The 72,089-nt window shown below is 40.8% G+C and overlaps 3 protein-coding genes and 1 pseudogene across 3 annotated transcripts; 3 read left to right on the forward strand and 1 right to left on the reverse strand.

Annotated features, from left to right (window-relative positions):
• The first annotated feature begins 15,083 nt into the window (after positions 1-15,083).
• On the forward strand, positions 15,084-37,862 carry LOC143602985 (uncharacterized). The gene is made up of 10 exons (XM_077079926.1): positions 15,084-15,309; positions 20,366-20,502; positions 20,584-20,757; positions 35,057-35,293; positions 35,373-35,473; positions 36,174-36,246; positions 36,323-36,391; positions 36,473-36,580; positions 36,658-36,783; positions 37,531-37,862. Exons 1-10 carry the CDS (start codon positions 15,084-15,086, stop codon positions 37,723-37,725), a joined length of 1,446 nt encoding a protein of 481 aa, XP_076936041.1. The 3' UTR covers positions 37,726-37,862.
• Positions 37,863-39,727: 1,865 nt separating this feature from the next.
• LOC143602986 (late embryogenesis abundant protein Lea14-A-like) lies at positions 39,728-41,190 on the forward strand. The gene is made up of 2 exons (XM_077079927.1): positions 39,728-39,933; positions 40,817-41,190. The coding sequence occupies exons 1-2, from the start codon at positions 39,728-39,730 to the stop codon at positions 41,082-41,084; spliced, it is 474 nt and encodes a 157-aa protein (XP_076936042.1). The 3' UTR covers positions 41,085-41,190.
• Positions 41,191-43,702: 2,512 nt separating this feature from the next.
• Positions 43,703-44,236, forward strand: LOC143602983 (RING-H2 finger protein ATL67 pseudogene; annotated as a pseudogene).
• A 493-nt stretch (positions 44,237-44,729) lies between these two features.
• On the reverse strand, positions 44,730-54,101 carry LOC143602984 (U11/U12 small nuclear ribonucleoprotein 59 kDa protein-like). The gene is made up of 9 exons (XM_077079925.1): positions 53,820-54,101; positions 51,548-51,890; positions 51,374-51,457; positions 51,212-51,277; positions 51,007-51,079; positions 50,487-50,875; positions 46,958-46,998; positions 46,686-46,820; positions 44,730-45,356 (listed from the first exon to the last, which is right to left on the reverse strand). The coding sequence occupies exons 1-8, from the start codon at positions 53,969-53,971 to the stop codon at positions 46,742-46,744; spliced, it is 1,227 nt and encodes a 408-aa protein (XP_076936040.1). The 5' UTR covers positions 53,972-54,101; the 3' UTR covers positions 44,730-45,356; positions 46,686-46,741.
• Positions 54,102-72,089: the final 17,988 nt, after the last annotated feature.

Consider the following 72,089-nt stretch of genomic DNA (forward strand, 5'->3'; position numbering starts at 1 on the left):
TATGGTGCGTAAAAGTAAATGTGATACAAACTAAAACTACTTGATTTTACGTGGAAACTCCTTACGAGTTCTGCATGTCTTCATATATATCTTTCCGAATGATAGGCAGAAAAGCGATTACCCAGTCATACACGAGCCCGTATATGTTCTGATTCCCGTGAAGATAGCGTTTCAAGAAACTGCAGTGATCCAGATTCGGACTTGTAGTTGGTTACTACTCTGAAGTCTATGTAAATGTTTATCAAAAAAAAATATGAGTTATTGCAACATTTTAGAGTTTCAACATATCAAGACTTCTTAATCATGAAGTAAGAAAGAAAACGGGAAGGAGATGAAGAGTAATTACAAACTTAATCAGACACTAAGGGTCGAGGTCAATTCGGGGTGACTTGGGGAAAGCCAAATACGCTTTGAGGATAGATAGGAGGCATCAATATTTCTGAGTTGTTGCCCACTTAAATTTTGAGGCATAATTGTACCTAACTCGTATCACAGAAACGATTGAAAACCATCTTAAGTATATTACCTGCTTACAACCTGTCTCTTTATGTCATAATACAGCTAAACACGGATCTATGTGACAGTCACATACTTAGTATGATTCCTGTTCGGATCTTTTCTAAAACGTAGCAGTCCCTATCCAGACTGAAATTTGATCCCTTATACTTAAATTGTTTAAAGTTTTCTTTTTCTGTAGTTGTATTTGTTTATAACGGGTTACTTGGACTTGATCGTGTCATTTAGTTCTTAAAGGAAAGTTTTATAACTTGATTGGAAAAATGTTAAACTTATAAGGTTAAATTTTGTAAATATATAGGCGATGTTGTTGAACAGGCGAAGTTGTGGATAACTTCGCCTAGGCGAAGTTATCCTTAACTTCGCCTGTATAACTTCGCCCCTATATAAGGATTTTCAAGAGTCAAACAGTTCATTATTCTCAACTCAGCGAACTTATCTCCGTTTTCACAGCGAACTTATACACAGATCTATTCTTGTTTTCTTTCTTCGATCTCAAACCGATTTAAAGGTTGGTTGGGTTATTACATCGTATTATCCGTTCATTGATGTTAATATAAGGTTGTTTCGACAATCCGGGTAATAACCTCGGACGACCGATCCTTAAATCCGATTTCAAAACTTGTTTTACGTGTTCATGTACCAACTGGTCGTTTAGTTATCCTTAATATCATGTGTTTTAGCCTCCTCAATCGTCAAAGTTAATCGAAACACCGGTTTCCCGGATTTCGATTAACCTTACTGTCGCCGTTTCAGATTCAGGCGAAGTTAGGGTTTAGGCGAAGTTATCCGTAACTTCGCCTGGAGCTTAAATTCGCCTGAGGCGAAGTTATCCGTAACTTCGCCTGCTGCTCAACTTCGCCTGAAACTTTAATTCGCCTGAGGCGATGTTGTGGTGAGGCGAACTTAAAAATGAAGCGAAGTTGTTCCCAACTTCGCCCCAACTTTAACTTCGCCTGGATCCTTTTAAATTAACAATTATTAGACGAACCTAAAGATGAAGCGAAGTTGTTCCCAACTTCGCCCCAACTTTAACTTCGCCTATACAGTTTTTATCACAACTTCGCTCATGGTAACAAGCGAACTTGTGTTATGTCTTAATGTTTATCTAACTTGGTTCGTTTGTTGCAGATATGGCTGCTGTTACCGGTGCTGGAGGTGCTGGAGGAGATGACGGAGGAGATAATCAGAGGCAATTCTTCCCGGGTCACAACATGTTCATCATCTTAGACCCGGAGAAAGCGAGTGGTGTGGAGGATTATCGCGAGATAATCACATTCCTCCTACGCTCGAGGATATTCCACGCAATCACGACGACACTGCCGATATCCTTACCCAATATCGAGGACTTCTGGCAGACGGTGGAGTACGATTGTCGTGTTGAGCCCCCGGGTCATGAGAGCAACAGTCAACAACCAAGAAGTTCAGTTCTCGTCTGAACAAATTCGGGTGGCGTTACGCTTTGGAGAGGAGACTCGGAACGACCCTACGGAGTTTGTGGCTCCGTTTCGTGATGGAGCATTTCTAAGAATGGGCTATTCTGGTCCATTGGGCGATACCCAGAGACGGAAGGGGTTCCTGCTCGATCAGTGGCGCTTCCCTCATGCACGTTATGATAGTATGCATGTCTGGGAGGAAGGCGGGCACTGACGGTATGGGTGCGACCATGCAGTCCGCAATGACTGCACTGACCTATAACAAACATTATAGCTTCAGTCAAATGGTCTTCTACGAGATTGATAGACAGAGGAGGGCGATGGCTCGTGAGCGGTTCATAATGTATCCAAGATTCATCCAGATGATCTTGAACCATGTGGCTCCAGCTTTGCCTCAACGACGCCCGATAAGATACGTGGAGAATGTGAGCAAACGTATCTTTGCTCAATGTCGTACTTCGAGTGCGAGGAGCAAGCCTGAACGTCGTCCAAGGCGTACTCCACTCTTCGGGTACTTGATAAACCCGGGGTATGTGCCAGCTCGGGGGGACGAGTTCAGAGACCCTCAACCACAACAGGCAGGAGCAACTCGAGATGTACCTACTATGCCTGTGGTGGCGGCTGAAGAGGATGTTGACCTTGATGCTGCATTTGGCGGCCAAGGTTTCTTTGACATGGATCGTTTTGATCCACATGAAGAAGTGCAGGTCTCTGCTGCACAGGTGAGGGAAGTGATTGTGACTAGAGCAGCTACGATGGTGGCTGACTCAGATCTTGACGAGGTTATGGATGAGGCGAGAAGGATGATGGTGAGTCGAGAGAGAACGTTGGGGAAGAGAAAAAGGACGGTGGATGATAGTGAGTCAGAGGAAGAAGAGGAGGACATACACAAGTTGATCAGACGTTCGAGACGTGAAAGGACAGGTGCTGGTATGGGAGCTGGAGAGACTTCACGTGTTATACGTTTTGCTCCATTCGCACTGTCAGGTATGTCAATCGTTCCTACTTCTGTACAGGTTACAAGCGCCGCAGATGTTCCTGTGGTGGCTACATCAGCCGTCGGCATCCCATACACTACACTACAGACGACGACTCCGGAGATTGTGTCGTTACCACCTCCAACGCTTACTCCTTCAGAGGTGGTGGCACAATTTGTAGAGTCGACGGTCGTCACAACTGCAGGGTTGTCAGTCACGATACCACCTGCGGTTACGTCCACAACTGCTTCTGAAGTCCCAGTTGCATTCGAAATCCCTGCTGAGTATACTCCAGATACATCTAATATGAGATTTGATTTCGATGCAACCATCTCAGACTCGGAGAGAATAGCTGCACTTGAGCGGGTCGTAGCAGAGCAATCAAGGATCAACTTTATCCAGACCCAGGCTATTCAACGCCTTGTAGCAGAAAATCAACTACAGTCGTCCCTCCTGGTTGAGCATCGGAAGATTATAGATGCTATGAAGGCGTTCTTGGCATCTCAGGGAGAGACAGGCTGTAGAGGCGACGAGTTAAGGACTAAGAAGAGAAACGACAGAGACGATGATCCCAATGCACCGAAAGGTGCAGGTGGTGAGTTGCCAAGAACTACTCAAGCTCTTGGGACTTCCACAGCTCAGGGGGAGTCTGCAGGTGCAGTTGGTGGTGATGAGGTGGTGATGGTTGATGATGAAGATGATGTGATTGATGCGTTGAGAGAGTTAGATGATGACATGCTAGATGATGATGTGTTTGATGATGATGTGCTGCCGTGTGAGGAGATTGAGAAGATTGGCGCACAGATTGTGATTGAAGATGGGATAGAAGAAGGGGAGATAGTAGAAGAAGACGTTGAACACGAGATCCCAGATGTTGAGAAAGCCGACATGGGTACTGAGATGGATGAGACTGAGTGGGAGGAGCAGCCTAGGTGGAAGGAAGGCTGTGCTCATTGGTTTATTAAGACCAAGAAGCCTGCTGTTCCAGCCATGTTCAAGAAGAGTTATAACATCAAAGGCTATGCTGAGTCGAAGAAGGGAATTATCTGTTGGATATATGATGAACAGATAACGTTGTTTGTGGTGAAGCGTTATGATGGTATTCAATACTTCAAAAGAACCCTGAGATCTCTCAATACGTTGCCGGAATGTGAGGTGAAGGATTTGGCCAGGTTGGGCCTGATAAATAGAAGTGACGACAACATGGCAAGAGTGATTGGGAAGATCGTGTGGAAAGAAAGCATAAAAGAGAAGAAGTTTGAATTATTAAAGCCACAGAAGGGAAAGCTCGTGGAGGATACAGAAAGGGGAATGAGAGCAGATGGCAAGCCATGGATGGTGATGAAGTACAAACCGATCCGATGCATCAAGGAGGTTCCAATGAAGACTATGCCTCAAGATGTGTTGAAGAATCTCAAATGGTGGTATGTTGATTGCCAGACTGCTGAAGCCGTGATGGAAGACGAAGACGAACAAGAAGTGCTGAGGGTGTATGATCCGATGCATCTTGTTAACTTATCGAAAGCTGATCTGCAAGTGTTGAATGAAATGAAGATATTCTATATTCCTGCTTGGAAGGATGAAGCAAGGAAATATCAGCGAGTAGTCACGGTATGTGTTAGAGAAGGAGTGCATGCGTGAAGATACAGGATTACAAGACAAGAGCTTAAAGATCAAGATATGAAGCTACTGCCAAGGGGGAGTCTGTTGGTGCATAAATGTCAGTAGTTCATAGTCTAGTGTCTGTAATCGAGTCTGTAATGTTATTTATGTTTTTGTACAAGCGAAGTTGTCAACAAGTTCGCCTAGGCGAACTTGTTGAACAAGCGAAGTTATGGACAACTTCGCCTGAACATATCAGGCGAAGTTGTCGTGTATTTATATTGATAGGTTACGGCTGGTTTAGGTTAATCAGTTAGTGAGTTGTTCAGTGAATCGAGTTTGTTCGGTAACGTGTGTTTTGTAACAGTGATATTTACATCACGTGAGTTCGGTTATAACATATAACGTGTTTCGTGTATTCGTGTGTTTGTGTTCTATACTCGTAACGATCTACGCAGGGATTCCGCACCTGAGTAGACCGCGATATCTTGTGCGATCCGTCAAGGGAGCCTACAGTTCCGCCATTCTAAGACTTCACCTTTGAACATTTGAGTGGAGTATTATATCTTCTCTTGATCCGAACATTTTCTTATAATCACTATTGATTCCATCTCCTCGATCCATCTTACAGTAGCAATGGCGCCTTTGACGCCATATAATTCCTTGGGTCCAAAGTACTTAAAGTCTTTGAACGAACAACCACTTATCTTAAGTTTCTTAAACTCTTGTCTAATTCCACCATCGGAATTGGACTCATGAACACTCTCTTCTACATGAGAGGGTTTAGGACGAGACTTGACAGATTTTCAAGAGAGTTCAACAGATTGGGAATGTTTAGATTGTTTAGATTGAGATCTAGCTTCAGTTTCAGCCCTAACGGCTTCTTTTATCATTCGTTGGATTTGTTCATATATTTATTGGGAATTTTCTCTTCTTGCTCTTTCTTATGATCTTTCCCTTTTTCTTTTCTTATCTCAGCTTCTTTTTGAGAATTTTCAATATTATTTCTTTGTTGTGACATTTTCTTTGTCTTTTTCAATGTTTCTTTAACTGAAATTTAACAAATTTCTTTTCTTAAAACACACACTTTATTTATTTCACAATATATATATAAATATATATATATATATATATATATATATATATATATATATATCATAACATGAGATATATTTATTTTTACAACATTTATATATATCGTTTATTTGATATATATATATATGTACCTATCCTTAATATTACACATATTATACACATAACACCAATTTACATCAAACACGCACACAACTCTTCCATATTTGTCCTTCTTTCATCTCATCAATCCTTGATAAACTTCTTGACCATCTTTGTCATCTTGTTGCATTTTCTCATAAGTTTTTCTCCTACCTTCTTCTTCTTCTTCTTCTTATTTCCTTTCACTGCTATCTTCTTCCTTAAATCATCTGTTTCATGCAAGGCTCGGTCCAAATGCTCCTCTTGTGACTAAGGGATATCGTTTGGGTATCCATACTTTGGTGGCGGATCACGGTACCCCATCGTGACCACGTCGTAGTGGTTCCTTGGGTCTGGGTATGGCGATGATGTCACGTCGGATGGGTAATTGAAGAAAGCTTCGACAGCCTCATTCTGCTCATGGATTTCCTTTGCTTGGTCTTCAATTGAGAAGATCTCACCTTGGTATGGTGGGAAGCTTGATGATGCTTTTTTCTTGAGTTCCTCGAGATATTGCACATAAGGATTGAAGGAGCCATAACTTGGATTATGGGAAAAGAACGGTTCCTTCATTGGTGTTGTCACTTCATTGGGGTTTTCTGGGTACTCTTCTTTAGGGTCCTCTTCAGATTCTTCTTCCGGGTCCTCTTCTTCCTCAGGTTCCTCTTCCTCCATCAGTTGGGCAGTCTCCTTCACTATCGAGGGCATACGAAACTTTCGTACGGCATCATAACTCTCATCTTAGGCTTGCATGATGGTCCTTCTTTGTTGAGGCGAGAATCAATAGAATCGTAGGCAGATGTTCCGGTGTGCCACCTTCGTTGATCAGAATGGCATTGCATCCAATCGGAAGAGTTGGACATTGGTTCCTCATTGACTTGCTTGTTTGAGAGGAAAGCATACGATGGGTGAGGATTTGGTGGTAGGTAGGTCGGAGCACCAAATGGGTAATATGGCGGAATCTCAAATGGTTTATATGTGAGGATTTCGGATGGATGGTACATCAGTATTCTTGATGGGTGATAACTTGAGTGTCTTGGGGGATCACTTCTTGGCATTGGTGGACTATCGGGTAGATTGATTGGGCAATTCTCGGTTCCAGGGAAGTATATTGGCTTGGTTCGGTCAATGTATTGATATTGGTTGAAGAAAGCCTCATAGTACTCCTCGCTCATTTTATCCTTGGGTAGAGGTTCAGGTATTCCGGCCTTCTTTGCTTCTCGTACATAGCTATTCATCATCATCTTGACAGACATCTAATAAGTTGGTGGTTTAGAGTGAGGAGGGAAAGAAAAGGTTACCAGCCTATCTTATCCCTATTTCAAATTTAAACAAGTAATAAAATATTTTCCTATACTTGGATCGAAGCTTAGAAATTATCTTGTAATACCTAATTCGCTAAGATCGATGGCTCTGATACCAACACTTGTCACACCCCAAACCACGGCCTAGGCGTATGACACATATGTTGGTACCACATTTGTAAATATATCATTGTTACATTATTAAAGCGGAAGTCTTAAAAATATGTGGATTTAATATATAATATTTACAATAAAAGACGGGATAATAAAATACCCATTTTAAGTTTAACAAAATATTACTTGTTTAATTACAAACCACCATTTTTAATATTTTAATTTTTAGAAAAAAGATCAGAGCCATCGGATATCTTGAGCACTTCGTCATCCCAAGCCTTAACTTTGATCACCTACAAAATGTTTAAAAAAAATACGTCAGCAACGTATGCTGGTGAATATGTTGACGCTAAAATATTTTCTTTTACTTGTTTACCCCTCGAGTCTAGGTAAGTCTCGGAACATCGTGGCTTAGGAATAAACAAGCTTTAAACAATACAATTATAAACTCCGGTCTCTACACTAAATACCTCAGCAAACACCGCAGCGTTCGACTTAGTTAAGTACATGTATGTATACACATGGTCATGTTTCCCGCAGGACAGCGTAGTTGTGACCAGGTGTGGTGTGGTGTGCCCACCACATTTACCACATATGTAAGGATCCAGACAAACGTATACTACGGCCTGAAGGCTAGGCTTATACCTTTTTTTATAACGTTTTAGTGACACGTAGTCCCCATGTAAAACTTTTCAATTCATTTGATTTATTTGAAAACAAGTTTGTAAAGTTGGGGCGTATTCACCTTTTGAATTGGATCGGCTTCAATACACTGTCCGAGGGTCTTTCCCGTTGCTATCTCGCACCTATAGTACGAGTATAACCTTTTGTTAGTCGGATGTACAATCCGGCTTAAGACCTTTAGTCTTTTATAATCTTTACCTCGATTATTTTCTTTCGTGAACCTTTAGTTCAAATCTCTTTTTCTTTACTTTAAAACCTTTAGTTAAAAAGTGTTCTTTTATAAGACAACCTTAGTTAAATCTTATTTTCTTTAAACCTTGCGTTTCTTCTTCTTTAAGAAAAGTATTTCTTTTCTTTTCTTTATTAATTAAGAATAGTTATTATTACTTTAATAATATTCTATAACAAAGTATCATATAATATAACCAGATTGATATTATATATATATATATATATTCATAATTATATCTTTTCTTTTCTTTGTTATCTTTTCTTTTATTTTATCGAGGTATCGAGTATAACCTCGACTTAAGTTTTAAGCCTTTATAATATTTTATTATTATTTTATTTGCCATTATGTCTACCTTGGTTGGCTTATAATAGTTCTAGACGATCGAGCAGCACTTCGACGTCTTGTACCCTTTTCAACACTTTCTTGATCAACGCTTCATCTTGGCACGCAAAACGAGGCACCGACACTTCTTCTCGCGTCGGCACACTTTACAAGGTGGTTCGTCGGGATGGTAACACCTTCTTCATGGGAATTTCGGTGGTAAGTGACACGTACTTCGAGGAATGTTGGTATATTGGCACGATTTACGAGGAATCAAGGGCACGAACTTCGAGGTAATCGAGGGTATGATTATTGGGTTCTAGAGAGATATTAGAGAGAGAATTGAGAGTGAATTTTGGGATGAAAAATGTGAACACCCGAGCATGTTATTTATAGGCAAAACTAGAAGCCCATCGCGGTACGCGATGGCCTCTCAGGGTAGCCCATCGTGTATCGCGACGTAGGCTTGTGGCATCACCAAGTAGACATGCCACGTGGCGCCACGTGGCAGGTGTTGTGCCACGTGTTGACACATGGCGACACATGGCAGATGTGCTACCACATGGTGACACGTGGCGAACGTTATGCCACGTGTGGACACGTGGCGAGCCACGTGTTTAGCGTCTCATACAACCCATCGTGATACGCGATGGGTTTCCCTTCTGATCCATCGCGTATCGCGATGGGTCTGGAAATCAGAATTTTTATTTTTAACCCTAAGGTTTAGAATTTGACAGTTTTGGTCCATTGACTTTGGATATTTGGTATTTTGAACTCGAAACTTTCACGATGTTACAAAAACGAAAGATGGAAAACGGGGAATGAAAAGTTCTCACTTTCAAGTAATAAACTTGATTGGTAAAATGACGAGCAACCGGAAGGATGAGGTTTAACGAGCAAAGCCTAGATGAAAGGAAGTCTTGTATTAGAAAGGTTGTCTAGGAAGTCTTTAAATAAAATAAATGATTGGAAATGTAAACAATTTAAAGTTTAAGATTAAAAATGTAAATATCTAAGAAATTATAATAATAGTCCTTTAAAAATATAAGTTTGCTCGAAACCGGGTTAAATTATCTAGCCCTTAATTTTACTCAACCTATGTTAAGTAATAAGGTGGGTAAAAATGCAAGAATGCAAATCCCTTTATAATATAGATACTAAAACGGGTTTTAACGAGTGTTCGGGTTGTTGGTTCGGGTCTTGGTAATTGGTCAAACCCAAATTCAACTTTCCATAACAATGAATATTATGAGATAACTCAATAAAATTTAAGAAAACTTAACCAAGTATGTAGTTCTATGGTTTTAGAACTAACAACGTTTGTTAAGCGAGTGTTCGATTTTGTCGGTCCAAACATTATTATAAGATCAAGTTGGATTCAACATTCCAAGTACTTTAAGAAAATAATTAAAATCAGTTTATAAAATATTTTTAAAGAAATATACAAGTTTTGATAGTTAGAAACACACTTGTGTGTCTTAAGCGAGTGAAATCGGTTTAGTTCGTTTTGGTTCGGTTTCCAACTCAGAATAAGATCAAGAATGGTTACCACATGCCCAGACATCAAATAACTTGTATAATAATTTATAAATGATGATACTTAAGTTTTACAACCAAAAAGTCAACAATAAAGTCTTTAAACGAAAGTTCGCTTTTCGATTTGGATCTTGTTTCGGGTTAAAACCGAGGTTAGATTCTTCAAACCCATAACCATGGAACTCATAAAAATTATTTTAGAAACTTAAATCTAACATAAAGCATGTTTATACAATTATTTAACAAAACTAGTAAACAAAGTTCGGTTTACGGTTTGGAGATATTTACGGCTAAACCGAGGCTAGTCTCCACAAACCCATAACCATGGAACTTCATAAATATGATATACAAACTAAAATGAGCAGAAGTTAAGCATGGTTAGTAAGCATAAACAAGTTATATAATTATATATATATATATATCAAGGACCACGTGAGTCCTCCTTCAAGCCTTGCCTTACGAGGCCCGACACTCCACTAACCGAGACCGGGGAAGTGACCACCAAAGGTAACAAAGGGTGTATATTATATAGATGTTGTATAACATAAGAGCTAACAAGTTGATTAAAATGAAAGACTTTGGTCAGTTTACTTTTGAAAATCAAACTGCTAAGAACATGAAAAACAACCTTTAATCTTAAGATTTGAGAGAGAAGATGGAGTATGAGCAGGAATTAATGGAGAAGATGGTCTTGTATATATAGGATAAGGTTGAAAGGGTTATGCATGAGGTCTAATGTATAAAATTCGGATTGGATAATAGGGTGTAAAGCACAAACAACAAACAAACATGTTGCTGATCTGAAGGGGGTTGCTCTAAGCGACAACCTAAGGTCCTCACCCATCGCGTATCGCGATGAGGTGGGCGGCCAGATTTTTCAAACTTTGTAAAATGACAGCTTTGGTCCTTGGAGTTGTTTAAAGCATTTTTAAGGCATTTTAAGGACCGAAAAGGATGTTTTTGAGACTCGACAAGTGTAAAACAATAATGTAACATAAAATCCAACATTTTCATTATATTGAGGGTTTCGGTTTGCAAAAACGGGCCGGGTTACATGATAAACGAATACAAAAAACGAATATTGACCCGAATTTGACGAATGTCACTGTATGAAGCGACCGCTTGAAGACTCACTGTTGGTACATTATGGTTACCACGTGTATATTGACATCATCATGCAGTTGGACAGTTACCCCACTTCCAATACATGCAATTTATACTCCCGATCATACGGGGTAAACCATGTTCCGTTTCATGCACCGAGTAAATCCGTTGTAGGTCGTGCCAAGTGGATCTTCTAAGATAACGTTCACCGTATAGTTGTATTATGCCTAATTAGAATTATTAAATAAAAATATATAAAATAAACGCAATATAATGTTTTTAAAATTTTAATAAATGCAATATAAAGTTTAATAAACGCAATATTAAGTTTAATAAATACCTTGGCAAAAATACTCCAAGGTGTCTCATGTCGTTTTTTCCGCCATTTTTAAGTACTCGTCGTTGATGTCGGTCATGGTTATGTAGGTTAGCACGCGTAACGCTGACGTAAACTTCTGGGTATTGGTGAATCGTGCGTCCCGTTTTTGCTTAAAGTAATCATACTCGCGCTCCGAATCATTGGCAATGCACAAAAATAAACGTTTAGACATCCGGAAGCAACGTCTAAAAGTCTTCGGGTTCTTGTATGTCGGAGAGTCAACAAAATTGTAAGGCCCCGGTCTCGGTGCCCTACTTGGGCGTTGGATTTACTCACAATTGTTTGGGATACATCTAATTGTTTGTGTGTATTTATCTCTCATTCTCAATTAACAAACTTAGGCCTACATATTTAGCTCACGATAAGAATACGAATGAAATACCCAGATAATAGACAATTAAAACTAATAAAATAAAAATGTTATAATTAAGAAAGAGATAAAAGTAGTGTAAAAGACATTAGTTTTACTTTTAAAAGTTAGTTGATATATACAAATTAAAAAAATAATTATTTTACTTTACAATTTAAAACTTATTCTCTCTAAAAACAAAATATTAACTTTTCTAAAATTGTTAAACAAGTTGGCATGTCAACTCACTTTTTAACGGGTCGGATTCGGCTTGACCTATTTAAAAAACGGGTTGTGCCAACCGACACAAAACCCATAGTTTTTTCATGTCGGATTTTGGTTCGTGTCAGAAATTAACACCCCTAACTTTTATTCACCCTTACCTTGTACAAAAAATCATTTAGTTTTTTAATATTTATAACTTTTTTTTAACAACAAACAAAACAATCATTGCATTCAATATTAGTTTCAGATCAAATAAGTTAGTGACAACATCAATGATTTAAATTGTTCGACAAGTATATTATGCAACAAGAGTTTCCCAACTAAACTAAAGGAAAAATTTTATAGGGTAGCAGTTAGACCTGCAATGCTATATAGAACAGATTGTTGGGCCATCAAGAAGGCACAAGTGCGGAAGATAGAGGTAGCAGAGATGAGAATGCTACGCTGGATGTGTGGGCACACAAGGTTAGACCGAATAAGAAATGTTGTGTTTCGAGAGAGATTAGGGGTAGCTAACATATCAGACAAGATAAGATAGTGGAGATTGAGATGGTTTGGACATGTGAAGAGAAGACAGACGACGAATCCGGTTAGATCCGTAGAAAACATTACTATAAAGGGGAGGAGAGGTAGAGGACGACCTAAATTGACGTGGGATGAGAGGATTAGGTATGATTTGATAGACCTAAATCTCTTAGAGGACATGGTTAGGGATAAGAATTCTTGGAGAAGTAGAATTAAAGTTAAGGATTTTTAGAGAGAAATGAATACCTTAGGGGCCTCTATTTACCTTATTTTTGGTCACACACCATTATGGATTTTTAGAGAGAAATGAATACCTTAGGGGCCTCTATTTACCTTATTTTTGGCCACACACCATTATGGTATTTTCTTTTCACACACACATATATATATACATATACATATATATATAGTATTATCATTTTTACTACGTGCGAATATCAATGTAACTATAGTTGAACTTTGATTTCATTTTATATTGCCGCATACATATGTAGTCAAGAGCTAAAGGTCTCTCTGAAAGCTACCTCTTTATCCCATTTGATAGAGGTACGGTGTGCCTACATCCACCCTTCCCAGACTCTCATTATAGCTTTGCTATTGGTGGGACTCCACTGGGTATGATTGATTTGATTGATTGTTTAAATTACAATAATAAACAATTTAACTTGAAGATCAAATTTTGTAAAGTTTTTATGTCGATAACCTCAAGAATTTGAAATTTTACGTTTCTTTTGTTTCCAAATTTTTTATTTATATTTTTTATGTTCATCTTTTCCTTGGTTTTTCTCTTTATCCTTAGAGTCGTTGGAAGAGGAGACTTAAATGCTCCTGATTTTTCGTGTTTTGAATTAGTATTTGGATTTTGATTATGCTTTGTAAATCATGAAGGTTTAGAACACGTTGGTTCCTAACCTTTTGATTAATAATCGTACATGAGCATTTGAATGTTGTGGTGCATATTTTCATGTCATGCTGAGAATATCAAAAGCGTAAAAGATGTTTTTATATAAATTGTCCGTATAAATCACCGTGTTTAACACTTTAACTAGATACCATTGTTTATTCTATCATGTATAAGAGGTAGATTGACGTTGTAAATATAATTTATATGTCTCTACATCAAAAAACTTATGTTTTGGTGACTGTCATTATGATGTCACATCATACCTGATAAAACCAGTTTTCAGCAAGAAGAGATACCAATGTTCGATTGTAAAGAGGAAATGACAAAACAAATGTTTGAAGCTTGATTAATTGTTTGAGGCTTTTCATTGTTCAAGTCTTTAATAAGGAACACTTCGTTTTTGTGTTGGACGAATCAATGAAGGTTGAAGCAATATTTCAGAGCAATAAAAAGATACAACTATTTTGTTGATAAACAATTCAACTTCTATCAAGTAACATTATTGGAGAATGCTTAGGAACGATTCACATGGTGAATTCAGTTCTAATCCAAGTAGTTATTATTATTATTATTATTATTATTATTATTATTATTATTATTATTTTTGGAAAGGGGGGGGGGGGGGCTGTCCTTCTCATGTATTTTGTTTAGCTTGTGTTCGCAGTAGAGCTTAAATAATATTTTTCTACCAAAAATACAAGTTCAACAAAAACATGAGAAACATGGTCGTTTCAACGTTTGTGGAGGCCTGGAGCTAGCTAAAATGTTGAGACCTTTTTCAAAATTCATTTGATGTAAACCCTCCTCATTTTCTTGGTTGGTACCGACAATAATAAGCTAATAAGTTTATAGTTGACGGAGTTAATTTTTTTTGTTTCATTAACATTTTAGATTGGCTCGATTCAACTCGAATTCAATTTGACATTATTAAAAAATCTAACTATAAATAATCTAAGATTCTAACCATCGGCCGCCATTAGCTTTTGTCCTTAGTTTTATTTTATTTTTTCTACTGTGTGTACCATAATATAAGGATGAATCATTTTACTCTTAACTTGTGACCCATCAATAAGTTCTTAATAAAAAAAACCCAGTTTTAAAAGACGTAGTACATGACTCATATAAAATTATAAACCTAGAAATACTGGAGGCCCAAAGCCATTATCTAATTTGGCTGGCCTATGGGTCAGACCTGACGAAAAAGATACAAGGAGTATGGATATAGGTATCGAGAATTCGAATAACTCGGATTCGGACCGAGGTTTGCATTTTATTTGACATCCTATTAAACTATAAACATAAACACAACCCGAAACCCAACATGAAAAAATATAGGTTTTGGGTCAATAGATACACAAAACAATCACATTTATCACGATTATTAACAAGTTTAATATGAATAAGAGTAATTAATTGTTTAATTTATTAATAAGTCAATAGATATTACTCATATTTGTATATGAACGTAAAATGAGTTGACCCAAAACACAAACCGAACATGACATGAATTTAAATGGGTTAACACGACACGACACGAATAAAAATATAGGTTGGGTTTGGAGTTAAAGAATCTCAACACGCTAACCCGTCAACCCGACACAATTGACGTATATGTTAAAAATCAAAATGGTGATTTTTTAAAAAAGTCCTATGAATGTAACGGATGATAAGTCAACCCCTTGACGATGCAAAATACACTATCACTCCCCGTCAAACTCAAACTCAAACTCAAACTCTTCCAGTTACACCGTACCACTCGCCCTTTTATCATCAGATTCAGATCCACTTTCACCACCATCCGGACCACCGCTTCACCGTCCCACTCGATTACTCTCAATCTCAGTCTTCTTCTCCTAAGATCTCCGTTTTCGCTCGCGAGGCTGTTTCTGGTAATAAGACACTTTTTATTTATTAAAATTTAGGAATGAATAATAATAATAATTGTAGGGGTATAGTACTAAACCCGGTTTTACGACCCTAAATTTATTATGTTTGGCTTATTTTATTATATGGACTAATACAATGTTATTGGGCTGAGGGGGTTTTGTGGAGGTAACCCTAACTGGGCTAGGCCCATTAGGGTACCATGATGGTGGCCATGAGGCTCTCTATATAAGGAGGTCTCCACCTCCTTATTAAGGGGTCATGCTCAATAAGAGCCACCACCACTTTTTTGTGTCTGTAAACAAGAGATCCTTGAGATTTCTTAGCAGTCACCTCCACGCCCCCGAAAAGCCATTGCAGGTCTCAAGCAGCCGGAAAAGAAGATCAAGACGTGGTTCGTTCATCTCGAAAATCCGTGGAAACATCGTCATGGATCAGGTCAGATTCATTTTCATGTTTCGACATTGGCGCCATCCGTGGGACGGCAACGAACTACCCTTCGATTTTCGTTTCGGCTGTCAGATCTCTCCCAGAAAAAACCCAGATCTGGAAGTTTACAGAAAAAAGCTTCAAGGCTTGTTCTATTAAAGCTCAAAAAGATCCATAGATCTAAAAGAGGCTTCCAGATCTGTGCAAAAGAAAACTTCCTGATTCGAATGATCTGGATCTGTGATGGTTTTAAATCCGCTCCGAGCTTCAGATCTATCTAGATCTGATTTACAGATCTAGATCTAGATTACAGACCTGGATTTTAGGTTTAAAATTGCAGATCTAACTCTCAAATTGCAGATCCAAAAATTACCAGACTTCCGCCGCCATGTACGCGCGCCCGCGGATTCTCACTCCGCAGCCAAGCATGTGCAGCCGCGGGAACCACCATGCGGGTCTCGCGCAAAAGACCTCCACCAGGTGGGTTTTGCGCAGAAGACTGCCACCACGCATGCTCGCCAGCGGGTCACCATTCCGCCGACATGCGTGAGCGCCCTTGGAAACCACCGCGGAAACCACCATGTGGGCTTCGCGCAAAAGACCTCCGCCATGCACGCGCGCCCGGGAGTCACCACTCCGTCGCCGTGCATGCGCACATCAGGCCAAGCGCCAAACTTACAGGTTGGGAATCCTCATAAACCCATCAGGCCAAGCGCCAAACTTACAGGTTAGGAATCCTCATAAACCCATCAGGCCAAGCGCCAAACTAAAAGGTTGGGAATCCTCATAAACCCATCAGGCCAAGCGCCAAACTTAAAGGTTGGGAATCCTCATAAACCCATCAGGCCAAGCGCCAAACTTAAAGGTTGGGAATCCTCATAAACCCATCAGGCCAAGCGCCAAACTTAAAGGTTGGGAATCCTCATAAACCCATCAGGCCAAGCGCCAAACTTAAAGGTTGGGAATCCTCATAAACCCATCAATCCAAGCGCCAAACTTAAAGGTTGGGAATCCTCATAAACCCATCAGGCCAAACGCCAAACTTAAAGGTTGGGAATCCTCATAAACCCATCAGGCCACGCGCCAAACTTAAAAGTTGGGAATCCTCATAAACCCATCAGGCCACGCGCCAAACTTAAAGGTTGGGAATCCTCATAAACCCATAAGGCCACGCGCCAAACAGGTTGGGAATCCTCATAAACCCATAAGGCCACGCGCCAAACTTAAAGGTTGGGAATCCTCATAAACCCATACGGCTTCGCGCCGAATACAAGACCGAACGCGGCTCCGCTCCGCTCAACGCGCCGTCATAATTAAACCTATTAACACAAGTCACGTCGCATGCGCGCCACCGCGGATCAACCATTCCGCCATTCTACATGCGCACCGCCATGATGCTTGAGCGCAGTCGCATATCATATGCTAACGCATCACGTATGCTCACGCATATTACATATGCTTACGAATCACATGCTCACGCATATCACATCAGCGCACGCAACATCTGCGCGTGGCGCATGACACAAAGCCTATGCGCACGCGCATGCAAAATCTGCGCGCGTCGCATGACGCACAGTCTACGCGCACGCGCATGCAACATCAGCGCGTGGCGCATAACACAAAGCCAGAGCCTATGCGCAAGCGACATAACAAATGAGTAGTCTAATCCCAAATCAGGATAAGGACAACCTCATTTAGCAGCAATGAACTAGGGGACTGTCGTGGTATGCCACCACCACGTTATCGCAATAGAAGACATCCGAATCTTAGGGCGGGAGCCTAATAATATCCCACATGGCCACGCGCCAGCTTCATTATTCTTATAGCTCGTAAGTCGCCTCACGCGCAAGCTTCATTATTATTATAGCTCGTGTGAGCCGCAACTCGCGCAAACTTCATTATTATAGCTCGTAAGTCGCCTCACGCGCACGCTTTATTATTCTTATAGCTCGTAAGTCGCCACGCGCGCAGGCTTTATTATTCTTATAGCTCGTAAGTCGCCTCGCGCGCAGGCTTTATTATTCTTATAGCTCGTAAGTCGCCTCCCGCGCAGGCTTTATTATTCTTATAGCTCTTAAGTCGCCACGCGCGCAGGCTTTATTATTCTTATAGCTCGTAAGTCGCCACGCGCGCAGGCTTTATTATTCTTATAGCTCGTAAGTCGCCTCGCGCGCAGGCTTTATTATTCTTATAGCTCGTAAGTCGCCTCCCGCGCAGGCTTTAGTCGCCTCCCGCGCAGGCTTTATTATTCTTATAGCTCGTAAGTCGCCACGCGCGCAGGCTTTATTATTCTTATAGCTCGTAAGTCGCCTCGCACGCAGGCTTTATTATTCTTATAGCTCGTAGCTTTATTATTCTTATAGCTCGTAAGTCGCCACGCGCGCAGGCTTTATTATTCTTATAGCTCGTAAGTCGCCTCGCGCGCAGGCTTTATTATTCTTATAGCTCGTAAGTCGCCTCCCGCGCAGGCTTTATTATTCTTATAGCTCGTAAGTCGCCACGCGCGCAGGCTTTATTATTCTTATAGCTCGTAAGTCGCCTCGCGCGCAGGCTTTATTATTCTTATAGCTCGTAAGTCGCCTCCCGCGCAGGCTTTATTATTCTTATAGCTCGTAAGTCGCCACGCGCGCAGGCTTTATTATTCTTATAGCTCGTAAGTCGCCTCGCGCGCAGGCTTTATTATTCTTATAGCTCGTAAGTCGCCTCCCGCGCAGGCTTTATTATTCTTATAGCTCGTAAGTCGCCATGCGCGCAGGCTTTATTATTCTTATAGCTCGTAAGTCGCCTCGCGCGCAGTTTTTATTATTCTTATAGCTCGTAAGTCGCCTCGCGCGCAGTTTTTATTATTCTTATAGATCCGTAAGTCGCCTCGCGCGCAGGCTTTATTATTCTCATAGATCCGTAAGTCGCCTCGCGCGCAGGCTTTATTATTCTCATAACTCGTAAGCTGCCTCGCGCGCAAGTTATGTTACATTATTATCGAGATGCGCGCTCTACCTTTTATCAGGCCTCGCGCCACTATTGTTATGATGCGTGCTATATCTTATTCATGCCAGGGCACCATCATTATCATAAAGACCACAACATGTCACCATCATGAAGAAAACCTCCCAAAACTCAAAGACAATAAAGACAAGGCCGAAGAAAAGGGAAAAAACCGCCTCATGGCCTAACACACCTCATAAAGTCCAGCGCTCCACCTAGACGCTTGCGCGCCCAGGAGCAACGCTGGACTTGGGGGGCTTGTAGGGGTATGGTACTAAACCCGGTTTTACGACCCTAAATTTATTATGTTTGGCTTATTTTATTATATGGACTAATACAATGTTATTGGGCTGAGGGGGTTTTGTGGAGGTAACCCTAACTGGGCTAGGCCCATTAGGGTACCATGATGGTGGCCATGAGGCTCTCTATATAAGGAGGTCTCCATCTCCTTATTAAGGGGTCATGCTCAATAAGAGCCACCACCACTTTTTTGTGTCTGTAAACAAGAGATCCTTGAGATTTCTTAGTAGTCACCTCCACGCCCCCGAAAAGCCATTGCAGGTCTCAAGCAGCCGGAAAAGAAGATCAAGACGTGGTTCGTTCATCTCGAAAATCCGTGGAAACATCGTCATGTGTCAGGTCAGATTCATTTTCATGTTTCGACAATAATAATAATAATAATAATAATAATAATAATAATAATAATAATAATAATAATAATAATATTGTTTAGAATTGAAGGAAGTGTTGTCAAATAATAATAATAATGTACATGCAAACTGTGATATCCAATTTTGGTGCTGTGTTAATACTTAATAGTTAGTTACCAACAACAATTTTCGGTTTCCGGTAATTTAGTTTATTATTGTTTTTTACTGTTTGGATTTATTATCATACGTGTTAGTTGAAAATTAAGCCATTGTTCTTTCCTAATTATGGTCAGCTTAGGCTGCGGGGTACCGACTAGCGCAATTAATACGTATTAAATTGTATATGTAATTTTTCATAATTATATATATATACACACACAAAAAATTGTACATATAATTTTTTTTAAATAAGTATAATTTTTTAAAGATTTTGACCAAATTTGATCGGTTTTGATTGAAGTTTGACCAATTTTGATTGGTTACAATTTTAGGGTCCGATTAGGTGAAATCGAATCGGTAGCACTCCAATCTCTAGGGTTGTAAACGAACCGAACGTTTACGTTTATGAACAACGAACGAACACAAACATGATTATCCATTCGGTTGGCGTTCATGAACCATTCGTGAACAAGTTTAATGGTAAACGAACAAACGTGAACATAAACAAGGCGTCGTTCAGTTCGGTTCGGTCCGTTTACAGCCCTACCGATTTCCGATTAATCGGTGCCTATTCTCAAATTTTGCAACACAACTGATCTTACTTGAACTATACTACTATAGTCCCAATTTATTTGAAATTGCATCAGAAATATCTAATTTTTGCCTTTAGAAGTTGAATTTTGTATAAAGTCTTAACTTCTATGTGAAAAATTTGTTGGATCTGGATTTTGATGTTAATTTGAAGGTAAAACAACTATTAGAGTGACACAGTGACAGTTAGCCAGTTAGGATTTTAAGTTTATCTTTAACATATACTGATGAAAATTATGTGGTGCAGTTGGAAAGGAAGATCAAGATATGCCATACCTGTTATACTTACAAGGTGGACCAGGTTTTGAATCACCGAGGCCAACTGAATCTAGCGGGTGGTTGAGTAAAGCATGTGAAGCACATCGTGTTATTCTATTGGATCAGGCATGCTTGTTAAACTTTACTACATGCTTGTTAATATGTCTGTTAACTTTTTTTACTGTCGTTTGACGTGATCAAATGCAGCGTGGAACAGGGTTGTCGACTCCTTTGACCACATCATCTATGCTTCAAATTAAGTCTGCACAAGAGTTGGTTGATTACTTGAAATACTTTCGGGCAGATAATATTGTGAATGATGCTGAGTTTATTAGAAAACGTGTTGTTCCCGAAGATGGTCCTTGGAAGGTTTTGGGTCAGGTATAATAACTATTTTTGTTCTTTATGTTCGTTTTATATTTAGCTAGGCAAAATTGCATAAAAAAGTAATGTGCTTTTGTTGGCTTTCTGATACGTGCCAATGTTCGGATAACCAACATTCCACGTAGCTACCATGAAGCCATGCACCCACATTCCACGTTACATGTAGTTTCCTACTTTTATTCAACATTTCCTTTTTACTTGATAGGTAGTTAACATTAGTGTGCTAGTAGTTAAAAGGTTTTACAGTGAAGAGGTATGTACCCGCCTCAACACCGAGCAAGGCGGGTCAACCCACAAGATAAAGACATTATGAAGGCACAAAGCCAAAACCTATGCGCATGGCGCATACAAAACATGCTCAGGCATCATATGCCCAGGCACACATATGCTCGCGCATCACATATGCGCGCGGCGCATCAGCGCGCGGCGCATATCACATGCTCGTGCATATCACATCTGCCCAGGCACACATATGCTCAAGCATCACATATGCGCGCGGCGCATCAACGCGCGGCGCATATCACATGCTCGTGCATATCACATCTGCCCAGGCACACATATGCTCACGCATCACATATGCGCGCAGCGCATCAGCGCGCGGCGCATATCACATGCTCGTGCATATCACATCTGCGCATGAAATATCTGCGCGTGAGAATAAAGAGAAGACCTCGAGCATCCTGAGGATGGGCGCATATCACACGTGCACATAATCAACCTCGTCCTTATCCAAATCAGGATTAGGGCAACCTTGATTGTGCACGTCAAACAACCTTCCAGAAGGCATCTTTTTAAGGAGTAAGAATATGCTGATGTTGACAGCTGCCAAATGAAAGGTCGACAACTCAGCATGACACATGTGTTACCACGTGATTACAACCAACGAGAAAGCGCCAGGTGTCCCAGAGGACACGTGGCGCAGTGCGATTGGAGGAGGCCAACGAGGTTGAGCCAAATCAGTGGAAACCCTAGCACTATAAATACAGCATCAACTCCACTTTGATGACACATTCATACTCAATCATTGACAGTTACAGGCAGTGATATCACATTCAATCATATTGAATTACATTCACTCACAGTCAGTTACATACAAACACACAGTCTCACAATCAGAGGGTATTCAGCTATTAAGCAATACTCTTGAGATTCACTTACTCACACATTATCATCTTCTCCTACATTTACTGATTCTCACGCCGGAGGGTTACCCCAAAGAGGACCCATCTGTCCCTTTCTGAGGGGTAAGTAACGGCGCTGTTCATTTTGTAGGTGGAAGAACACAGATCCAGAAGAACCATCGGTGAAATAGTACAATCAAAACCCGAGGAAAGTAGATCTGCTACCAGCGAGTAGATCCACGTTTCTTCATTGGCGCCATCCACTGTTACATCGGCAATCAGATCTCATCAGATCTACATAAAAAAAATCAATCACCATGGTTTCTAGCGTTCGTAATGTTGATCAAGCTCTGGAGGATATTGAACGTGAGGGTGTTAACGACGGACAGCAGGTTCTGAGGGTTCCGCGTGATTCTACGCGTACCACCAGCAACCGTCCCTTCGTCACAACCCCTCACGGCCAGACTGAAACTCCTCCAGACGATCTCATGTTACAAAATATGGCCGGCGCGAAACTGAAAGGACCAATGGGTCCAGAAGAAGAAACAAATGATCCGAATGAATGGCTCATAAACGAGCAGCGGCGTCTGATGGAAAAGTACAATGAAATGGTCAAACAGAAGAAGCTAGCCGACCAAACACAAAGGCAAGCGTTTGATAAGCAGACTACAAAAAGGCCGCGCGCGCCGGAAGAAGGACATTCTATTCACACTGCACACACTGAGTTCAGTGATGAAGAAGTGCATAGCATGAGGAAGACGCGGGATACTCATGCAGGAGGCTCACAGCTCCGCACGCCTGTGAACATGGCGCCTGGAGCCAGAGCCGATCTGGATCTGCACATGCCGTACAGCCCACCAGTCAGAGGGCAAGTGGACGTAACCACACCCTACAGACCAGCCATCTTGGTAAAACACTCAAAGTTCACTGCGCGCATTGCGCAGGCTCCCATCCAGCACAAGACCAAGATGCCAAGTGGTTTGGGTAAGTATGATGGCACGACAGATCCAGACGATTTCTTGCAAGGTTTTTACAACACGGGAAACCTGGAGAGCTGGACGATGCCAACATGGTGTCATATGTTTGCTCGCTGCCTAACGGGCGCGGCGCGAGTATGGTTCGAGAGCTTGCCGACTGGGCAAATTGATGGGTTCGAGGAACTATTAGAAAAGTTCCAAGCCCACTTCGTACAGCAGCGCAGGCACACGCGCGATCCTGATGACATCATGCACTGCGTACGCAGGAATGATGAGACGATTGAAGATTACATCACTCGGTTCAATCAGGAGTCTCTGGCAATCGGAGGTATAACCGAGCAACTCCTGCGCGTGGCCTTTATACAAGGCGCGCGCAGTGATCAATTGCGACGAGCTCTCGTAAGCAAAGATGGCATGCCCACCACGTGGGCCAAGTTAATGGAGGCATCGCGAGTTTTCGCGAGAAATGAAAAACAGATTGCCCAAGATAGGGCAAGAGAAAGAGCGCATCAGGCTGAATCACCGCGCAGCAAAGAGAAGAGGGCCAAACAGAACTCTGTATGGTCCAGGTTGCAGCCAACAAGTTTTTCTTCCGCAGAAAAGCAAGCGCAACCAAGCTCACCCCAGCCCCAAAAAGATGTTCGTAATCGCGGGGAGGGTGACAAGAGGGAGGGCGGCAGAGATCCCAGCAGACCTCTGCCAAGAATATGGACTCCCCTCACTAAAACACCTTCACAGGTGTTAAGTACTGAGAATGTTCAATTCAAGCCCCCCAAGCAACTACACTACAAGGGACCGCAAAACAGTGGCAAATATTGTGAATTTCACAGGTCCCCGGGCCACAACACCGACGCATGCCATCATTTAAAGGATGCGATCGAGAAGGATGTAAAATCAGGCAGGCTGGCTCACTTGGTGAAAAACCAAAGAATAGAAGATGAGCAACCGGAAGGAGCCTCTGCCAGCAAGAAATACAAAAGAATCTGTGTGGCTGAGGGGGGACGACAAGGGCAGACGTCAAAAAAGAGAAGCGCGCAAATCCACGGAGATTGGCGCGAGCAGCAAGTCATCTTCCCAAGAATCAGGGGAGGCCCTTCAATAAGCAGTCCTCTCGTCATTACCACACACATTGCTCATTACGAAGTGTCAAAGGTCCTGGTGGACACTGGAAGCGAATCTGACATTATGTATGAGCAATGTTTCAGAAAGTTAGACCCGGCAGACCAAGCGCGGCTCGAAATTGTGAACGCACCAATCTGTGGTGTTTCAAATGAAATCATCCATCCCCTAGGCCAAATTCAGTTTGAACTAACTATGGGGGATGATGAGCACAAGCGAGCCGAAGTTGTCAACTTCTTGGTCTTGCCCACCACGTCATGCCACAATATGATCCTGGGTAGGGGAACGATTGCCCAATTTAATGCTGTACCGTCGCCAGCGCACGGCGCATTGGGGTTCCCTACACCAACAGGCGTAACATTTGTTTACCGCGATCATTTGTGCGCAGTGACAAGTACGCCGCGGGAAGGGAGAATGAAACTTCCAATGGCGGACAATGCGCCAGAGAAGTGGATTTTAAACCCAAAATTCCCAGAGCAAACGGTCACAATTGACGCTACCATTTCAGACGAAACGAGATTGAGAATGAAAAGGTTGCTCACAAAATACACGTCGGTTTTCGCGTGGCAACACTCCGATATGACGGGGGTCCCGCGAGACCTGGCGCAACATTCTCTTAACACGTTCAAGTCGGTGGAGCCAATTGCTCAGAAAAAGAGAATCATGGGGGATGAAAAGGCGAAGGCCATGAATGAGCAAGTGGAGGACCTGTTGCGCGCAAACATCATCCGCCCGATCCGATACCAGACGTGGGTAGCCAATCCTGTGATGGTAAAGAAAAGCAACGGGTCATGGAGGATGTGTATTGACTTCAAGGACCTCAACAAAGCATGTCCGAAAGACTGTTACCCCCTCCCAAACATCGATGCAAAGGTGGACTCCGTGGCGCCATTCAAGCTCAAATGTTTCCTGGATGCCTACAAAGGCTATCACCAGATTCAAATGGCACCACAAGACGAAGACAAGACGGCCTTCAGGACCGACAAGGGTGTTTTTTGTTACACAAAAATGCCCTTTGGTCTAAAAAATGCGGGCGCCACCTATCAGAGACTTATGGATTCGGTTTTCAGTGAACAAATCGGAAGAAATCTAGAAGTCTATGTTGATGATTTGGTGATCAAGAGCAGGGAGGAGAGACAAATGCTCAAAGACATCGAGGAAACTCTTCAGCGCCTAACGGAAGTTAACATGAAGCTCAACCCGAGCAAATGTACTTCCGGCGCGGAAGAGGGGAAATTTCTTGGTGTAATGGTCACTAAGGATGGTTTCAAGGTGAACCCAGAAAAGGTGGAAGCCATCCTTGACATGCCTTCACCATCCACCATGAAAGAGGTTCAGAAGCTGAATGGTAGACTGGTGTCAATCAACAGGTTCCTAGCGAACCACGCCAGCAAATCTACTCCATTCGTCAACACTTTGAGGAACTGCTTGAAGAAGAGCCAATTCAAGTGGACGCCTGAGGCTGAGCAAGCTTTCACTGAGATAAAAGAATGTCTCATAAAGCTGCCCGCGCTAACAGCTCCACTTCCTGGCGAAACCCTTACATTGTACCTGTCAGCTGGAGACCGCGCCATCGGCGCAGTATTATTGGTGGATCGCAAGGGGATCCAAACGCCAATATACTATGTGAGTCGGGTGCTGACAGACCCTGAGACGCGCTATTCCATCATGGAAAAGTTAGTTTTGTCACTAACACACGCGTCGCGCAAGCTCCATAGATACTTCAATGGTCATCCTATTGAAGTTCTGACTGGTTACAACATCCAGTAAGTCCTGCGACGCCCCGTGCTCTCCGGAAGGCTGACAAAGTGGGCGCTGGAATTAGGTGAACACACGATCACCTATAAGCCCCGTCCAGCAATAAAGGGTCAAGTTTTAGCGGATTTCATCACGGAAATCCCAGAGGGAAAGATCGAAGAAGCTCAGCGCGAGGTAGACCCTCCGCGAGCAAATGATGAAGAAGATGTTTGGAGACTATTCACTGATGGGGCCTCCAACAACGAAGGGTCCGGCGCAGGCCTCAAACTGGTGGACCCTGATAATCATGAATATACTTATGCTATTAGGTTGGACTTCAAGAGTACCAACAATGAGGCTGAGTATGAAGCCCTGCTGGCTGGTCTGCGCATGCGCGCAAGTTTGGGGTTAAAAGGCTAGAGGCCCATGTTGATTCTTACTTGGTAGCTGCTCAGGTCAACGGCCTATATGACGCCAAGGAGAACACAATGCCTCTATATCTAGAGCAGGCAAAAAAGCTCGTTGAGCAGTTTGACTTCTTCATAATCATACACATCTTGCGCAGCGAAAACAAGTCCGCTGACGCGTTGAGTAAAATGGCGTCAACTAATTTTGATCACTTTGACAAAGATGTCAGGGTGGAAGTAATGAGCAGCCCGTCAGTGCAAACGCAATCGGTCCTTGTAATTCATACAACCCCTTCATCCTGGATAACTCCAATAATGGAATTCCTGAAGGAGGGGAAGTTACCGGATGATCGCGCACAGGCGAGGAAGATAAGACACAAGGCGCAGAACTATGAACTACTTGAGGGTACATTATATCGACGCTCTTATCTTGGACCGCTCATGAAATGCCTGGATGCTGAAGAAGCAAGCTATGTGATTAGGGAGATTCACGAAGGAATCTGCGGAATACACGCTGGCCCACGCATGGTGGTTGCCAAGGCAATGAGCGCAGGCTACTATTGGCCAGGCATGTACTTGGATGCGCTAAAAGAAATCCAAAAATGCAAGGCATGTCAGAGCCACGCGCCAAACACCATGCGGCCAAAGAACAACTTGATTCCAGTGACCTCCGCATGGCCTTTCCACAAATGGGCCATTGATATTGTGGGGCCCCTGCCGCAAGCGCAAGGGCGAGTGAAATTTTTGGTAGTGGCGATAGACTATTTCACGAAATGGGTTGAGGCCAAGCCACTAGCAAAAATCACAGCTGAGGCGATGAAGCAATTTATCTGGAGCCACATCATTTGCCGTTTTGGCTTTCCTATGGAAATTGTGAGCGACAATGGCAAACAATTCACTGACAGGAAGATATCCAGCTGGCTCAAAGAATTGCACATCAACCAAATCTTCACTTCGGTCTACCACCCTCAAGGGAATGGCCAAGTGGAGCGCGCGAATCAAAGTTTGTTAAATGGGCTGAAGAAAAGGTTGGAGGGAGAATCCCATTCTTGGGTCAAAGAGTTACCTAATGTCCTGTGGGCGCACAGGACATTAAGCAAAACTAGCAATGGCGAATCCCCGTTCAGCCTAACCTATGGGACAGAGGCTATGATCCCAGCAGAAATTGGATGCCCATCCCATAGGGTACTCATGATGAGCAAGACTGATAACGAGCGCGAAAGAAGATTGGACCTCAACTTGCTTGAAGGACGCAGAGAAGCGGCTATCATCAATGAAGCCAAATACAAGAAAAAGCTGGAAAAATATTATAATCAGCGCGTTAAAGAATGCCACTTCAAGAAAAATGATTTTGTCCTTCGAAACAATGAAGCTAGCCGCGCGATAGCCCCAGGAAAAATGTCCCCCAATTGGGAGGGACCTTATCAAATTTCAGAAGATTTGGGGAAAGGCGCGTACACTTTAAAAGATTTGAATGGAAAAAATATACCGCGCGCGTGGAACGCGGCACAGCTTAGAAAATGCTTCATGTAAAAGTTCAAATATGTAATCAAGGCTTTTAAGCCATCATGAATGATGATTCGCGCTATCTTTCAATATTTGTTTTATTACCTTTGCATACATGTTTCACACTTCCTTTATTAATTTGGAGCAATATGACAACACTATATTGACTTCAAAAACAAAATAAAACGAAGTCAAACATACATGCGCGAGCCTTAGCTCAAACGCGTTAACGAGTCTTAACTCTAAAACGTCAGGGCCTTAGCCCAAACCTACGAGCCTTAGCTCAAACACGTTAATGAGTCTTAACTCTAAAAACGTCAGGGCCTTAGCCCAAAACAAAGAGCCTTAGCTCAAAACACTCACAAACATCCATCTTACATCCCGCGCAGCCTGATCATAAAAATCCTTAAACACAACTTAGGCAAAGTACATGCCATATCATAGTTGTTAAGGTCTCAGGTCGAGGTCGCCCGCGGAATCATAGTGGATATCTGAGTAACACATGCTGACATGTAATGGCTAAAACTCATACTTCCATATAAAAAACGCGCGACAACGACGCGCAAAAAAGGAATTGTGAAAAGTCATCGCGCATGTCAGCATAAACAAGATACTGCGAAACCACTTACAAAATAGGACTATGGTTAAGCGAATAATTTCCTTACAACCTTGTTCTTATTTTAACGTGCAAGCATATCTTATATCTATACAAGCAAACATGAAGACATGAATGGAAATGCGCAAGATGAGAAAAAGAGAAAACAAGTTTCATTCCATAGCATTGAAATTTACAAGTATGATGAGTTACAAATTACAAGCATAAAAAAAAATATAAAATTTGATGAAGGGCTTCTCAAGTCTCCACGTCGACGTCAGCCGCTTCATCACCCTCATCATCTCCCTCAGCATCTGGCGCGGCCCGCTCCTCATCTCCGAACTGACCATAGTCAAGTTCTTCCTCCTCATTGGAGTCTTCTATCACGACGGTGTCAGGAGCAGGTTCTTTCGCAGCGCCAGAGCCGCTGGCAGGGGCAACATCCCCCGCGCCACCATCATCGCTACCAGCCCTCTCGCATTCATCGAGCAACTTCTTTAGCGCACCGAGATCGGGCTGGTCAGCAAGCGCAGCTATCTGCAAATCATTAGAAAAGTATTGAGTACAAAACACTTGGAAAATTAATCAAGTAAAACTCATTAAGGTCAAGGTACCTGCATAAGGATGGGGATGGGAGTATTCATATACTTCTCCCCCACCGCGGCCATGTCCGCGCAGGCCGCGTCGCTCTTGTAAGGGTACTCGGATGGGTTCTTCTTCAACATGCCATATTCATACCCATCCGTAAACCCTTCAGCTCGACCCACCAAACGCGCGGCAGCATTGCAGTCCATCACAAGGGCCTGAAACTCGGCGGAATATTTCATCGCCAAAGCGCAGCGAGTCATGCCCTGTGACACCAGCCATTGGCGATCCTGCGCGAGGCCAGCAACAGACGTCTCGAGGGCAGGAACCTGGGAGTTTAATAACTCAACAGTTTCCTTGGTCTTTTTTAGCTCCTCTTTATCAGACGCTGCTGCCGCCAAAAATTTTCTTTCTCCGCCTGCGCAGCATCAAGTGCTTCCTGGCTGGACGCTGCCGTCGCCAAGGCCTCATCTCTATCGGCCTGCGCGGCCGCCAACTCCTTCTTCAGGCGCGCAACCTCGCTCTCCAGTGATGATTTCTCAGTGATACTCTGGACAATAGCTTGGTCACGCGCCTCAGCCTGCTGTTCCAAGACACGCACTCTTCGCGCGTACTTGGCAACTTCGGCCTCCGCCACCTGCTGCTTCTCCCGCGCAGCTTGGAGCTCATGCCCGCACTTGATAAAGGCGATGTTGGCACTTGCTCGGTTTTCGCTGAGCTCCGCCTGGAGTTTCTCAGCTCGTGCGCGAGCATCAGAAAGATTCCAGGCGGCCACCTTAGCCTCTCGCTGGGCTTCCACAAGAGCATCGCGTACTTTAATATAATCACGACGAAGCTCCTGGGAGGCAGCAAAGAAAGCCGACCCAGCGAAAATATGGTCATTCAGCAAGTCCGCGCGGGTGCGCTCCTCCTGATACCTCCTTTCAGTAGGAGGCACGGCATGAGCCCAGAAGTCCTCGCATACGCCCATGGATTGGAAGGAACTGTCTTCATTAATATTCCATCTCGGGCGGTAAACGTGGTCACCTTCCTGCAAAACACAAGAAATGTTCTAAGTCATAAAACATACTTATATGGAGGTACGCGCAGCGGAGCAACAAATTAAAACATACCTGCGGGGATGAAGCAGAAAAGTCAGCGCCAGCCCCACCAGAAGTCTGCGCTGCGAACTCTTGTGGCATCGCAGGGCTGGCGCGGTCTCCCAAGGAGTCTTCAGCTTGAGCCCCCTCATCCTCCTCATCTTCTTCAATAGGCCTCTTCTCCTGCAACCTGGAGGGCTCCAAACCAGTCTCGCGGGGAGGGCTGCGTGTAGGAGGAGGCGAGGGAGGTCTCGACGCCGCCAGTTCGGCGCGCAATACGGTTTCCTGCTCCTTGGTAATCCCAATAAGGGGAGACTCAGCACTAGCAGGAGCAGGAGCAGAACCAGCGGCGCCGGCAACGGCGCCAGGAGTGTCACCAGCAACTTGTGCGCCAGCTACAACTCCTATGAACAAATCAACAAGGAAAAATGGTTTATGACTGAATCCAAAAGAAAAAATTCAGAAGACAAATGTGCAAAACATACCTTGGCGCAATTCTGTTCGCGCGGCGAACATCGCCATAAAGTTCATTCTACCCTTCTCAGAGGGTAGAACAGGGGACTTCGAAGCAGCCCCCGGCGCAGCCTCAGCACCTTGTGGCGCCTGCGGCTGATCTGCGACCGTCGCCGGTCCTGCAAACATTCAAAGGAGCAAAGGCTTAATAATAATTCAATCAGATGAAGATAAGCAAAGTATACCTGTCGCAGGCGCGGCACCGCTTCTCTCTTCAGCCGCGCGAACGGAGGAGGTGACGCCACCATACCTCAAGTGGACAGGGGGTCTGCCCACTCTCACAGGCAGGGAAGCTAAAGAAACCTTGGTGGTAAACACCTGGGTTTCCTTAGGTCCCTTCGTTTGAGCATGGGGATGAGCGACAGGGGTGTCATCTTTCTTCTGTTTCTTACTGGCCCCTGCGCCAGATTTCCCCTTAGCTTTGCGTTTAAGTAGGGGCGCCTCCTCTTCCTCCTCCTCCTCTTCCGCGAGCTCCAGCTCGTAGTTTTCGAGCGCATCTGCAAATACAAGCGACAGAACTGTTAATAAACTTTGATATTCTAAAGGAATAAGCATAAGTGTGAAGGCTTACCAGGCGCGTCACTATCGAAGTCAAATTCCAGATCCACTGGGATGAACATGTCATCGAAGCGATCTGGGAAACCAACTTCTCCAGCGCCAAGCGCGACGGAGCCACCCTCCACTTGATCATCATAAGCGGCGTGGATATAATCCTTGGTGACTGCGCAAAAACAAGTCAAGTGATATCAGCAAAAGAATTATGTTCGCGCAGAAAAAGAAATAAAGCAATGAAGTAAACTTACACAACCCGTCGACTTGGATTACGGGCTCAAGCGCGCTGTCAGCCCACAGCTTACTCATGCCGACCCCCACCAGCGCCTCCTCGCGAATGCTCTTGGCGGGGGATGGTTCGGCGGTCAGTTTCTTAACCCAGGCGCCGGTTGGGTTCTTAATAACATCCGCATCCGCAGGCGCAGAATCGATCGCGCGCATCGTCATGCGGATGGGGATTACACCAGCCCTTATGTAAAAGAACCTCTCAGACCAGTCATGAAGGCTCTTGAATGAAACAGTGGAGCACTTCACCTTCTGACTGCGAGGAATAAAAGAGAACCAATTGTCTTGGATCTTGGGCTTGTAAAAATACTGAAAGCGCCGAGGAGTGGGCTCCTCGCGCTGGGATTTGCACATGAACTCAAAGTGAGTCACGCGCACGAGTCCAAACGGATGGACTTGGGATATATGAATCCCATAGAACTTCAGCAATGCACCCACAAACCTTGTCATCGGGAGACGAAGGTTGCAGTGGGTGAAAAAGTGGCTATATAGGGATATATAGCCGGCAGGCGGGTCCGCCGCCGTTTGCCCGGCCCCAGGCAACATGCAGCCAAACAGGGTGGGAAAGCCCTGAGAGGCGATAAGGCTGTCAAGATCAGCCTGCCTCAATTTGCAGGGGATTTCATTCCACCTCCTCACCACCTTGGTCCTCCTTACCTCCTCCGATGAGCCCTCAGCAACCTTCTTCCCCTTGCCTTTCTTCTTCAACGTCGACATCACTACGGATTTCACGCGGCGTTTTCGAGAAACGATTGAGGTGATCGACGGGTTTGAGGAGTCCGAACAATCAGACATACAACTGAAAATCAAACGGAAACTTCTGAAGAACAGATTTTTGGGAAGCAGAAAAAAGGATAATCAGAAGACAAAGAAAGAAAAGCTTAGAAGAATAAGCAAGAAGGTGAAGGATAAAAACTCTAAGGGCTGGCTTTTATAGGCCCAGGGGAGAGAAATTTTGATGATGAACGGACTTCACGCGCCCCCACTCGCGGGTCTTGGCCAATGCGAGCGTCACACGTGTCCCTGACACTGTGTGAGGAGACATGAAAGGAAACTATACGGCTGCTGCCAGAGTTCACGTGCCCCCACTCGCAGGAACGGACCAACGCGAGCGCGACACGTGTCCCTGACAGCATGTGAGGGGACACGAAAGGCAACTGTAGCACCTCGAGCACACGAAATGTCTGACACGTCTCCATCACTGACCCACGTCAGCAACCGTCACGTACACAGACGATTCGTTTTCAACCGAATGGATAGAACTTCGCGCAACGATGGAAACAAACCAAGAAAACGACAAAAACAACTTAAAAGACCAAATCAGTAAGTCTAATATCTATCTTACCGCGCTCGCGCGAGATAAGACACACATTAGACTGGGGGGGCTTGAAGAGGTATGTACCCGCCTCAACACCGAGCAAGGCGGGTCAACCCACAAAATAAAGACATTATGAAGGCACAAAGCCAAAACCTATGCGCATGGCGCATACAAAACATGCTCAGGCATCATATGCCCAGGCACACATATGCTCGCGCATCACATATGCGCGCGGCGCATCAGCGCGCGGCGCATCAGCGCGCGGCGCATATCACATGCTCGTGCATATCACATCTGCCCAGGCACACATATGCTCACGCATCACATATGCGCGCGGCGCATCAACGCGCGGCGCATATCACATGCTCGTGCATATCACATCTGCCCAGGCGCATCACATATGCGCGCAGCGCATCAGCGCGCGGCGCATATCACATGCTCGTGCATATCACATCTGCGCATGAAATATCTGCGCGTGAGAATAAAGAGAAGACCTCGCGCATCCTGAGGATGGGCGCATATCACACGTGCACATAATCAACCTCGTCCTTATCCAAATCAGGATTAGGGCAACCTTGATTGTGCACGTCAGACAACCTTCCAGAAGGCATCTTTTTAAGGAGTAAGAATATGCTGATGTTGACAGCTGCCAAATGAAAGGTCGACAACTCAGCATGACACATGTGTTACCACGTGATTACAACCAACGAGAAAGCGCCAGGTGTCCCAGAGGACACGTGGCGCAGTGCGATTGGAGGAGGCCAACGAGGTTGAGCCAAATCAGTGGAAACCCTAGCACTATAAATACAGCATCAACTCCACTTTGATGACACATTCATACTCAATCATTGACAGTTACAGGCAGTGATATCACATTCAATCATATTGACTTACATTCACTCACAGTCAGTTACATACAAACACACAGTCTCACAATCAGAGGGTATTCAGCTATTAAGCAATACTCTTGAGATTCACTTACTCACACATTATCATCTTCTCCTACATTTACTGATTCTCACGCCGGAGGGTTACCCCAAAGAGGACCCCTCTGTCCCTTTCTGAGGGGTAAGTAACGGCGCTGTTCATTTTGTAGGTAGAAGAACACAGATCCAGAAGAACCATCGGTGAAATAGTACAATCAAAACCCGAGGAAAGTAGATCTGCTACCAGCGAGTAGATCCACGTTTCTTCATACAGTTTCGTGTAAGCCTATAAAGTCATGACCTTGTTTAGTATTTGGGGAGAAAAAATATATTGAAGTAAAATGTCTTGTTCTTTCTATTATTTCTTTAGAGCTTGATCCACTCAACGGATTAACTATCTTGGGAGATTGACCATCTCGAATTGGTTACTATCATGTAGCCGATTCGAGATGGCTAATCTCCCAAGATAGTGACCCTTTGAGCGGGTTAGACTCCAAAGAAATAATAGAGAGAACAAGACATAATTTACTTGATAATTTTCTTCTTAATATTCTTAAACTTGCAATGCCTTTTATAAGCTACATGTGAAAGTAAAACCGAAAGAAAATGTAAAACTAACATGAACATGAACTAAACCACTAACCTAAGATAACTTCCCACTAACATAAAATAAACAAACTAATAATGATATTAAAATAAAACTAATTAAAACAAAAGGTTGCATGGTGATCGTGAGTTAAGGCCAAAGGGTCTTGCATGTACGCATGATAGTGGGCATGTATCACTTTCTGTTTGGGGCACTATACTTTGTTTACACTCACAAAAGGCTTGAACTTTTGAAAAGTTTTTGTCTAGGGCATTCTTGTGAGTTAATTAGTCTCCATCCGGAAACCGCCAAGTCAGCAAATTAAGTCAATAGGGATATCATTTTCCACGTCACCATGTTGACAAGTTGATCCGGCCATTTTTCCCTACGCCGAAGTTTTTAGTAATTTGAACCTTCTTACTAAAATTTGTAAAAGTTGTATGTTTACACAATAGTAATCAAGTCCCACTAAAGTCGTTCAAGTTTTTTTTTCTCTCTCTAGCGTCACTCAACTTACTTTCATTAGGTGTTCCGATCCTTTGTAATTTTTTCATAAATGTAAGTTTATCAAGATTATGTGAGCCAAATGAAACATAAGTTAATATTTGTTAGCATTTAGTGATCAGTTGTTTTTCTTCCAATCTGACTTAATTTTAACAATTATGAAACTTGGTTATTATTCAGTGAATTTTTTTCTTCACTACTATCTTCTTCTTTAACTTAGTTGAAAAAAAGTTATTAATTATCAGTAACCGAGATTCACATATAACACTTTAAACATTTATAAAACAATTACGCCGAATTTGAACATATAATGAAAGTTAAGTGACTTTAGTGGAACACGTGGTTACTAGTGGGTGAAGTTTTCCCTTACTGAAATTGCAAAAGTGTGATTAGAAAGCTGACCATAGCTCATCGTCATATTGCCAGAGGAAGTTATTGCATTAAAGTTTACACTATATATTAACAACTAATTTTTTTCATGCATAGAGTTTTGGTGGCTTTTGTGGGGTGACCTATCTAAGTTTTGCACCAAAAGGGCTGAAAGAAGTCTATCTAACGGGTGGAATCCCGCCAATCGGTGATGGATGTACAGCAGAGGCGGTCTACAAGGCTTGCATCGGTCCAATCATTACCCAAAATGAGAAATACTACAAGAGATACCCTCAGGATATTGAGATCATTCGTGAAGTTGTAAATTATTTACAGGAGTCCGACGGAGGCGGGGTGAGTTTTATAAACAATTCTACAACTCATTCTAAAAAACAGCACATTGTCTCTAATCGTGAGTTTTTGTATATTATAGGTTCCTCTTCCATCTGGTGGTATATTAACCCCCCGAGGCCTACAACTCCTTGGACTTACAGGCTTAGGATCTAGCACGGGTTTTGAGCGCTTGCATTACTTGTATGCCTTCATTCACTCACTTCTGTACTTAAATACTCTTGCATTTCTCGATGTAAGGGCATTGTTCTAATTGATTACTAATCAATGGGTTAATTTGCATAAACTTGTAATCAACTTTGGTTCAACTTATATTTTAGGTAGCCAATAAGCCAAATTTGTTTTCTCCCATGAAAAAGTGTCACATTTTTCAAAATCTTTATGTTTAAGGAAATATTTAACCTTGATATAGTTAACACAGCAAAGATAAAACCAACGTTTACAAAAAGTTAAATTACCTCACTACCTTAAAATGGAAATCATCATGGTTTCTTGATTTTTAAGAGCGAAAACGACGACGGTTTTTATGCTTGTTTTTAATTGGTGTGCATGGGCCAGTTTGGGTTAGTTTTGAGCTCAAACAAACCAAAAACCAAGAATTCGGGTTTTGGGTTTTTGAAAACCGTTCGGTTTAGGTATTTGGTTTTCCCAATGGGTTCAGTTCGGTTTCGCTTTTCTGGCCGAAAAGAAAAGAGCCAAAAATAATGAACTTGAGCCTGAAACTTTGGCCCTAATTTTTTTGTTAACTAATGATTGGTTGATTACCACGCATTCGGGCCTAAAAAATTTGGATTCGGTTATGCCAGTTATCTGGTTACGGATTTTTTTTTTTTGGTTTCATGCGCACAGCTAGCTGTTTTTTGATGATGTGTTTTTTGTTTAGGTTTGAGAGAGTGTGGGACTCGGTCATCTTTCCTGGAGGAAAGAAACAAATCAGTTATTACTTCTTGAACGCGGTAACAACACGTTTCCTTTCGTGTCTACCTTTTATGTCTGCAAATAGTTTTTTGCTGACATGTCACTAATGTGCAGTTTGAGGCGTGGCTTTCATTTGATACAAACCCACTATATGCTCTTTTGCACGAGTCTATATATTCTCAGGTGAGTGCACTAAATAAACAGAATTCACTTAATTATTTTATAAGTTTTTGTGTTTTACTTTATCTTGATTGCAACGCGAAGGGGGCTGCATCGCGGTGGGCTGCTCACAGAATAAGGGAAGAACATGAACATAAACTTGATGCTGTAAAGGCTGCTAAAGAAGGCCGGCCCATATTTCTAACCGGAGAGGTAATTAAGAAAAAAAACTTTTTTCAATATATTTAGATTCAAAGGCGTTTGATTGTTTGACCGTTTTCTTGGTTTAGATGGTGTTCCCGTGGATGTTTGATGAAATTCATGCTTTGAGGCCGTTTAAGGAAGCGGCTAATTTGTTGGCTGAGATGAAAGATTGGCCTCCTCTGTATACCAAAACAGCATTGAATAAGAACACGGTATGTGTTTTCTAGGGTTAGTTTCTTATTTCTCTCAAAACTTGCTGCATTTTCATGTTTATTCAAATAGGGGTGTCCATAAACCGTTGAAACCGAACGAACTGTCCAACCTGAACTCCTGAAGCATGTTGATATCCAAACGGTTTGGTTTTGATGGTTTCTGATTTGGAAGTTGGTGCGGGTTGTTTAACTTTCATTATTTATTGTATACATTAATGTTATTTTCATTATTGGAATATATAGTTATTTATGTGTTATAATCACAAACTATTTTTATCATTTTAAAATTTTTAATACAAGCTAATGAGTTTGAAAAAAAAAAAATTAGCTCAAACCGCCAAACTAGTAAAGCCATCCGGTCTAGCCAACCCACCCAAGTGGACCAATTTGGTTTGTTGTTTCCCGAAACCACAATTAGCAATTTAGCAGCTAGGCCTAGAGTCTTCATCAAGACCGGGCTAAATAGAATCGTGAACACTCCTAAATTATCAATACCCTTTTTTGATTTTATGGCATTCATATCTTTCGTTTAAAACTTGCATTAGGATATGAGAGCTTGGAGTGTAAGGAGATAGATAAGGGTATAATGGTCATATTATAAAATGTATATAATGAACGAAAGATCAAGTATTTTTCACTTTTCTTGAGTACATATGATGTTGCCGGTTTTCTCTATATATAAAAAACTTTTCTAAATTTTTGTTATTTTGATTTCTGAAGTTGATGTAATTTTGAAAAACTGGACAGGTGCCGGTTGCTGCTGCAGTTTATTATGAAGATATGTTTGTTAACTTCAACCTGGCAATGGAGACGGCTGCAGAGATAGCAGGCATACGGCTGTGGGTGACTAATGAATACATGCACTCGGGTCTCCGTGATGGGGCGACCCATGTTTTGGATCATCTGATGGGATTGTTAAATGGCAAGAAGCCGCTTTTTTGAACCCAAGGTCTTGACTGTATTTATCCGTTTTTTTGCTTTTAGTTGTATAATAGTTCCATACCGGTCAGATTTCTGGTTCGATCGTATGACGCTCCCTTGGGCCAAGTTTTTTACAGTAGAATTTTGATGTTTTGTTTATGAGTTCCATACAGGCTTGTGTTTGTGTTTTGCACTTCTATTTACATATCTAGGGTGTAAATGAGTTGTATAATATATATTTGCTATTTAAAAAGAAATTATCATATTTATATATAAACGATTATGCTCGTTTAGGCTTGCGAGTCCAGTCAAGCGAGCCCAGGGCCGTCTCCGAGAATTTAAATACCTTGGCCGAGCAAAAATAAAAAGCCCTGTATGCCTTAATGAAAAAATTTTATTCGCTAGTGTACATAGATAAAACTTTTATCGACCGGTTTATTATAAGTAGAAACCATTTTGAGCATGTGCTTATCTTATAAACCATTGCAAATAACCTTATTTTTAGCACCAAAAAACATATTTATGTAATATGTATAAAAATGTTTGGAGCCCCTGAACCTTATGTGCCCCGGCCGATGGTGCGGCTCGCACACCCTCCGAGCGAGCCTAGTCAAGCTAGGTGTATAAAGCTCAAGCTCGAACTCATTAAATCCCGAGTTGATATGAGCGCAAACAAATCTCAAGTAGGTTATGAGCAACTCATCTCGTTGTGCTTGTATCCTTGAGGTCTTTCTAGGGATTTGATGATCAGTAAAAAGTTGCGGAAATGCAACGGCTAGTGAATAACCTAGTGAAGTAGTCCAGGGTAGTCATTGGGAAGAAACTCGAACTGGGAAGTCAAGACCAATGGAATCGAGATCTGGACCGGTTTAAACTTGTTACCAGTTTGGCCGTGGGACTGTAGACCAAATACGAACTTGGGATTAGTATTTTGTAAAATGTTGTTTTAAGTTTAAAGAACAAAATAAAAAATCTAACAAAAGACTGAATATATATATCAATTATTTAAAATGTAACTATGTAATATTTTTAAAGGTAATATATTTGTTTAGGTTAACACTAATCAAACCTCAGGCCTCTAGCTCACTTTCTCACACTCTAATATAAGTTTTAGCCTAACTTCATTAGGCTTGGCTCGGTTCGAGCTTTTAGCTAGCTGATCTCGAAGTTAGTGGGTTAATTGATCTGTTCATTACATGTCTTTATGTTAGGAAGATCATGTAATGGAACACAACTTATAAGATATGACTTGGTGATCATCAACTAATGTCAACTTGGTGATTTTAGTAACCTTGAAAATGAAAACTTTAATTATCAAACTATTCTGGATTAATATGAACCTTGCTTTGTGGTAAGAGCGTAGGAAATGGTTTCAGTAAAAGAATCACTCCCAGGGGAGAATAGTCGAAGGCCATGTTTTGTGGTAGGAAAAAAAATATAGCGGCCGTCAAGTACCTTAAGGGTAACCTCCAACATGGAGAATGGGGTCGTAGGTCCACATACATTTGCTCGTAGACCATTTTCAAGCAGCGATCACAAATGTCTAGCTGGTCCGTCATGCATAGGAGGCTGAGGATCAACCATTATGATGCGGGTCCTTGGTTGTTTTAGTGTGTTTGGTCCGTGATCTCGGATAGGTCTTGGGAGGGTCTAGGTATATATATTATTTTGTTTTGATATAATTGTAAACAGATTCATTTAATAGATTTCAATATGTTTGAAATTTATTTAAAAAGAATTGGGTATTAATACTTCTTTTTCTTCTAAACACACATGCACATACAATATATGCACATATGCTATTTTTTAATACTTTAAAAGAAATCATGAGAGAGATCAAATCATAGAAAAAGTAAAAAAAGATAAATAAACTACTTTTATCAATGTTATCTTTTTATTGAACGGTTATTTTATCAATGTCATCACCATCCACATCCAAAACCAATAACAAACATATATATATTTATTCAACAACAAGCATTCACAACCAATTCATCATCAAAACCTAATCACCACTGGAGAGATGGCTGGATTGGTAGACAAGGCCAAGGAATTCGTGGCGGAGAAGGTCGCCAACATGAAGAAACCGGAGGCGACCGTGAAAAACGTCGACCTCAAAGACATCAGCCGCGAATGCATCACCTACAAAGCTGACGTCAATGTTGCGAATCCTTACAGCACTGCTATTCCGATATGTGAGATCTCGTATACATTCAAAAGTGCCGGCAGGTTTGTCTGTTTTGTTCGTGTTGTTGCATGCATATATGATCGTTGTGGATTCTATACATAATCGCAAATGTATACAACGAATGATCGATAGATCGCGAATGATTATGATTAATCCACAGATTGATCATGATTTTTTGCTTTTGTTCGATGCGTTTATTATAAAAACATTCCGGTCTGTGATCGTTAATGCTTGAGTCCGCTAATTTTGGACAAAATAATGATGAAATAAATGCATCACTCTTCGAATATGATTGATTCAACGAATGAATCACGATTATTACTTATGATCAATGCCTAATCCTTTCAGTATGATTAGGCCCATAAACAAACCGCTTTCAGTATGATTAGGCCCATAAACAAACCGAATGCTTAATAAATTGCTCACAGCAGTTCAGCTAGAAGTTTGTTAATGTCCATTTATAAAATGAACAAACGTGAACACGAACACATGTTTCATTCTTTAGTTGCATTCATGAAAGTTACGAACACATGTTTCATTCTATAGTTACATTCATGAAAGTTCATTTACGTTCGTTTATTGCCGTTTGTTTATGCTTGTTCCTTTGAACAATTGAACTATGTAATTTCATAAATTTTTTTAAAAAAATATTATACATGCATTGGACTTCATTTGGTGTTTTTTATGAATTATGTTCATTTGTATTTGTTCATTTATGTTCGCTTATGTTTTTTCTTATTTGTTTTTTTTCATCTATGTTCGTTTACGTTCATGAACTGTTTGTTTATGTATAATAAAAACCAAACGAACATAAGTATGATTAATCCAAACAAATTACTCACAATTACTTTTGATCAATGTGATTCTAATATACAAATTCATATCCGTGATTATTTCGAACGTGCTATTTTTTTATGAAATCAGGGTGATTGCTGAAGGCTCCATCCCAGACCCTGGCTCGCTAAAGGCAAATGCCGACACGATGCTAGACGTGGGAGTTAAGGTGCCACACAGCGTTTTAATAAGCCTAATAAAGGACATCGGTGCTGATTGGGATATAGATTATGAACTAAATATTATTCTCACTGTAGATCTCCCGGTCGTCGGTAACCTCAACATTCCGGTGAACAGTGTTGGTGAGATTAAACTCCCTACACTATCCAGTTTATTCGGATCTTCAAAGACGGTTTAACGATTAATGAGAATATCCATTATGGATTTCATGGCCGTATGATACTAGTATACGACTATACTATACGTATACATATACGTTTGTTTTTAAATACTTTACAGTGTGTATAAATATACTTGAATTCCAAATGTTGATATGTAACAAAATTAATTCTCATACCTTCTGTTGGAAAATCTTGATCGAACACGCAAGCATGAGATTGAGCAAACTCGCTCGACTCTTTTATTTTTAATCAATGAAAAGCACACAAATTATATAAGCCCTAACTATATAATTATTCTAAACTCATTAAAATCCTAGCCCAACTCAAAACTCTATTTTAATAACGGAATTTTTACATATATCCCGTATTACATATTTACTTAACCCTTAAAAAGGTAATTACATATTCCCCCTACTCACATGAAATTACCCAATTACCCTCTTCTATTTCCTATTGAACTACGGATCTCCTCCGATACTCCTCCCTTCGCAAATCCTAGACATCGTACTAACATGTCGAACATCGCTCTCCCAAGGCGACGATCTGCAGCACGACATCAAACACACAGTTTAGGAATCCATTGCTAGGGATTTGCAATTTGGCAATTGACTGTTTCCTCTCTTAACGATTTCATCAAGTTCATCCTCTTTGTATATGAAATTACATATGAACTTTGTTTGCTGAAATTAATACATCCCTTAGATTAGTCGAGCACAAGGTTAGCAAAAAACCATGTAAACCTTGTTCTTTGAGTTAGAGTGCCCCTAAAACGGATTCGGTTACCATCTTAAAGGTGCAATTATACCAAGAAAGCTTGGGTGGGTAAAAAATTGACGAATCAAGCGCTAGGACAAGTCAAATAATTAGAGGCAAGCACTAGGATGAATCGAAGGTCGAAAATGGGTTCGGGTGGCTAAAGGCACGGGAATTTAAAGATCATAAGTAACTAAGGAACGAGGATCAATTTAACCATGGAGATCAATCTCGAAGGACAAAGAAATTAAACACAAAAAGGGGGTGAAGCTATAAATCCGCTAAATATATAGTAATCATTTTATTAATGTCAAAGGTCTGGAAATATTTAAACGCTTAACAGTTTGACAGGGGGGGGGGGGGTATCATATGAATTAAGTTTGGAGGTACCAGGTTCTTATAGGATCATGTGAGGATTATTGCGAAAATATGAAAGTGTAGTTCTGTTTGATTGTATGTCAGTTCCTTGCTAAAACAACTTTGTACTTTGTTTATTATGAATGAATTTGTGTTGCTGGTAAAAGTATTAAAAGAATAAAAACAAATAGTTCACTAGTAATAGCTGCAGCATTGCAAATAAAGGCTGCCATATTTTGTTTTAGTTTGCAGATAAGATGAATGCATTTGGCACTTGTTTTTTTGCTTTTTGGTGCTCGTTAAAAACGAAACTAAAAAACTTAAAAAGATGTCGAAGGGGGAAAAAAATCTAATGACCGGATTTATTAGCTTCGATATGTTCGTCTTAAAATTGACTCGATTTGGGTGTAAATTGGGGAAATATGTAACTGATGCTTCTAGGATAGGATATATGTAATTAGTTATTTAATTAGTTTATTAAGGGTAAAACAGTCATTTCATTAGTTGATGTTTTGAAATGGGGAGATATGTAATATATGTGGTTTAGGAGGGGAAATATGTAATTGATTTTTAAGGGATGAGTAAATATGTAATCAGAGAACTTAGGAAGGGATATATGTAAATGCCCCTTTGATAATCACATAAATCAACTAGATAAGGCTTAATAATTCAAACTAATATCTACGTGTACATATGCAAATTTCGAATAGCATCACACGTAGAAAGAGATATATGTAAATGTGAATTAACATAGAAATGTAGTGCATCTTTTTAATAACAACTCACACGCTCTCTAAATCTACTCCTAAATTATGCATACATGTCTACGGGACAAAAAACTGTCAACCCTTAAAAAACAAAGTCTTATCGAACACCTTAGCACCACTAGACTAAGAGGCCTTGGACGGTGAAATGCATAGTATGCTTTCATTAAAATAGTCGATAGACCTCTTTTTGGTGCTTTCCTATTGTTTTGTTTGCATGCTATGTTGATACTCACCAACTAGGATAATGGTTGATCAACAAGATGCAATATGTACACGTAGGGGCTATTTGATAATCTCTTAATGATGTTATTAAGCGACTACCTTTGAATTGGTCAAAGGTAGAATGTGATTGGTTATACCTCTTAATGGCTCATGGAGCCTCTTAATAGTTAATTTTCAGATGTTGAAGCTACTTCTTAATCAGTCAGACCTCTTATTGATTCACCACTAGATTACCAAACAACTCCTTACACATAAACCATATAACAAGATATCAACTTGATGCGCATTGTAGAATGTGGAGTATAACGAGAATATTTACAAATAAATCATAAATCTAAGAAAATCATAACAAATCTTATGGTTAAAGGTAAACAAAACTTTACTGAATCCGACCCCACCCGACCCGTTTTCTATATTTTTTTAACACAAAATATGTAACGGTTTTTAGTCATTAATACCTCTCTAACTATCATTTAATGATGCAGCTCATCACCCCAACCACCTCCACCCCCTCCAAACCCCCCCACCTCTTCTTTCTACCTATAGATGGACCACCATTCACCATGTCACCGCCACCAATGTCGAGCGCCTCACAAGACTACATCGCAAACCTCAGTCTTGGCAATGCAATCGCCATGACCTTCGGCGTTTTAGTCATTTTCGCATCATTACTTGCTTCCTGCATATGTTTCAATCACTGGCGTATTAACCGAGACCCAAGAATAATAATCGTTGGCGGAGGTAACAACAACGTCGACGAGACTCATAACGTTAGACTGGATCAATCGATGATCAATGTGTACCCTAAGTTTCCATTCTCGAAAGGAATTGTCAAAGATATTGATCCGATGTGTGCGATCTGTTTATCCGAGTATAGAGAGGCGGAGATGATGAGGATGTTGCCGGATTGCAAGCACTGTTTTCATCAGATTTGTGTTGATGCTTGGTTGGAGCTTAATGCGAGTTGTCCGGTTTGTCGGAACTTGCCTCTGCGGACGCCATTGTCAAGTCCGTCGGCGGAGGTTTTCCCGTTCTCTCAGTACTCCTCTGATGGTCGTCACCTGAGGTGATCTTGTTAATTTGCTAATTGTTATCCTAGATTAACGGTTAATTTTATTAGGTTTTGATCGGTGGTTTTATTTGTCATTGTGTAAATCTAGATTGCTTTGGAGCTTCTATTTTAGTTAATTTCATTAGATTTATTCATGAATTGTTCTTTTCATGGTGATCTTTTTTTTTTTTAGGCACATCGCGGATGTAAATGAGCCGGGTCCGTCTCAAGCTCGAGCTTAATCTTAAACTGTTGCTCATCTAATAAATGAGTTTGTGACCAAGCTTCATGTATCAAATTTTACTAGCCTCACAAACTTGACCAAGTTTTATATATAATCATGATTATAAGTTCTCTATGAATCATAATATATATTGTTTAATTTATTTATTATTCCTTGAGCACCAAATAATAAAAAAGAGAACCTTAATGCAGCCGTAGACGTAGGACAAGTTAGAACAAACCACGTTACATTCTTATGCTCATTCTTATGTTCCGGATTCACTTGCCTACAATTTATCATGCTAAACGCATATTCTTATATTCAAACAGACTAGGTATATAAAACTTGAGCTCTTTAATAAATAAAGTTCAAATTATTCTCCACCTCAAACTCGACTAAACTTAAGCTTAATGTGAATTTTTAGCTAGCCAATCTCAAGTAGCCCATTAACCACTCGGCTCATCTAAAGTCTCTCTTGGCAAGTTTCTCGAGGAGATTCAAATACCATTATCTCAGTTCCTTAACTCAAATTCGCCAATTTTTAAAGACCACGCAGGTGTCATCTTCCCTAGTGTTTTTCTTAACCACATCAAATAAAGGTACCATCTTTGTAACACAGTGTACAAATGCTAATAAGATCATAATGAAAAATTTAACAAAAATAAATAAATGTTCACCGTTCAACTAGCGGCCGGTACACTGCTGTTTTGGTTCAGAGCTTCTGGAAACTGTTGGCAGCCACACGACGTCACCGCTTATGAACAGATGTGAGCTGGTGGATTCAACAGTATTTTAGCACACATCTCTATGCCTAAACTTCTGCTTGTAAAGGGAGAGAGATAAGAGATTAACAAAGTGGCTGTTGTCATTTGAGTTCTCCGGCGCGCTTCGTCTGTTTTTCCAAGCTAGCACAAATCTGATATCAAAACCAAAAAAAAAAACAAAACGGGATTAAACCCATATTAAAACTGTACATACACAGAGCCGTGCAATTGGATATGATACGGGTAAGAAAAAGATCTATGTTAATAATATCATGTAATCATAAACTTAATGTATCAACCCAGTGTAAAAAGTGATAATATGTAGCACCAAAGTAAGTTTTATAATTGTAATGTTTGTGTCAAACCCTGGGAGGTAGTAATGAACCCCTTGTGGATGCCATGTTACAAAAAACAAGGAAAACAGCTGTCATTCGTCGGGTTTACCTCTATTAAAACTATGATCACATTATGAATATAAATTATATTAGTTTTTGACGGGAAAATAATAGAGGTGAAACTTGGGATTGACATGTAATGTACAATGACCAAAAATTTTCTAGATGCATTTGAGTATCAGACTATCAGTCGAACATCAACTTCGTTTTTAAATGACAATAAAACAGAAGAATCAGCTAGTGCCTGGGGGTAGTAAAAGCCGAGCCTAACGTGAAAATAATCATGATTTGGGTTGTCGTGTCCAGCCCATTTAATAAATAAGGTGTTCGCGTTGATGTTTTTAACCCATAGCGGGTTGTGTTTAGTCTCGGCCTTGCTTGATTCAATTGAATTAAACATGTTGACCCGTCAACTCGTGTTAGTGACAAATAGAATATAAATGCAACAAAAGATATTTAGAAGGTCAACCATTTATGGCCCGTTTAACCCATTTATAAATTGATTACAACCGGTAACCATATGACTCATTTAGATAAATGGAATAACAAGTCATGTTTGGGTTGGCAGGTTAAAGAGACGAATAATTGAATATAGGGATTTCTGTCAAAAGTTATATACACCTATAGACAAGTATCCTATCAAGTAAAACTATGTTGGATATCAGGTCCATTAACCAAACACAAACACATGCAATTTGAACAACTCATTCGACTCTTTTAGTATTAGCATAAACCGAAAAACAAAAACCCCACCAAAACCCTTCAAAATCACAAAGATCCCTATTTATACTACAATCCTAGTCCTTAACCATTATCTCTAACTCTTTTAACAATTTATCTCCTAATAATAAATCAACGATTCAATTTAGTCTCTAACCTTTATCTTCTTTATCTATAAAGACTTTATTCAGTTCACCCCTTTGTACTTCTCGGTTGTCCATACTAAACCCGTGTTCAAATGTGAAATCAAGATTATATCCTTCAAACTATACCTACATAAAATACACTAATGGCTCACGTAGATGTTCATTAATAGGCACAAAGGCATTGTGTTGACAATTGCTAAAGCATTAAAAAAAAACATACCAACAATACAGCAGCTGCTACCAAGTTTAAGCAATGTAATGCAAGTAATATGAAGTTCATCGGGGTTTCACGAGATAGGACGCCCATATTTCATCAGCTGGAGGGGGTGGTTGAACCCAGTGACCAGGTATTCGACTGCAAAACAAGCCAAATGAAATCAAATAATTTAAGCTACAAAGAGATGATCAGTATCTATGTAAGAAATTTTCTAATGCTCAAAGAAAGATGCTTCTGGCAGATTTAAACTGCATTATTAAAAATAACGTGCTTGCCTTCCTCCAGGTCTTATATATGCATCCCACATTCGTCTGACCTGTAAGAAAAAATATCGCCTAAAATCAGCCATTTTGTTTATAAATCCATAAACTCTTTTGGGTTATTTGGGTGTTTTTCCTTTTACTATGAATAAGTGTGGTGCAATAGTCATCTCATAAAAGGTTAACAGAATTTAAATGTCAGTTGGTAAAAAAACCAAATGTGTTACAACTGAGTGAACAATGGGGGACTATAGAATATGGTTGTAATTTTCAACCGCTGTCTGGCCAGAGACCATCAGTGTATTTTTTTTCCAAATAATTCCATAGTTGCATTCAGCTAGGTAACAGAAATCATAATGATCACTCAGCCCAATTTTGATTTTTAATTAACAGTGATATGTTACATAGAGGTGCACAAATCGGTTTTTTTGAAAAAACCGGTTCGGTTATTAACCGGACCGGTTTTTTTTATCCAGAAAAAAACCGGTTCGGTTAATAACCGGACCGGTTATTAACCGGTTTTTGTCAATGAAAACTCAAACCGGCCAAACCGGTTTGGACCGGTTTAGAAACCGGTTAGAACCGGTTATTAAACCGGTTTTTTTACAACCGGTTTTTAATAACCGGTCTAACCGGTTAACCGGTTTTTTTTTTTTTTGCTTTAGGGTTTAGGGTTTAGGGTTTCGTTGTTAGCATTCTTTGCTTGGAAGATTAAAAACACATAACTTTCATTTATAGCTTTTACATTAAAAATACAAACATTAAATCGTTATCGCATATTCGTAACTCAAAAATACAAACATTAAAGAATGCTTAGACACGATTACATTAACAAGTTGATGTTTGTTACTCATTTTCTTCGCTACCCGATCCCGAGCTATTCCTTAGGTAATCGTCGTACGCGGCTTCTTCATCGGTCATTGGTTGAGTGTGTCCTTGATTGACCTCGTCTTCATACAAGGCCGCCTCATACTCCATTTCCCCCTCGAGTGAGCGTTGATGTTGTGCCCTATCTAAAGAGTCCAAGTAATCCTTGTAGCAAATCGACATCTCTACAGCTGGTGGAGTGAGTCGAGTCCTCCTAATCGATATAACCCTGCCAGAAACAGAAAAAGCAGACTCCGAAGCTACCGTGGAAGCTTGGACCGTTAGTAAATCTTTGGCCATGGCGGCGAGGATCGGAAACTCATCCTCCTTACCTCTCCACCAAGCCAGCATATCAAGACTTCTAAATTCATCCGGAGTCATGTGTTTCACAAAGTTGGTACCACCATACCTTCCAAGTTCACTGCTTGGGGTGTTTACCCTTTGACGTTTACCGGCGTCTTCCCAAATCATGTAGTACATCCCCATTTCAAGGTCGGTTTGGGATTGGGATTGGGCAACAGCTCTTAACGAGTCATGAATTTGGGAAGACGACCCGTGTTTTGTAAGGTAAACATCATACATGTTTGCCAAGGTGGTGTTGAAAGCATTCTTTAAAGTTTGGTTATAATGGGGGTTTTGATCGTCGTTTAACTCTAGCTCATCACAAATTTTTTCTATTAAAGCTTCAACACCACCAACATTGATGCAAGGGTTTAACGCAGCCGCACAGGTCAAAACAGCGGGTAGTTGTTGAAAATATTTTCTAAATTTTTCTTTCATTTTTGCACCCATATCAAAATAAGGTGCACCCCTACAATGAATTTCAGTCAACTTTGTGCACATGACAGCAATTTTTGGTAAAGCAATGGGGCTTGTTGGATAGTAAACCCCGGATAAAGTAGTTGTGCAAGATTTAAAAATTTGAAGAACCTCCGTAACGATCTCAATCAATAACCAGTTTCTAGGATCGTACGGTGCACATTTACCCCTATTTGACAAAATTTGATGAAACGCAATTAACGATTGTTTTTGTTGGATGGCTTTCTCAAACATTTCACAAGTCGAGTTCCATCTTGTTGGACAATCCCAATTAGGCCCCAACCATTGACAGTTAGCTTCTTCACAAAATTTTTTGTATCTTGAAAATGTTGAATTGTTGCTAAAAACATCTCGTAACATTCTTTTAAAATTGTTTCTTTGCGTTTCGATCACGTTTAACCCATCTTGCACGGCCAAGTTGATAATATGTGCAATGCATCGGCTATGAAAAAACGCTCCATCACAGATAGGTTTATACTTTAATTTTAAATGGCCAACCGCGGCCGTATTGTTGGACGCGTTATCAAACGATATTGAAAAGATTTTATCTTCAATCTTGTATTGTCGAATGACTTTATCCAAGAGTTTAAAAATATTTCTACCCGTGTGCGGGTAATCAAACAATTGAAACGCAACGGTTCGTTTCATCATTTGCCACGACCGGGGGTCAACCCAATGAGCCGTCACACAAATGTATGAGTCGGGCGAACCATTAGGTACCGACCACACATCCGTTGTTAAGTTCACACCAGTTTGTAAGTTTGAAAAGTATGAAATTAGTTCGGATTTAGCGTTTTTCCATGCTTTAAGACAATCTCTTCTAAGGGTCGAACGACTTACGTGTTGGTAGCGTGGTTGAACATACTTTTGCATCATCTCCGTGAATTGAGGGTTGTCGAAGTGGTTGAAAGGAAGTGATTGTTGAATCACAAAGTTGCCAAACTGTTGACGTACCGCTTCAAGGTCGTACGTAAACACCGTTCCTTGATTCGTCATCTCCGGCTGCGAACTACTTCCGGATTCGTCCTTCAAGACCTTGCAAGAGGGCTTTTCTACATGAGCTCTTAAACTGGAGTTTGCTTCTTTGTTATAAAACTTCAAACAATGTTTGCATCTAGCTTTTTGGGTTCCGTTAGACATTTCGCATAGGTCGAAATGTTGCCAAATATCTTGGTTTCGTTTCGTGGGGATGACCCGAACGACGGTTTCTCCCGTGTTCGAGGCACCCATGTTGACCGATGAAGCAGCACTTTGGGAGGCCATGATAATCGACTACGAATTAAGAGTGGTATACTCGAGTATGAAATAAACGACTACGAAAGAAGAGCGTTTGGAGTTGTATAATCGCGTATTAAATAAACGTTTAGAGCGTTTGGAGTTGTATAATCAAGTGTGATCTAACCAATACCCAACCTAAACTATATATAGATGTTTGTGGGGGTAAAATGGTAAAAAAACAAAAAAAAAACGGCTAAAAAACGGTCAAAAAAAAAAAAACGGCTATAAAGCCGTTTGGTAACGTTCGAAAACCGGTTTAACCGGTTAACCGGTTATTAAAAAACCGGTTAACCGGTTTTTTTTATAACGGTAATAAACCGGTTATTTTAAAAACCGGTTAACCGGTTTTTTAATAACCGGTTATTAAAAAAAACCGGTTATAAAAAAAACCGGTTATAAAACCGGTTTTGGCTCCAAAACGTATAACCGATACGTAAACCGGTTACGTAAACCGGTCAAACCGGTTTTTAAAAAAACCGGTTTTTAAAAAACCGGTTTCCGGTTGAACCGGCCAAACCGGTTCCGTAACCGGTTTTTTTGAACACCTCTAGATATGTACGATAAAAATTATAAAACTTGCCTCGATTAATGTTCCCATATCAGTATTGCTTCCATGATAATAGTGATAAAATTCAAGTGGTAAACTTGCTGAATAATCATATCCTTTTGTCGAGGCTGCAACTTTAGATCTTTGATTCCCGGATTCCATATCAACGGCTGCCATTGAGCTACCTTTTGCTTCAGTCTCGGTTGTTTTTTCCTGATTTATTTTATCTCCATCTTCCACATTAGTTTGATCTTCTGGATTTATAGCATCTGCACCTGTTGCGTTTCGAGATTCCTCAGCAGTTGCAATGGCATCTTTGGCGGCATCTGTGTCGGCAGCCGCCATTGCTTGCCTCTCCTCTTCCTCAACAGCAGCACGAATTCTCTCCATAAATTTGTTGTCCTCATCCGGGAGAAAATGGCCTGCATGATCATTAGATACGTTTATGATGTTTACATGTTGATAATCTTATTTGTAAACATATATTAGTGAGTTTGTGAATGATGCATTGATCATAGGAAAGCATTATTATTTAATAAAATCTACTACAAACCTTGTTTTGTTAATTTCTGGATCCTGATGGACCGTAAATCTTGCAATTTCTCCACAATCAACAGAAGCTCAAGCTGAAATAGAGAAAATCATCATCTAAACAAACTAGAAAAAACATATGTTTTTAATATAACTAATGAAGCATCGGCTGCTAACACCCTCGTATAAACAATATAAACTACAACTGTACATTACAAGATTATCACCTCAGATTCTAATCTCTTTCTCTCCTCATTAGCCTTTTGCTTTGCAATTTCCTTCATTTTCTCAACCTGAAAAAAAAATTGCCCTAATTAAATTGCAGATCATGAAATCAAAGATATGGCAAAATTAACAGGAAGCTAAGAATATGTAAAAGTCAGTATTACATTACGCTTAGCTGTTTCCTTCGCAATTTCCCTAGCCCTCCATTCATCGGCTTCTTGGTCAACTTGATCAAAACGCTCTCGTTCCTATTGTAGAAACTCATAGTTTCACAAACTACAACTAAAAGATGAAAGAAAAAGAAAGAAAAGAAAAGAAAGTGCAAATTCAGTTATCACCTTTGCAAGCATTTCACCGACAAGTTGTCTCTTTCGTTTCCGCCAAAGTTTGTTTCTTTTGTTTTTTTGGATTTTATTTGACAATCTAACTGCTGCAGATTTCTCCTCCCATGGTGTTTTATCATCAGTTATAACCCTAAATGGTTCAAGTTCATTTCTAAGCTTCATTATTAGACCATTAGCTGCTTCCTGTGTGATTTGTTGTTGTGTATCCAGTGATATCTTGTTCTTCTCTAGAAACTTAAAAAACCTTTCAACAGCAGCTTCATTTGCTCTGTCATCTGTTCCTTCAGAATGCTGCTCGGTGCCTTTCATTGCGATAAGCATCTCCAACTCTTTCTCCCTGCAAGAAACCCAAAATATTAGAGATCTATCACACCAACTGTAATCACATAAGGTAATTTCTATATTCAAAATAATCCTATCTTAATCAAGCTATCACAAATTCACAAGCATCTCAGTTTGATTACTTTTGTTTAACTTCATTGTTACCAATAATCCATATTACATCCCTAATGATACGTAAACATCAAACTATGATTCAAAATGTTAGGTTGCAAAACGAACGGTTCGGAAAACTCAACTATAATAAGGGTGTGAATTTTTAACACGAGACTCACATTTTTAAGTTCACTCTAAACTGCTTCGGGTCAGTTTCGGGTCAACCCATGGGTTGGCTGTATATTATAAATTGACAACAAATGTGTTTTATGTCATAGCTTAAACTGATTGGGCATTCTATGCAAAGATTTAGAAGATAAAAGTGAAATTTGAATTATGTTTGACAGTTTAATCGTAATTGTTTTGTATACATTTGTATCTTTGGTTGTAAATTTGTGCATATTAGAGTACAAAGATGCTAGAAACCACAATAAAATACCGGGTTAATCGAGTAGCGTACGCGTGTCGTACTTGAGCTAATGTGCTTGACACGATACCCTGGTGATAGCTTAAGAACCGTTGGCTAGACATGAAATTGATAATTTAATATTAGGGACAAATAGTTGGTATCTGTTTACTACAATGGAGTTCAATTTCACTTCTAGACCAAAAATTCATGCTTTCAAAAGGCCTCCTAATAATAGCTTAAGAACCTTTAGCTAGGCCTATATACGAACCAAACGTTCGATGAACTGCTCGGCGGGAAGTTCATTTATGTTCGTTTATTTAATAAACGAACGAACATGAACATAAAATTTGTGTTCATTTTATTATTTATTAAACAAACAAACATGAGCACATGTTTCATTCATTCATTTATGTTCGTGAACGTTCGTTTATGTTTGTTCCATAGTCACATAATTCGCTAAAAAAGCCGTGTATTTCGTATTGGATCGTTTTGTTCCCAATCGCCATTTTGAGTTGACTGGTGCGGCGTTTCTAATCGCTATTGAATAGGAATCCAATTAACTGATTCGTCGTTTCTGAGTGAAATTGAAATCGATTGTACAGAATCGTTTTTTTAGCCATCGGATTTCAACTTAATCAATCCAATCAATTTGGTCAGCATTCGGCAAATAAGGCAACTCCTCATTTCCAATCGTAAACGATTCTTAGGTATTCAACAGACGATCAATTTACAGCCGACCTTCCACTGGTTTCCAAATATGACCAACCAAGTTACCGCAATAAATCAGTTTATAGTTTAGAGCAATTTATATTATAAAACATAAATTCATCTCTATCAGTTTACAGAAATAAAATCAATTTATATTTTTGCCATTTGTATTTTATGTTCGGGTAATTTGAATTATGAAATTTGGTAACTTCTGTTTTGAAGTGGAAACATCGAACCGACCTCTATGATACACCGTACCGGTTCGTACCAATGTGAACCTACCCCCTAACCGAATACGCCACCAATAGCGAATTGCATTATGCCGTTATGTGACTACGGTTAGTTCATTTATGTTCTTTTATTTATGTTTTGTTTGTGTTCATTTATACTTGTTCATATATGCTCGTTTATGCTCGCTTAGTTATGTTTTGTTTGTGTTCATTTATGTTTGTTCATATATGCTCGTTTATCTTTGTTCAATTATGTTTGTTTTTGTAAGTCATCTGTTCGTTTAGATTTTAAACAAACGAACATAAACATGAACACACACACATATTTGTTCAACTAACTTAAGTTTTCGTGTTCCTTTAAAGTCAAACGAACGAGCACGAACATACACGTCCTAGTTCGTGTTCGTTCGGTTTGTTTACAGGTATAAAACTGACTTAAAATTAGGTCAAAATAAATAGGTTCAATTTCAAATCATATACTCACATTGCTTCTGCGAGATTAAGAGTGTTTCGAAGCTCCTTCAGAGAGCCTTGCACGTTACCGGCGTTCCAGAAACCACTAGTCACCGGCGGTGCCGGTGGAAACCACGGCGGCGGTGGAATCATTGGCCGCATCATCATTGTATTTGTATTCATACTAACAATTACTGCAAAAGATATCACAGAACTTAGCCCTAATTCAACAATTTGGGTAAACTAAACCCTAGCGCTTGTTGGCAAAACGTATAGTAATAAACGAGTGTATATAGAAGTTGATTTGTATAGAAAGAAAATGAATGTGTAAAAAGATTTTATTTATAAATGAAACATTGCAATTGTATTGCAATTGTGTTTGTGAGTTGCTTGAGATTGATTCATTTGTTACTGTGTTCTCGAGTCTAGTAAACGAAACAAAATTAAAGAAAGGTAATAGGGGAGAATTTATTTAAAGTTATTTCCTCGGTAGGTGGAATGGAGGTCAATATTCTTGGAGTTTGTCAGGGAATAGTTCGTGGGAGTTCACGGTTGGTTCGGTAAGGAAAGTTTTAGTTATGCCTTACGAGAGCTTTAAACGGGTAACAAGTATTGAGTGTAATTGGGTTCCCCTCAAATGCAATATTTTTGCATGGAGGGTCTTTTTAAACATATTCGGTTGAACATATTATTACCCGTTGTCTAGTTCCGGCTGTGATTTGGCAACATGTTAGAGCTTGGTGCAAGGTTCCCCCTCTGGTCTCCTCTCCAAATCATTCGCCGGAAATCGTTCTACTACTTGCCATCGTTCGCCTATCGCCGACTAGTGTTGAGTTTCCTTTCGAGATATCACACCTCTGCGATCGAAGCAGTTTGCTAGTGCCTGTGCTTGCACATGTATGAGTTTGTTATTCTTACGCTTTGATTTTTATTATTAGCTTATAATCTGTATCTTTACCGTTTAAATAAGTATCGACATTGCAGGTTGGGTCCGACTATTGAAATCCGACCACACTGTCTTCACATCTAAATTTGATTGAAATCTAATCAAAACATATATTCGGGGGTAATATTTATGGGGAGTTTGACTTCTATTATGATGATCGATGTAAACTACTACATATCACTTCTTTTTAGCAATATGAATTATTGCTTCATATGAACACTATTCTAATTTATTTATTTCAATTTTTGACTCATATTTTGAAGGAACAGTTTCATTGCAATGATTATGGGATGTGTAAGTAAAGAAATATAGTGATTTTGTTTGTGAATTGGATATATATATATATATATATATATATATATATATAGTTCTTTCACATAGGCTAATGAAGGAATGGTAACTACAGACTTGGTGATGGTACCGATTAAAAAAATTATAATTTTGTACTAGAAATCTAGAATGATGCTTTAACTGATGATTATTAGTAAAACATTTATATGGGGGATGAACTGAAGTTTATATTACTCTATTACATGCTCGATGAAATGTTAAGATAATTTTGGTACTTAATTTGATCACTGAGGTTACTATGCGATTAAAAAAACGCCATCCACCTCCTTATCAAAGGGTCATGCTCAATAAGAGCCACCACCACTTTTTTGTGTCTGTAAACAAGAGATCCTCAGGATATCTTAGCAGTCACCTCCACACCCCTGAAAACCATTGCAGGTCTCAAGCACAGCCGAGAAGAAGATCAAGACGTGGTCCGTTCATCTCGAAAATCCGTGGAAACATCGTCATGGATCAGGTCAGATTCATTTCGTGCTTCGACATTGGCGCCATCCGTGGGACGGCAACGAACTACCCTTCGATCTTCATCTCGGCTGTCAGATCTCTCCCAGGAAAAACCCAGATCTGGAAGTTTACAGAAAAAGGCTTCAAGGCTTGTTCTATTAAAGCTCAAAAAGATCCATAGATCTAAAAAGAGGCTTCCAGATCTGTGCGAAAAGAAACGGCCTGATTCGAATGATCAGGTCTCCGGATCTGTGATGGTTTTAAATCTGCTCCGAGCTTCAGATCTACCTAGGTCTGATTTACAGATCTAGGTCTAGATTACAGACCTGGATTTTAGGTCTAAAGTTGCAGATCTGACTCTAAAATTGCAGATCCAGAAATTACCAGACTTCCGCCGCCATGTACGCGCGCCCGCGGATTCTCACTCCGCAGCCGTGCATGTGCCGCCGCGGAAGCCACCATCTGGGTTTTGCGCAAGAGACCTCCGCCATGCACGCGCACTCACGAGTCACCACTCCATCGCCGTGCATGCGCGCATCAGGCCTCGCGCCAAACTTAAAGGTTGGGAATCCTCATAATATCCCATATGGCTACGCGCCAAACTTCAAAGGTTGGGAATCCTCATAATATCCCATATGGCTACGCGCCAAACTTAAAGGTTGGGAATCCTCATAATATCCCATATGGCTACGCGTCAAACTTAAAGGTTGGGAATCCTCATAATATCCCATATGGCTACGCGCCAAACTTCAAGGTTGGGAATCCTCATAATATCCCATATGGCTACGCGCCAAAACTTCAAGGTTGGGAATCCTTATAATATCCCATACGGCTACGCGCCAAACTTCAAGGTTGGGAATCCTCATAATATCCCATATGGCTACGCGCCAAACTTCAAGGTTGGGAATCCTCATAATATCCCATATGGCTACGCGCCAAAACTTCAAGGTTGGGAATCCTCATAATATCCCATATGACTACGCGCCAAACTTCAAGGTTGGGAATCCTCATAATATCCCATATGGCTACGCGCCAAACTTCAAGGTTGGGAATCCTCATAATATCCCATATGGCTACGCGCCAAACTTCAAGGTTGGGAATCCTCATAATATCCCATATGGACACGCGCCAAACTTAAGGGTGGGGAATCCTCATACCACATGCTCATGCACCACATATGCTCACGCATCACATATGCTCACGCATATTACACATGCTTACGCATCACATGCTCACACACATCACAGTCTACGCGCACGCGCATGCAACATCTGCACGCGGCGCGGGACATAAAGCCTACGCGCACGCGCATGCAACATCTGCGCGTGGCACATAACACAAAACCAAAAGTCTACGCGCACGCGCATGCAACATCTGCGCGTGGCGCGGGACATAAAGTAGCTCGTAAGCCGCCTCACGCGCAAGCTCCACTATTATTACAGCTCATAAGACGCCTCGCGCGCAAGCTGTTATTATTCTTTTAGCTCGTAAGACGCCTCGCGCGCAAGCTTTATTATTCATACAGCTCGTAAGACGCCTCGCGCGCAAGCTGTTATTGTTATTACAGCTCATAAGACGCCTCGCGCGCAAGCTGTCATTATTCTTATAGTTCGTAAGACGCCTCGCGCGCAAGCTTTATTATTCATACAGCTCATAAGACGCCTCGCGCGCAAGCTGTTATTATTCTTATAGCTCGTAAGACGCCTCGCGCGCAAGCTGTTATTATTATTACAGCTCATAAGACGCCTCGCGCGCAAGCTGTTATTATTCTTTTAGCTCGTAAGACGCCTCGCGCGCAAGCTTTTATTATTCATACAGCTCATAAGACGCCTCGCGCGCAAGCTGTCATTATTCTTATAGCTCGTAAGACGCCTCGCGCGCAAGCTTTATTATTCATACAGCTCATAAGACGCCTCGCGCGCAAGCTGTTATTATTATTACAGCTCATAAGACGCCTCGCGCGCAAGCTGTTTTTATTCTTTTAGCTCGTAAGACGCCTCACACGCAAGCTGTTATTATTATTACAGCTCAAAAGACGCCTCGCGCGCAAGCTGTTATTATTCTTTTAGCTCGTAAGACGCCTCGCGCGCAAGCTTTATTATTCATACAGCTCATAAGACACCTCGCGCGCAAGCTGTTATTGTTATTACAGCTCATAAGACGCCTCGCGCGCAAGCCGTCATTATTCTTATAGCTCGTAAGACGCCTCGCGCGCAAGCTTTATTATTCATACAGCTCATAAGACGCCTCGCGCGCAAGCTGTTATTATTCTTATAGCTCATAAGACGGCTCGCGCGCAAGCTGTTATTATTCTTTTAGCTCGTAAGACGCCTCGCGCGCAAGCTTTTATTATTCATACAGCTCATAAGACGCCTCACGCGCAAGCTGTTATTATTCTTTTAGCTCGTAAGACGCCTCTCGCGCAAGCTCCATTATTATTACAGCTCATAAAACGCCTCGCGCGCAAGCTGTTATTATTCTTATAGCTCGTAAGCCGCAACTCGCGCAAGCTCCATTATTCTTACAGCCCGTAAGTCGCCTCACGCGCAGGCTTTATTATTCTTATAGCTCGTAAGCCGCAACTCGCGCAAGCTCCATTATTCTCACAGCCCGTAAGTCGCCTCACGCACAGGCTTTATTATTATTATAGCTCGTAAGCCGCAACTCGCGCAAGCTCCATTATTCTTATAGCTCGTAAGTCGACTTGTAAGGCCCCGTTACCGGTAACCCTACTTTCGTGTTGGATTTACTCATAAACACAGTTCTAAATATCAGAGTTAATTAAAAACTTTACGCGGAATATAAAACTTTCATAAAACATTACATATCGATTCATAATCATGTCTTAAAACATTCCTCTTGTCTTTCAAAATCAAAACATAACTTATAAAACATATCAGATCTTCAGATGCCAGGCTTTAGTCTTCTGCCATGTGTCCTCCACTCAAGCCAGCTGTCTCAACCTACTCACCTGCGTGCATACGAAAAGTCAGCTACGCTGAGTGAGTTCTAGTTAATCATACAATACCATACAATACCTTATTACATACATACGTACTTAACCTCATAACTTTCTTTCATACACACATAAGTACTCATGCCTTCATTCTTACTTACATACTTTCTTTCTTACTTACATACTTTCTTTACATTCATAATCATACGTTTTAAAGAGCCTTTCGCCCTATAACCTCACAGATATTATAAGGGTCTGGTCCCTAACATCACAGATATTATAAGGGTCTGGTCCCTAACATCACAGATATTATAAGGGTCTGGTCCCTAACATCACAGATATTATAAGGGTCTGGTCCCTAACATCACAGATATTATTAGGGTCTGGTCCCTAACATCACAGATATTATTAGGGTCTGGTCCCTAACATCACAGATATTATTAGGGTCTGGTCCCTAACATCACAGATATTATTAGGGTCTGGTCCCTAACATCACAGATATTATTAGGGTCTGGTCCCTTGTTTTCGAATATTAGTAGGGTTCGATTCCCTCTTCGTTACCATACAACCATACATCATACCTCGAGTATTATTAGGGCTCGGTACCCTTTTCGTAACCATACAACCGTCATTTCCTTCCTTTATTAACTTTATTACGTTCATACACATAAACATACATATCATACTTGCCATATTTATAGCGTTACAACCTGACAGTACGTGCAATATCCGAAGATCGTTCACGTACCATCAAGCAATCATTCATACATATCACATATATCACATATGGCATACACTTATCACTTAGGATAAATGTATTAACAACACATCAAGTATGCACACAGCCCCGAAAACATAACAAGGAATGGGGCTAGAAACTCACCTGGATCCTGTTACGCTCGCCGTTGATCGTAATTCCTTTCTTTAACTGGGCTCGGCTAACTGTATAATATTTACACATATCAATTAACTACTACTACTCGCTTTGTATTTCTATCTATAAATGACCCACAACGAACGGGGGTCCGGGGGCAGCGCCCCTGGCAGCGGGGTTCTAGGGGCGGCAGCCCCTAGCGGGGTCCAAGGGGCAGAGCCCCTGGCTGGGGTTAAGCTGCCAGGTCAGCTTGGAAAAATTTTATTTTCGATAACTGCCTTAACACATTTTCCATTAGGTTTTTACTTTATTTTATAAACGGACTTCACTTCAGGCGAAGTTAAACCTTAGGCGAACTTGGCTTCAGGCGAAGTTAAACCTTAGGCGAACTTGGCTTCAGGCGAAGTTAAACCTTAGGCGAACTTGGCTTCAGGCGAAGTTATCCTTAGGCGAACTTGGCTTCAGGCGAAGTTAAACCTTAGGCGAACTTGGCTTCAGGCGAAGTTAAACCTTTGGCGAACTTGGCTTCAGGCGAAGTTATACCTTAGGCGAACTTGGCTTCTGGCGAAGTTAAACCTTAGGCGAAGTTACGCTTGAAGGCGAAGTTACGCTTGAAGGCGAAGTTACGCTTGAAGGCGAAGTTCATCAGGCGAACTTATTCTTGCAGGCGAAGTTATCGCGCTGCAGATCTGTTTTGCCCATAAATCCTTCGTTTCTTAGCCAAATAACTCGATTTTGGTACCCACGGAATCGTATGATCGGCGCCTACAAATCCCAACCATCAAATCGGCCTAAAATCGACGTTTTAGGGGTCCGATTTGGGCAGTTTGGGTTTCGGGTCCGGTTAACCCATCCAATCCTAACCATTTACAGTAATAATAGCTTTGTTGGATTGTTCTTACCTTACCAACTCAGATCTATCAACAAAATCTCGGGTTTCGGCTTCGAATCTTGATCGGTTAGAATGTGTGTTTTGAGGAGTGTGTGGAGTGTGTGTGGAGTTTGGTGAGAAATGAGATATTTTGGGATTTTGGGGGTATTTATATCCCTGAAATCCCATTCTCATTTATCCTATCTCAATTAATCCAAGTCCATGACCCGCTCCTACCCGATATTAATAATTAAAAACGCGAAATCACTAACATAACTTTCTTTATTCAACATTATAAATTTTAGGATGTTACACCTCACGCGCAAGCTTCATTATTATTATAGCTCGTAAGCCGCAACTCGCGCAAGCTCTATTATTATAGCTCGTAAGCCGCCTCACGCGCAAGCTTCATTATTCTTACAGCTCGTCACCATCATGAAGAAAACCTCCCAAAACTCAAAGACAATAAAGACAAGGCCAAAGAACAGGGAAAAAACCGCCTCATAGCCTAACACACCTCATAAAGTCCAGCGCTCCACCTAGACGCTTGCGCACCTAGGAGCAACGCTGGACTTGGGGGGGCTTGTAGGGGTATGGTACTAAACCCGGTTTTACGATCCTAAATTTATTATATTTGGCTTATTTTATTATATGGACTAATACAATGTTATTGGGCTGAGGGGGTTTTGTGAAGGTAACCCTAACTGGGCTAGGCCTATTAGGGTACCATGATGGTGGCCATGAGACTCTATATAAGGAGGTCTCCACCTCCTTATCAAAGGGTCATGCTCAATAAGAGCCACCACCACTTTTTTGTGTCTGTAAACAAGAGATCCTCAGGATATCTTAGCAGTCACATCCACACCCCTGAAAACCATTGCAGGTCTCAAGCACAGCCGAGAAGAAGATCAAGACGTGGTCCGTTCATCTCGAAAATCCGTGGAAACATCGTCATGGATCAGGTCAGATTCATTTCGTGCTTCGACATTTGGCATTTAGTTATTCACATAATTTATTGAGGTTACTCCGTTACTAGGCAATTGATGATGGTTACATACTTGTGTTATGCACACGATCATTCTTTCTTAATTGTTTTCAATATGTGATAAATCACCATAACTGTTGGCACTGCTATGCTAACTGCAATGGGTTATATGATATGACAGGCTAAAAGAATGATGGTCAAATTGCATATACAGAATTTTTCACAAACACTTTAGCTGTAGCTGTCATTGTATCAGTAGGCTTGATATGCTACGAGGTAAGATTTGTGTCCCATTTTATATTTAGACACGGTCTATATCATGTTTAAAATGTGTCTCTGTTATTGTTCTTCCATTAGCTTAAATAGAACATCAGTATCTGCTGTTGTTATTATATTGTTGCTCTACATAACAAGATATGTTTGGGTATCTATAGTTTTATTGCTTTATCGGGGTTTTGAATGAAGTTCTTAAAATACTAGAAGGGATTGTCGACGAGATACAATTTAAATAAAAAAAATTCTGTATATAAAAAAGATGGCTTTTGAAATCATATGGATATATAAAATTTTACAAATTCTGTAATAAAAGAGTTTATTTGAACAAAATGAAATTTCAAACCAGACTTGAATAAACCGAAATTCAAGTCGAGTTCGAATAATGAATTTGAATCCAGATTCGAATTTGGGTTTATTCGAATCGAGTCCTTATTCCAACTGAACTTCTAATTCAAATTTAGGTATCTCGAACCCAATACGGATAACCTGAAATCGCATTATACATAATTTCACATATTTTTATACAATTTATATTTTATTTATGGAGTTGGGCGTTAATATTAGTTTTATTTGTTCATCATCCATAACCCCTTTCTTAGTTCATTGACTTAATTTTGATCAATGTTTTTTGCAGGTCCATTACTAACATGGGCCAACACCGGTGAAGAAGGGCTATCCGTAAGTATCGTTGTGATAATTGGTGATTGGCGGAAATTTAAGTGTTTCTTATTATTGTTTAGATAATGCTTTTTATAATGTTGTAGTTTTGAATATTACAATGATAGTAATCTCATGACAGTTCCATTATGGTATTAAAATAGATGTAATTTGTCATGCTTATGGCGTTATATAGGGAAACAAAGATGATGTTGATAATGGCATCTCTGTTGAATAGGTGACTGCTATCATTTTTATCCACTACTCTACTAGAGCTTTGAGAAAAGAGAATAGAAGTTAGGGTGTTTTTTAAGCAGTTTCGGTGGTGTAATCGGCGAACATGTAAATTCATAAAGTAGTTTTGGTGTGTATGCATAGCGTGGCTCAGGGGTTATCTTAGAGAGTTTATTATAAGATTTAGTTAACTGGGTCTAACAAGTATTAACTATAAAATGCGGTTGGATAAAAAGGAAATGTGTCTGAAAGTTGACCAAACTAAATCATTTTGTTAAAAAGGAAAATTGACATCAAAATATAACATTTTAATTTTTAGTCATGTTTGATCCAAAGTTAAATTATTTTCTAAATTCATCAAAATGTGTTTGGGACTTCAACTTGCGTTTCTGCCCTTACAAAATTGGCCCGTTAACAAACCCGCCTGATGTAACTTCAATATAGAGAGGAAGAACTTCCAAGAGAAAGCAATTGAATTTAAATCAAGATGGTTACATTCAAATTCAAAGTCCCAGGGTTGGAAACATGAAATGATGAAATGCTTCTTCAAGTTTCATAATAATTTCACTAATATTTGTTTTGATGTTGATCAATTTGTTTAGTGTTAGAAACAAGCAACCTTAATTGCTTTAGAATACTAGCTCTTTTGACTTTTATGGTCAAAGACTAACTTAACTTTAGAAGTTGCTTAATTGAGGTTAGATCATAAATTGATTTTACAATATTGAGGCAACCTCAATTAATGTAGTCGTCGCATTTCTGCATTGATGTTCCCGTCCACCGGACGGGTAAAGTACTAGTTTTGTTTTGGTTAGTGGTGGTCCTCTGTGTTCTGTGGAGGCTCTGTTTTTCTGATTTGTTATTGGTTGAGTTTCTAGTTTTATTGAAGTTAACTTTTCAGAAACGGAGAAAAGAGAAAAGATAAAAACTAAGTTCATGTTTGAGAGTTTGAAGGAAATGAAAGAGAGTTAAGGAATGTGGAAGGACGTTAGAAGGGTAATAAGTAAGTTACTCCAAATTCTTTCATTTTGGTATAAACTTAGAAAGGAAAAGCATTAAAAGTTTTTATTCTTTTTGCTGTTTTCTTCCTTCTAAAAACTTGATAACACAATTGTTTTACAATTTACTTTCTTTTCTCTCGTAAAAACAAAAAGAAAAAAAAATCAAATTAGCCCGAGCTAATTTAATAATCAAATTCCTGAGTCCTACCTATTATTACATTATATAGTGGACTAGTGGAGTGCTAATCAATTTGAGGACCATAAAAGCCCATCATTAACCCTGCTTAATAAGCTGAGGGTTCATAAAAGCCCATCATTAACCCAGATAAATAGGCCGAGGGTCCATAAAAGCCCATCAGTAGTATGGATCTTGAAATCTTTTAAGAGACATCTCCTCCTTGTTAAGAAAATGTCGTTTTAAGGAAAAGTTGTAACAAGATCTTTGTTTACTTAATACAATGGTAGTGATTATGGACGGTTCGTTTTCGGTTTATTCAGTTTGAATTTCTTTTCAAAGTCGGGACCAAGTGAATCTAATTCAGGAAGTGTGAACCGGAACCAAAGTACAGATTTGGATTCGGTTTGGTTTTTGGTTCACGGACGAATAAACCAAACCGTATATATTCTTTTTATCATTCCAGTTAATGAATTGAGTACGTTGGCTTAACTTGCACCTGGATTAGGATAAATGAATTCTTAAATAACCATAATGTCATATCGGTTTATTTGGTTCGGACCAAATTCATATATTTAAAACTGAAAACTCAATTCGGTTTTGACCGAAACCAAACCAATAGGTAATTTGATTCTATTGCATTTGGTTTCTGGTTGATAATAGATGTAATCTATGAAACCAAGTAGTGAACACTGAATTCCTACCCCTTTAAAAGTAAAAAAAACATGTTTTCTCCACAAATTCGGTCGCTCTCTCTAGGGTGTGTATAATCAAAAACATTTTTTTTTTCTTCCATATTCTAGTGTCATATCATGTCGACAATTAATTGGTTTCGATCACTTGAATAAAGACTAAACCAAGAGACACCCAACTATTTTGAGTCCGAGGAATAGTAGTACATGTTAACTCCATAAATTTAATATTTATATTGAAAACTACGTCAAGGTTTAAAAGTCACATATAATAATTATTAAATTTATTATAACCGTACTTCAAACATTTATTAAAAGTCTTTAATGAACTAACATAACACAAATGGAACAATTGAACTCTATTGAAAGTAATTTACAGGATTAAAATTGTGATGTTAAGTGAAGAATAATGATTAATTGCTTGATGCTAAGAACGAACGTGAATTTCGATATGGTGTAATTTGCTCATTTAAATAATATATGGTTACTCATCATCATAAAAATGACAAATTTGTAGCAAGCTAGCATTGTAGTATATATTACTCATTCTTGTTATAAAGATAATATAGTTAATAGTTCACCGTCATTTTTATCAACGTCTACACATTAATAAAGTAAGTGTGTTTTGTATTTTAAAAGTTTTAGATGGTTAGATTACACAAAATGATAGTCATGGTCCATATGGCATATTCTCATGTCCAACATCCGCATGGCATTATTAGGAAGGAGAGTGCATTTTTTAATTAAACAAAAAAAAATAGGTTGTTTAGGATAACTAGTTATCTACTTGCATAATATATATTTCTTAACTTTTGATTCTAGCATATACATTATCTAATTTGGTTGATAAGATATTTAGGTTCGACAATGATTTTTTTTACAAATGTACAATGATTACCTGGTTTTTTTATGATATATGGTTTAGTCATTTAGAATTGAGATTTGGAATATATATTGAGGGTTAAGAATTGATTTAACTTCTTGTATTGTCCCCTGTAAGACACGATTGTACCATGTCCAAATCTCCCATTAGCCAGTAAATATTGTCTAAGACTAAACATCAACTTTACCTACAATAATACAATAAACATGCTTAAACGGTTTCAAAAGCTTAATTGGTGTGCGTCATGCACCCGAAGACATCATTCACGCTCACTGCCTTAAAAGAGTTGTGGTAGAAATATCCTTGCTCTGAATGAGTTATTGGCTAGGAGTATCAAACCATAGCCAAGTCATATCATTGGACATAGACGAAGTCTTTTGTCCAAAACCTCATTTAGTGCCAACCTATTCGACATAAATGAACAAGTGAACAACTCATAACGCTTGCAGTATCACCTATGTAAATTCTTAGTCATTAGTATCAAATGTAGAATCATAAGATCACCTCCTGTGACCACTACATCGATAAAAGTCCCAACTCTGGACCTTTTAAAAAGCATGCATGTGTGGAGCCATGGAATAGTCCCTAGATGTTTATGAATGTATTATCTGTATTTTTATATATGCGTATGAGTATGCATATGTATGTATGACATATTTATGTGTGTATGACATGTTTATAATCTTATATATGTGTTTATTCGCATGTGTATGTGCGTGTGACATGTTTATGAATGTATATATTTGAATGTATACATATGTATGTATGACATGTTTGTGTTTGTATTTATTTGTATGTGTATGTACGTGTGACATGTTTATGAATGTATATATATGTATGCATATGTATATATGTCTATATGTTTGTGTGATGACAACCAGTGTGGATTAGAGTGTGGATTAGACCTGCACCTCATCGTCTTTAATATCTTTATAGTATTCGAAATAACAACAGTTATGACGTTCTTCTAAGCTATAAATAATACGAGGGTCTTCCTTTTACAAAATAAAAGCAAGATGGTAAGTGTTTTACGTTTTTATTTCTAACAACGTAATCATTTGTCATAGACAAAGGAGATAGAGAAGTATTTTCTTTCATAATTAAAGACTGACAGTGTCCGTGTGTGTTGGTCATGTTTGGCCTGGGTCATTGACTTAGTGAACGAGTTTGCTATGCGTGCCAATTTTTATCCATACGTGTTTCTTTTATAGATGAAGAAGCGTGGATCGACATACTTATATACGATCAACGTTCCTCGGGTATGAGTGTGCTGTATCACCGATGGTTTTCCGGAATATGAGTTCTTCCACCTACAAAATGAGCAGCACCGTGAACTTACCCCTCAGAAAGGGACAGAGGGGTCCTCTTTGGGGTAACCCTCCGGTGTGAGAATAAGATATTGTAGGAGAAGATGATAAGAATGTGAAAGTGAGTAAGGACTTAGAATATATTTTCTTGCTTACCTCCCACTGTGGAGGTGGTGTGGTATTTATAGTATTAGGGTTTCCAATGATTGGGCTCAGACCCAATTAGGGCCTTTTTGGCCTCCTCCTATTGCTTCGCGCCACGTGTCCTTAGGACACCTGGTGCTTTTTCATTGATTATTCTCTGACCAAGGTATTTCACCTGACCCATGTGCAATCACGTGGTAGCACATGGGCTTTGCTGAGTTGTCCACCCTTCATTGGCAGCTGTCAACATCAGCATATTCTTTATTCCTTAAAGGATACCTTCTGGAAGGTTGTCTGATGAGCACAATCATGGTTGTCCTTATCCTGATTTGGATAAGGACGTGGTTGATTGTGTGCATGTGTGATATGCGCCTATCCTGGGGATGCGCGAGGTCTTCTCTTTATTCTCACGGGCAGATGTTTCATGCGCAGATGTGATATGCGCAAGCATATGTAATATGCGTGAGCATATGTGAGATGCGCCACGCGCAGATGCGCCACGCGCAGATGTGATATGCGTGAGCATATATGATGCGTGAGCATATGTGATGCGCTAGCATATGTGATGCGTGAGCATATGCGATATGCGTGAGCATATGTGATGCGTGAGCATATATGATATGCGTGAGCATATGTGATGCGTGAGCATATGTGATATGCGTGAGCATATGTGATATGCGGCACGCGCATAGGTTTTGGCTTTGCGTCTTCATGACATCCTGATTTCAAGCCTCTTGTCTATATCTTGTGGGTTGACCCGCCCCGCTCGATGTTAAGGCGGGTGCATACCTCTTCAAGCCCCCCCAGTCTAATGTGTGTCTTGTCTCGCGCGAGCGAGGTAAGATAGATATTAGACTTAATGGTTTGCTTTTTTAATAGGGTTTATCTTTTCTTTTTCATTTCTCACAAGTGCGTTGCGCGAAATTCTATCCTTTTGGTTGAAATGAATCGTCCATGTACGTGGTTGGTTGGTGCTGACATGCGTCAGAGATGGAGACGTTATGTGTCAGACTTTTCGTGTGCTCGAGGTGCTACAGTGGCCTTTCATGTCTCCTCATACAGTGTCAGGAACACGTGTCGCACTCATGTTGGCCTGCACCTGCGAGTGGGGGCGCGTGAGCGTAACTCTGATCATTACCTGTTTCTTTCTCTCTCCTGGGCCTATAAAAGCAAGCCTTTTGAGTGGTTTTTTCTTCATCTTCATTGTTATTTTCAGAGCTCTTTCTTCTTCAATTTTCATTCCGATTAAGAGCCTTTATCCTTTGCTTCCAGATTTCCGTGCTTAAAGTAACCATACTGTTTGATTCACAATTGTATGTCTGATAACCCAGACACCACAATTTCCCCCAGCAAACGCCGTGTAAAGTCGTTGGTTATGTCCACTTTGAAGAAGACTGGCAAGGGTAAACGGGCTGCCGAGGCCTCGTCGGAGGAGGCGGGGAAGAACAAAACGGTGAAGAGATGGGATGAGATTCCCTGCAAATTGAAACAGTCTGACTTCGATAATCTCGTCGCCTCTCAGGGTTTTCTCCCTGAGTACAGCTATCTGCTCTCGGCGACCGGGCAAACGGCGGCAGATCCGCCCACCGGCTATATCTCTTTATACTCTCACTTTTTCACTCACTGTAACCTTCGTCTTCCGATAACAAGGTTTATGGGTGCGCTCCTTTAGTTTTATGGGATTCACATATCCCAAGTCCATCCTTGTGGACTAGTGCGCATGACTCATTTTGAGTTCATGTGCAAAGCTCAGCGCGAGGAGCCCACCCCTCGGCGCTTTCAATATTTTTACAAGCCAAAAATCCAAGATTCTTGGTTCTCATTCATACCGCGCAGTCAGAAGGTTAAGTGCTGCACTGTTTCCTTCAAAAGCCTTCATGACTGGGCTGAAAATTTTTTTATATTAAGGCTGGTGTGATTCCCATCCGCATGACCATGCGCTCGATCACTTCTGCGCCCGCGGATGAGAATGTTCTTAAGAACCCAACGGGCGCATGGGTTAACAAGTTATCTGCTGAACCATCCTCCGCCAAGAATATTTGCGAGGAGGCGCTGGTGGGGGTTGGTATGAGCAAGAGGTGGACCGACAGCGCGACTGAGCCTGTCGTCCATGTTGATGGCTTAGGTGAGTTATTAGCTCATTGCATTATTTCTGCGCGAATATAATTCGTTTTGCTGATATCATTTGTCTTGTTTTATGCAGTAAGCAAGGAATACGTCCACGCCGCCTATGACGAGCATATGGAGGGCGGCTCTGTCGCGCTGAGCGCTGGGGAAGTTGCTTTCCCCGATCGCTTCGATGATATGTTCATCCCTATCGATTTAGAATTTTGCTTTGACAGCGATGCGCCTGGTAAGCCTTTGTACTTATGCTTATGCCTTTAGAATACCAAATTTGGTTAACATTTCTGTTGCACGTATTGTAGATGCGCTCGAGAACTATGAGTTGGAGCTTGCGGAAGAGGAGGTGGAGGAGGGTAGCAGCTGAGACGCCACAACTCAAGCGCAAAGCTAAAGGCAAAACTGGCGCAGGGGCCAGTAAAAAACAGAAGAAAAATGATGCCCCTGTTGCCCAGAATCTTCCTCCTACCCAAGCGAAGGGACTTGAGAAAACCAAGGGATTTACCTCTAAGTTTTCCTCGTCTTCTTTGCCTCGAGGTGTGGGCAATCCTCCCGTCCACACGAGGTATGGTGCTGCCACCTCATCTCTTCGCGCGGCGGACAAGGGAAGCGGCGCTGCGCCTGCTGTTTCATCTTCTCCAACAGGTATACTTTGTTTATATTTTGTGGTTTTATGAGCGTGATTCCGATAGAGTTATTAATGAAGCTTTGTTCACTCAAATGTTTGTAGAGCCGGCGACTTTGGTGGCTCAACCTCAGGCGCAGCAAGGTACCGAGGCTGCGCCGAAGGTTGCTTTGAAGTCCCCTGTTTTACCCTCGAAAAGGGGGAAAATGGACTTCATGGCGATGCTCAATTCGCGGACGGCGGTGCGCCAAGGTATTTATTGCGCTTTGATTTTCTGATTTTTTCCTTTAGATCAAGTCATGAATCATTTCTCCTTGTTGGTTTTTCATAGGAATTATAGCTGGCACACAAGCTGCTGGTGGCACTGCTGGCGCCGGCGCCGTTAGTTCTGCTCCTGCTCCAACAAGCACTGAATCTCCTCTCATTGGGATTACTAAGGAGCAGGAGACTATTTTACGCGCTGATCTAACGGCGTCAAGACCTCCCTCACCTCCTCCTGCGCGCAGCCCTCGTGAGACTGTTTTTGATTTTTCCAAGTCGCAGGAGAAGAGACCTGTTACAGAGGATGATGAGGAGGTCAATTCTGAAGGCCCTGATGGTGGCCGCGCAAGCCCTGTAGCGCCACGAGATTTCGTGGTGCAGCCTTCTTCTCGTGGGGCTGGCGCTGAATTTTCTGCCGGCTCTCCGCAGGTATAAGTTTGTTTTGCTCCGCTGTGCGGACTTCCAGATTAGTGTTTAGATGACTAAAACGTTGCTTTTGCGTTGCTTTGTGTTTGCAGGAAGCCGATCACATATACCGCCCGAGCTGGAATATCACTGAAGATAGCTCATTTCAATCCATGGGCGTATGTGAAGACTTCTGGGCTCACTCTGTTCCTCCGGCTGAGAGGAGGTTTCAAGAGGACCGCGCTCGCGTGGACTTGCTTAATGACCACCTTTTTGCTGGGTCTGCGTTCTTTGCTGCCTCCCAAGAGCTTCGCAATGATTATATAAAGTGCGTGATGCCCTTGTGGAGGCCAAGCGAGAGGCTAAGGTTTCAGCTTGGAATCTTTCTAATGCCCGAGAGAGGGCTGAGAAACTCCAAGCGGAACTTAGCGAGAACCGGGCAAGTGCCAACGCTGCTTTTGTGAAGCGCGGGCATGAGCTGCAAGCTGCGCGGGAGAAGCTGCAGGTGGCAGAAGCGGATGCCGCCAAGTACGCGCGCCGGGCGCGTGACCTGGAGTTGGAGGCAGAGGCGCGTGACCAAACTCTTGCGCAGGCTAACACTGACAAATCTTTATTAGAGAATGAGGTTGCGCGCCTGAAGAAAGAGCTCGATGCTGTGCGAGCGGAAAAGAATGAAGCCTTGGCGGCAGCAGCGTCTGACAAAGAAGTGCTAAAACAAGCCAAGGAAGTTGTTGAGTTGTTAAACTCTCAGATTCCTGCTCTTGAGACGTCTGTTTCTTCCCTCGCGCAGGATCGTCAATGGCTAGTTTCACAGGGTGTGACTCGTTGCGCTTATGCGATGAAATACTCAGACGAGTTTCAGACCCTTGTGATGGATTGCAATGCAGCATCGCGCTTGGTGGGTCGAGCTGAAGGGTTTAAGGATGGCTATGAATATGGCATGCTGAAGAAGAATCCATCCGACTACCCTTATCAGCTCGACGCTGTCTGCGCTGACATGGCCGAGGTGGGGAAGAAGTACTTGAATACTCCAATTCCCATCCTTGAGCAGGTATTTTAACCTTAATGAGTTTACTTTGACTTATTTTCCTAATCTTTTGTACTCATACATTTCCTGGTGACTTGTATCGATGATGGCGCGGGCAATGCTGCCTCTGCTAGCGGCTCTGGTGTGGCCAAAGGACCTACTCCTGACACTATCGTGATAGAAGACGACTCCATTCAAGACGAACAGCTTGATTATGGTAAGTTTGGAGATGACGAGCAGCGGGCTGCGCCAGATGCTGAGGGAGGAGGTAATGATGAGGACGATGAAGAGGATGATATTGATATAGAGACTTGAAAAGCCCTTCATGTTTTTTTTTTATAGTTTTTATCTCATCATTTGTAAATTTGTAAACTTCTATGTTTTGGAATGAAATTTTGTTTTTTCCTTATTCGCATCTTGCGCATTCCCAATTCATCTCTTTATATTGTATGTGTTTGCTTGTTGAATATAAGATATGCTTGCACATTGAAACTTGAACAAGGTTGTAAGGAAATTATTTTACTTAATCCTTGTCATATTTCAAGTTATTTTGCAATATTCTGAATATGCTGACACGTGCCTTGGCATTTCATTATTCCTCTTTTGCGCGACGTTATCGCGCATTTATTATAGGGAATTATGAATGAGTTTTTTAGCCTTTACGTGTCAGTATGTGTTACTCTGATATCCATTATAATCCCATGCGCGACCTCGACCTGAGACCTTAACAACTATGTTTTGGCATGTGCTTTGCCTTAGCTGTGCTTAGGTATTTTTATGGTCTAGCTGCGCAGCATGTAGGATGGATGTTGTGAGTAATTTGAGCTAAGGCTCATATTATTGGGCTAAGGCCCTGAGCTAAGGCTCATATTATTGGGCTAAGGCCTTGACGTTTTAGAGTTAAAACTCGTTAACGCGTTTGAGCTTGAAGCTCGCGCATGTATGTTTTACTTCGTTTTATTTTTAGTTTGATGTCAATACAATGTTGTCATATTGCTCAAAATTAATAAAGGGAAGTGTGAAACATGTATGCAAAAGGTAATAGAACACACATTAAGAGAAAATA

The sequence above is a fragment of the Bidens hawaiensis genome, unplaced genomic scaffold (assembly GCF_021521415.1).
Source record: "Bidens hawaiensis isolate Kalapana, Puna unplaced genomic scaffold, B.hawaiensis_p1.1 tig00060266_1, whole genome shotgun sequence".
NCBI classification, from domain to species: domain Eukaryota; kingdom Viridiplantae; phylum Streptophyta; class Magnoliopsida; order Asterales; family Asteraceae; genus Bidens; species Bidens hawaiensis.

Excerpts from the sequence above, each read along its gene's own strand:
- LOC143602986 (XM_077079927.1), top strand. The coding sequence starts at position 39,728 with ATGGCTGGATTGGTAGACAAGGCCAAGGAATTCGTGGCGGAGAAGGTC. Across the intron at positions 39,934-40,816 it reads ACATTCAAAAGTGCCGGCAG|GGTGATTGCTGAAGGCTCCA; the intron begins GTTTGTCTGTTT and ends TTATGAAATCAG.
- LOC143602985 (XM_077079926.1), top strand. The coding sequence starts at position 15,084 with ATGATAAGTCAACCCCTTGACGATGCAAAATACACTATCACTCCCCGT. Across the intron at positions 35,294-35,372 it reads AGGAGTCCGACGGAGGCGGG|GTTCCTCTTCCATCTGGTGG; the intron begins GTGAGTTTTATA and ends TGTATATTATAG. Across the intron at positions 36,784-37,530 it reads CAGCATTGAATAAGAACACG|GTGCCGGTTGCTGCTGCAGT; the intron begins GTATGTGTTTTC and ends AAAACTGGACAG.
- LOC143602984 (XM_077079925.1), bottom strand. The coding sequence starts at position 53,971 with ATGAATACAAATACAATGATGATGCGGCCAATGATTCCACCGCCGCCG. Across the intron at positions 50,876-51,006 it reads CCAGAAATTAACAAAACAAG|GCCATTTTCTCCCGGATGAG; the intron begins GTTTGTAGTAGA and ends ATGATCATGCAG. Across the intron at positions 46,999-50,486 it reads ATATGGGAACATTAATCGAG|GTCAGACGAATGTGGGATGC; the intron begins GCAAGTTTTATA and ends TTTTTCTTACAG.